General features: G+C 43.4%; 1 protein-coding gene across 1 annotated transcript; it reads left to right on the top strand.

The window, feature by feature from the left end:
• Nucleotides 1–11,129: 11,129 nt before the first annotated feature.
• SQOR (sulfide quinone oxidoreductase) lies at nt 11,130–33,247 on the top strand (the record flags this gene model as incomplete). The annotated part of the gene is made up of 9 exons (XM_080707737.1): nt 11,130–11,363; nt 13,092–13,262; nt 17,795–17,848; nt 19,214–19,408; nt 21,407–21,616; nt 28,117–28,300; nt 30,843–30,910; nt 31,424–31,602; nt 33,190–33,247. 9 exons carry the CDS (start codon nt 11,130–11,132, stop codon nt 33,245–33,247), a joined length of 1,353 nt encoding a protein of 450 aa, XP_080563863.1.
• Nucleotides 33,248–67,529: the final 34,282 nt, after the last annotated feature.

Below are 67,529 nucleotides of genomic sequence, written 5' to 3'. Positions count from 1 at the left end.
TCCTTTGTTGGCCCCAAGGCTTTGAGGCTATAACCAGGTTCCTCCAGCCTCTCTTTTTCCAGGTTTAAAATGGGAGTGATGTCCACCATGAGAGCCCAGCATGGCGCCCAGCACACAGGAGTCAGGTCTAGAGCAGTGATGAGCTGGTTTTATGTTAGGGACCACGTTGAGTTTTGGATTGGTTAGAGAAGCCATGTTTTATAGATGGGGTGGGAAGGGGTGTAAGGAGAAACTAGCTAATCCAGCAAGTCCCTGGACAGTGGGCAGGCAGAGTGCCTTAGAGGAATACTATAGAAGCCAGAGCTGGATTTAACCAGAAGCAAATAAAACTTATGCTTCAGAGCCTCTGTCCCTCCTCTGAGAGTTCTGACACGTTCCAGGAGCCGAGAGATAGCTAGGTTATAGCCAGGAAGCATTTCTATGTATGTATTTCTGGAAAATTGCTTCAAAGAGGTCTCAGAATGAAGGGTCTGGAAGCACCAAGACAACAGACATTCATTGTGATTTTTTTTTCTCATTCAATTATATATTGTATCCATAATATAATTTAATCATATAATTACTTTAATAATACAATTAAACATCATATCCACTTTTGCATTTTTACATTTTGGTTTTTTCTTTGTGGTACTAGAGATGGAAATCAGAGGCTTTCTACCTCCGGGCTATACTCCCAGACCTATTTTATATTTTATTTGGAAACAGGGTCTCACTAAGTTGCTGAGAGCCTCACTAAGTAGCTGAGGCTGGCTTCGAACCTGCGCGATCCTCCTGTCTCAGCCTCCCCAGCGCGGGGATCACAAGCGTGCGCCACCACGCCCGGCCTCTACATTTTGGTTTTCAAAGTATACAGATTTAAATGACTGCTAGATTCATCCCTACCTAGAGGCCTGTCCCTGGGAGAAGGTGTGTGAGCGACAGCTTGGAGCTGTGGGGCTCTTCTGTCCTGCCCAGCCCAGCAGAGAGGCCATCCTGAGATCTGGAACCGAGAGAAAGTCCACATTTGGGACTTCTCTCCTTCTGCGAAAAGGTCCAGACGGGAAGTTCCTCCCTTGCTAGCTGCGTCTAATGCCTGCACCGCTGCTGCAAAGGGCATTCAGAAAAAGTTGCTCTGCAGAAACAGAGCTTATAGCAGCTCTGGCTCTGCTCCTGATGTCCTGTGGCTTTTAGATCATCTATCTCACTTTCTGAGCCTGTTTCTCCATTGTAAAGCATTATCAAGACCGCCAGTGTGGGCTCAGGTGTGGTCCCTGGGAATTGTAAAGCTCTATGCACATGGAAGGGATGCATTATTTTTAAGATGCGTTGCTAGCCCTTGTATTGCCAGAATTTAACATTCCAGTGAATAAAGGCAAAGCTATTGTATACTCTGATACTAATATTTTTTATTTTTAATTCATTCACTTATTTTAACTTTTTATTGTGCAGGCTTCAAATATATACAAAATTAGATTACCATAAGGAACACCCATATAAACCCATCAGTTGGTTTCAAGTTATTAACTCATTGTTTCATCTATACCCCACCAATATTCACATACTGTGATGTTTTAAAATAATTTTAGCTATCAGAACATCAGTATATATTTATAAAAGATAGGGCTTGCTATCCAAAAGATAGACTCTTAAATCAATCCTATTACTGCATTTTATTTCATTCTTTTTTTTTTTTTTTTTGTCCTGGGGATTGAAACCAGGGGCATTCCACCTCTGAGCTTTTTAATTTTTTATTTTGAAACAAAGTCTAAGTTGCTGAGGTTGGCCTTGAACTTGTGATCCTCCTGTCTCAGCCTTTCAAGTACTGGGATTACGGGTGAGCATACTATGCTCACCCATCCTTTACAACATTAGATTTTCTTCTTTTCAATCTACTTAGCTAAAATTTCATACCATTTACTTCCTCTCACTTCACTCCTTGGGGTACATTAAGCTACTTTAAATTTGAATGAAAATAAAATGTTGGCTGGGCGTGGTGGCGCATGCTTGTAATCCCCGCGCTTGGGAGGCTGAGACAGGAGGATCGCACAGGTTCGAAGCCAGCCTCAGCTACTTAGTGAGGTCCTCAGCAACTTAGTGAGACCCTGTTTCCAAATAAAATGTATATATAAAAAAAGGTCTGGAAGTATAGCCCGGAGGTAGAAAGCCTCTGGGTTCCACCCCGAGTACTACCCCAAAAAAAAAAAAAAAAAAAATGTTGCCAGTGGGTATTTTTTTTCCAAATTATTGAAGAATCAGTTTGAATTAAACTCCGATGCTTAATTAGTGATGCATTTTCCTTTGTTTTGCGATGCTATAACAGAATAACGGAGACTGGGTAATTTATAAAGAACAGAGATTTATTTCTTAAAGTCCTGATGGCTGGGAAGTCCAAGGTCCGAGGGCCCACGTCTAGTGAGAGCCTTCTTCCTGTACCAAAATAGGACAGAAGGCATGAGAGGACCAAATCCACTTTTATAACAAACTTACTCTAATAACTAGATCATGAATCCACCCCTAACCTAATCCCCTCTTAAAGGTCCTACCTCTCATTGCTGTTGCATTGGGAGTCAAGTTTCCAGCACTTGTATGGAGGACAGCTGCTCTCAGCCTGCTCTAAGCTCAGTTTCCTCGTCAGTAAGATGGGAATACTTAGTCGTGAGCAGTCTATGAGATAGCAGAATACCCAGTACGCACTCAGTGTTGACTGTTACTATTGATAGTTTCTCCCCTATGTTTCTCTATCAAACTCTGTTTTTTTTTTAAACATGTGGTGGTTTAGAGGTATAAATAACTCATGAAAGACGTAGGGCAGCCTTAATTAAATGGGCTGGAAGGCCCACTTGGGAGGCTCTAGTCGAGGAAGAGTCGTTTTCCGGCATCTCATCCCCTGGGCATGAGAGAGAGCCTCACCCTTGCTATGGGAGCCCACAGGGATCCAGAGCCGGGAACACAGCCAACAGCTCAGAGAAAGCTTGAACACAGGTCTGATGGGATGAGAGGGGGGCAGCAGCCGGGAGCTCTTTGTTGACTCATTTTCTCTTTGGTTTTGGAAATGACTGGCAGAGGTCATCTGTTAAAGGTGGTCCTGACCTGGGGGTGGTGGCGCTGGCGTGTGCGTGTAGCTATCCGAGACGCCGAGCCCAGAGGGAGACCAGCCTGGGCAATAGCAAAACCCCCATCCAAAAAGAAAAAGAAAAGAAAATTAAAACCCAAAGCAAAATGGGGGCCAGCCTGACAGGCATTGTTTTTATTTATTATTTATTTATTTATTATTTATTTATTTATTTATTTATTTATATTTTTTGGTAAGCTTGAGAAAAAAAAAAAAAAAACAATTGTTAGCTGTCCAGCAATGAATCACACACAGTCTTTCCTCAAAAGCAAAAATAGCCAGAGGGTTTGCTCTTAGCTTGCCGGTTGGTAGATCTTTCTTTAGGAATGTTCTGAATAATCCTTGCGTTTTTTGCCAGCTCTGTTGGAACTCAGCCAAGTGTCTGAACTGCTCACGCCCAGTGAGTGTCGTGTCACAGGACATGAGATTAGGGACTTCTGACTGTGTGTCCAGGAAGGGCCCCCCGTGGGCTTGTTCAGACCAGACCAAGGCCTGGAGCCAGCCAGTGAGGGGTGTCAGAAGGAGCCGCCAGTTAGACTGTAGATATCTCAAAGCATTTATTTTAATCTTTGAAGGAGGGGTGAAATTGATTCAGGATTAATTGAGGATTTCTATCTACCTTAAAAGTATGACCTTATTTAATTACAAAATATATTGCCCGTTCTGCTTGTTAAATGAAAGTAGTGAAATTAATAAATTGGCCTTATTTATTAATTTTTTTCCAGTGTGTGCTTCACATTGTAAGAATGTAGTGATAAAGTGGCCGTGCCCTTCTGTAGCATTGGTGGTTGTTATTTTAGGGGGGTAGGATGGGGTTTCACTGTGTCGCTCAATCTGGTCTTCACGTCCTTGGTTCAAGTGATCTTCCTGTTTCAACCTCCTAAACAGCCGGGGCTACACCACACCAGACCTTATTCTTTTCTTCTTTTTTTTTTTTTTTTTTTTTTTTTTTGCAGTACTAGGGATGGGACCCAGGGGCATTCTACCTCCAAGCTACACCCCCAGCCCTATTTTTTTTTTTTTTTTTAGTCCTTTTTATTTTTGAAACGGTCTCACTGAGTTGTGAAGGGCCTTGCTAAGTAGCCGAGGCTGTCGGTGAACAGCGATTCTCCGATCTCCACCTCCCAAATGCTGGGATTACAAGCGTGCGCCCCCAGAACCAGCCAGACCTTATTTCTTAAACTAACAAGTATATGTGGTTCAGGCTACCTTCCAGGGAGACTGAGAAATCATATTAGATTCATACTTCTTTCTTGTTCTTGTTGACTGAGGGTGTGTATTTCTTCTCTGCTGTCAGAGTTTCCTTTTTTGCCTCTGGTTAAAACCGTGTAGCTGTTACTTCCACAATTGTTTGCTTTCTGGTTTTTCCTATACACTTGCTCTAGGTCCATGTCGATAATTCTTGTTGGTTCCAGAATGATGTTTTCTGACACCACTTTTAACACCAAATATCTGTTTTTGTCCTCTCTCCCCATACCAAAAAGTTCTCCAACATCAACTGGCTGCCCAATTCAATTCAGTGTTGACATTTACCCCAGAAGTTGGCGCAGATGCCCTAGGTTCAAAGCTCAGTCCTGCAAGACTGATCACACTTCAGATACCTGTGGCCAACGAAGCCCCAGGCAGCCCACATTGCGTCCGGTTGACAGAGTTGAGGGTGCCCACGATCCCCCTTGGGTTTGATCATACACTTTATTACTCTTAGAACTCAGGAAAGCATGTATGTGAGCTGGTTTATTATAAAGGAGACAACTCAGAAACGACCAGGTAGAAGGTGTAGGGGGAGCACAGAGCTTCTATGCCATCCCTGGGGGTACCTGAAGCCCACTCACTGTTCAAGAGTTTTAATAGAACTCAATCTACAGTCCCATTTCCTTCTTGCAGGCCATGGTTGGGGCTCAAAGTTCCAGCCGTTGAATCACAATCATAGGTTTGGTTTTTCTGACAACTCTTTGTTTTTTCTCCCACCCTGAGTGACCGCCATAGCATAAAGGTGGGACATTTTAAGGGGTTTAGGAGATCCATGTTACAAGTGGGGAGCAAAGGCCACGCATATTTTTATTATGTTGCAGTTCTAAAGTGGGATATTAAAACTTATGCTCATGCCTTATTTCCCAGGGTTATTCCTTGCGTCTGACGTTGTATCATGCCCTACATTTTCCCCAGCATCCGATTACGATCCTGGGTTTTCTGATCTGGATTTCGAGATGATGATATACTGGTAGCGTGAGAGAGTTATTGAGCTTTTTGGGAGTTTTGAAGCTTGAGACATTTTCTCTAAAGCATTTGCAGTTTTGAAAATGTTTATAGTTCAAAAGTGAAATATAGCTTTAAAGGCTGGGGCGTTCTGCTTGATGTCTTTTACTAATGAAGCTGATGAAACTGGTTCAGAGGACTTTGTGTTTAGAAATACTGAGACCAGGAAGAGTCTGGGTAACCGCTGGAACAAAACAGGGACAGCATTGTTGACTGAGTGAGGGGGATACCTGCTCAAATGTCAAGAAAAGAACGGAGGTCAATTAATCTCAGCTGGAGAGGTTGGAAACCAGAAACTTAGCTAGGCCTTCCCCTAATGAAAGAAAACTCCATGTGGCTAAGATGTAGTGTAGGAACTATGGAAAAATGATTTCCTCTCTTAGGAAATGAAGAGTTTTGCTTTGATTAGGTCATTTTGTAGACAGGGAGGAAGAAAGAGTGTGTTGATTGTGTATTTACCATGTATTATCACCTTTATTCCCTACCAAACAGCAATGTACTACTTAATGGTTCTCTCTACTTTCCAATCTAAAAGGGGGGAAAAACCCATTTAAATAACTTAAAATTTAAAGAAGAATAGATCACTTATAGTTAGATCAAAACCCTTGCTGGCTAGCTGGGCATAATAGCACACGCTCGTAATCCCAGTACTTGGGGGGCTAAGACAGTTGGATCCAGGTTGGAGGCCAGCCTCAGCTACTTAGTGAGGCCTGCTGCAATTTAGTGAGACCCTGTTTCAAAATAAAGAGAATAAAAAGTAGGACTGGGGGTAGAATGCCCCTGAGTTAAATCCCCAGTACTGCAAAAGCAAACAAACAAAACAAAAAACAAAAAACAAACAAACAAACAAAAATCAAGCCCTTGCTAATATTTAGTTGTCAATATTTTGCAAAAAGGTTCCTCTTTTCTAGGAAGCTGTAAAAATCTCTCCCCACCCCCCACTTAACTGTAACACCGCATTGCTTTGTTGTTGTTTGTATTAGTTAGCTTTCTGCCTCTGTGACAAAATACCCTAGAGAATCGGTTTAAAGGGGGAAATGTCAATGTTGGCTCACGGCTTCCGAGGTCTCAGGCCCTGGGTGCTTCGGGCCTGTGACGAGGTGGCACATTATGATGGGAGTGTGCAGTAGACAGGTCTCCTCACCTCGCGGCAGACAGGAAGCCGTGAGAGAGAAGAAGCTGGAGTCTCAATGTCCCCCTCAAGGGCAATGACCTAGGCCCCCCGCAAAGGCTCTACCACCTTTTATTAGTGACACAGGCTGGGAACCAGGGCTTCAATACATGGGCCTTTGGGGGGTATTTAAAACTCAAACCATAACACTGTTGATAAATAACTGTCTTAAAGATCACAGAGGTAGTGTGGTATAGTATGGGCATGGTGTAGTATAGTATAGACCTGGGCGAGGTGGTACACGGCTGTAAGCCCAGTCCTTGGGATGCTGAGACAGGAAGATTGTAAGTTAGAGGACAGTCTCAGCAACCTAGCAAGACCCTGTTTCAAAATAAAAAGAACTAGAGGTATAGTTTGAAGGTAGAATGCTCCTGGGTTCAGTTTCTAGTACTAGGGGAAAAAAATAGTAGAGGCTCTGATACTGAAGGGCCTGGGTTCAGATCATGGGTCACCACCTAGGGTCTGTATGGCCTCAAAAGAGTCACTTAAATGATACTGCGTCAGTTTATCCTCTGTGAAATGGGACCAGTGATGGCAGCCCACTCAGAAGCTAAATGGTTGTGTAGAGGACTGAATGTTAGTTATTATCATTGACTTTTTTTGTGGTACTGGGATTGAACCAGGGGTATTCTTCCTCTGAGCTACACCCCTAGCCCTGTTTAATATATATTTTTTGAAACAGAGTCTTGCTAAGTTGCTGAGGGCCTTGCTAAATTGCTGAGGCTGGCCTCAAATCTAAGATCCTTCTGTCTTAGTCTCCCAAGAACTTGGATTATAGGCATGCACTACCATGCCAGGTGAAGTGAAAAATTTTTTAAAATCATAAATAAACATATGTAGTTGAAACTTTTGTAAAGTACAGAAAAGGACAAGACATAAAAATGCTCCTTTAGCCGAGCGTGGTGGCCCACGCTTGTAATCCCCGAGCTTGGGAGGCGGAGACAGGAGGATTGCGCTGGTTCGAAGCCAGCCGCGCTGGTTTGAGACCCTGTTTCCAAATAAAAAAGTATAAAATAGGTCTGGGAGTGTAGCCTGGAGGTAGAAGGGCTTCCAGAAACCCCAGTACCACACATACATATACACAAAAGCTCCTTTATTCTGAAACTCAGAGAAAAACACCCAGGGTTAATATTTTGGCTATCTTTTTATTAATTTTTTTACAGTGTTCTTTTTCTTACATAGCTGAGGTAATATTGTATTTCCATTTGCATCCTGACCAAAAGTATTTTCTATATTCTTTGTAAACATAATTTTAAAATGAATCATCTTGGGTAAACATGTTTTACTTAACCTTTTCCCAATATTTTGACATTTACAATACTCTTTGCTCTCATATTAAATTGAAATAATCATAGATTAACTTCAATTAAAACAGGGATCTGAGCTGTCTCTGGCCAGAGTGGAGCCTGCAGTATTTTTTCCTGTTCCATGACATCATCAGGACTAATCCTCAAACCAGTGAACAGAAGGTTGACATTATTATTATTATTATTATTATTATTATTATTATTATTTTATGGTATGGGGGATAGAACCCAGGAGCATTTTATCTCCAAGGTACACCCCAGCCCTATTTTTCATTCTTTCATTTTTTTTCTTATTTGTGGTACTGGGGATGGAACTCAGGAGTAGTCTACATTATAATATGGCTCGACCATATTATTTGCAATAGCTTTTCTTCTTTAGTTATCAGAGATTATATCCTGGACTAGATTCCCCGGAACAGAAATGCGGGGTGCAGAGGTGATGAGTGTTATTTTCTAGAGGGCAGTATTGATTTTAGGTGTACAATGACAATGGATGAGCCCGTCCCACTTCCGGTGGCTTCCAAATATGCTCCCTTTCCACACCTTCCTACCCGAGCTCTGAGTCATTTTGCAGATCTGAAATACTGAGGTGTATTTGGTGTCAGGGATCCAAAACCCTAAGATAGTGCTATTTTTTTTGTGTGTGTGTGTGGTACTGGGGATGGAACCCAGGGGCATTCTACCTCCGCACTACACCCCCAGCCCTATTTTTTATTCTTTATTTTGAAACAGGGTCTCACTGAGTTGCAAAGGGCCTCACTAAGTAGCTGAGGCTGTCCGTGAACCATGATCCTTCTGTCTCAGCCTCTCAAATGCTGGGGTTATAAGCATGCACCATCACACCTGGCTACCCCATTAATTCTAATTAAAGCTAGCACTGCTCCTTTACTGCTCCTTCTCACTCTCCATTGATTTTCTTCCTCCAGAGACTTCCTACTTTCTCCATTGCCCTTTGCCCTCTCAGCTTTCTCTAACTCCCTGATGCAGCCTCCCTCTTCTCTACTGTGTGTGGGGAAATTATATAATCAAGTCATCCCTATTAAGAAGTGACCTTAGAATCAGGTGTGGTGGCGAAGGCTTGTAGTCCCAGTACTTGGGAGGCTGAGACTGGAGGATCGTGGTTCACAGCCAGCTCCAGCTACTTAGTGAGGCCCTTTGCAACTCAGTGAGACCCTGTTTCCAAATAAAGAATAAAAAATAGAGCTGGGGGTGTAGCTCAGAGGTAGAATACCCCTGGGTTCCATCCCCAGTAACACACACACACACACACACACACACACACACACACACACACACTAAATAAATGAAAAAAAAAAAAAAAGAAGTGACCTTAGAGCTTCCTAAGTGCAACCCCTGCCAGTGGAATATTTGCATCTTACTTTATTTTTTAAATTTACTTATTTTTTTGACACTGGGGGTTGAACCCAGGAATATTTTACCTCTGAGCTATATCCAACCTGTTTTTATTTTTATTTATTTATTTATTTTTTGATGGTACTGGGGGTTCCTGGAAACCCTTCTACCTCCGGGCTATACTCCCAGACCTATTTTATATTTTTATTTGGAAACAGGGTCTCTGAAGCCAGCAAGGCTGGCTTTGAACCTGCGCAATCCTGCTGTCTCCGCGTCCCAAGTGCGGGGATTACAAGCATGGGCCACCACGCCCGGCCAACCTGTTTTTATTTTGAAATGGGGTCTTGCTAAGTTGCTGAGAGCCTTTGTTAAATTGCTGAGGCTGGCCTTGAACCTGGGATCTTTGTGTGTCAGCCTTCAAAGTACTGGGAATATATGGGTTTGCCACCGAGCCCAGTGAGCATTTGCATTTTAGTAAAGCATTCTTGGAGTAGTGCTGAACCCAGTGAACTTGATGGTGACATTTTGGGACCGTAGTTCCCGGAGAGGACTATGTCTTGAGTCTGGCCCTTCCAGTTTACGACCTGCAGTGTCCCAGGCCTAAAGCCTATCTGTGGATGGGGTGAAGCGAAGGGCAGTCTCTGAAAAGCTTCAGTATCTTCTCTGCCAAAGCACTGCCTGCTCAGAGCAGCAGAAACCTTTTCTGAAAGGGAGGCTCTCAGAGGGAATGTTAAGGAGAAATTGTTTACTGAATTGGATATAACAAAAGACTGGTCAGCAGCAGTGTAGATTCTTTACATAAAATATAACTTTATGATACCAGGGAGGGCTCTTTTTATGGCTTTTTTATCATCTGGTTGAAATTGCTAAAGGTGAGCAGGGCCTTGGCTTATGAGTCTGTAGCCAGTGATTTGATTAAATTGCACGTCCCTGGGCAAGCACAGCCATGAGGCCTCTTCGAGGGGGCCGGATCGCCACAGTCAGAGCTCTGAGGGCCAGAAGGTAGATTTCTGGCCAGATACTTCCTTTCCCAGCAAGGCTGCAGGTACCCTTTAAGGCAAGGAGTGTTAACAAGTCTCGGTTTGTGGACTTGAATGTCTTTTATTTGAGGGGAAGGTAGTGGGGTATTGAGCCTTGGGGATATTCTTCCTCTGAGCTACACCGGCAGCCTTTTTTATTTTTTATTTTTCATTTCATTTTCTATTTTGAAATGCTTGTTGAGGGTCTGACTAAATTGTTGGGACTGGCCTCAAATTTGTGGCGATACTGCCTCAGCCTCCCAAGTACCAGGATTACATGCATCTACCGTGGTGCCGGGCTCATACATCAAATTTTTTTTTTCTTTTTTGAGGAACTACTTCTGAGCTACACCCCCAGCCCTGTTTTTTTATTCTTTATTTTTTGAAACAGGGTCTCACTGAGTTGCAAAGGGCCTCACTAAGTAGTAGCCGAGGCTGTCCGCAAACCACGATCCTCCTCTCTCAGCCTCCCATATGCTGGGATGATAAGCGTGCGCCAACACGCCCAGCCATACACCTATTTTAATAGACCAAAAGCTAAAGAGAGAGTTGAGGAACATGTCTGAGAGGAGAACGGGTAGCATCTGGACCCAGCCAGATGTGGGCTAGATGTTACAGATGGAGAAGGATGGGAGAGACAAGTTGTTAGGAAGCTCTTAAAGGGCAGGGGGCACCTTGTTCAAACACAGTCCTAGCTGGCCAGAAAGGAGGAGGGAGAGAAGACCTGGGGATCATAGTCAGTTGTCAGCTGTCAGTTGAGTGCTCTCTGGAGACCTCAGGACCCCAGTAGAGGGTTCAGTGGTCTTGAGACCAGATGGTGGGTGCCAGCTGGAGCTTGCCAGATACCAGCTTCTCTTTGCTCTGTCCCAGAGTGTCTTTTCTTTGGCACCCATAACCCCATCTGTTCCATTCCAGACTGACCCAGCCTGACGATGTCCCCTCTGGTTACCGTGGTGTCCAGCTCCCGGGCCCGGCTCTTTGCCTGCCTCCTCAAGCTGGGCCCACAGCAGGTCAGCCCCCGTCAGCTGCACACAGGGGTCAGCTGTGCAGCCAAGGACCACTACGAGGTGCTGGTGCTGGGCGGGGGCAGCGGTGGGATCACCATGGCCACCCGCATGAAGAGGAAAGTGGGCGCAGAGAACGTGGCCATTGTGGAGCCCAGCGAGGTGAGTCTGGTCTCTGGGAGGCACTGGTGTGTGTTAGGTGGTGGGGTGCGACCGCCAGGCACGGGCCTTTGTGTGGCCAGAAAGGATGGGAGAAGTGGAGGGAGGAGAGGGCAGACAGAGTCCTTGTTTTTTTTTTTTTTGCAGTACTGGGGATGGAACCCAGTCTACCTTTGAGCTATACCCCCTGCCCTATTTTTATTCTTTATTTTGAAACAGGGTCTCACTGAGTTGCGAAGGGCCTCACTAAGTAGCTGAGTCTGTCCACAAACCGCAATCCTCCTGTCTCAGCCTCCCAAACGCTGCAATTACAAGTGTGTACCACCATGCCCAGCTCTAGCCCTTTTATTTTTTATTTCAAAATAGGACATCACTAAAAATTTTTTTTTTCCAGGTCTGGGGATGGAACCCAGGGGTATTTGACCTTCGAGCTATACTCCCTGCCCTATTTTTTTTTTATTCTTTATTTTGAAACCTGGTCTCACTGAGTTGCAGAGGGCCTAACTAAGTAGCTGAGGCTGGCCACGAACCACAATCCTCCTGTCTCAGACTCCTGAATGCTGGGATTACAAGCGTGTGCCACCACACCCGGCAGGACATCACTAAATTCTGAGGCTGGCCCCAAACCTGTCATCCTCCTGTCTTGACCTCCCTAATAGTGGGTTTCTAGGCATTAATTAACATACCTTTTTGGGAGACACATTATAATCCATGACACCTTTCCTACCCCAACCTCCTGTCCAGAGGAAAACCAATGGCCTTTCCTGTCTCTGCTCTAGCCTGGAGAAGGGATGATGAGTTGAGGGACAGGGAAGCCTGTGGAAAGCTGTCAGTGGGCTTGAGAAATCCAAGAATAAGGGGTTTATATCAAGACTCTAAGGGAGAAAGAAGAAGCTGATCCTAGGAAGGAAGAGTGAGCAAGGCACTGCTCCATAAAAAGCATTTTAAGATTGTACAAAAGCTTCAGAGAAGCAGTTAAGAGTTCTGGCAGTTTGCCTAATGTTTCACAAGGAATGAGGTGTGCACCTGTTGGGATCTGTGTCCTTGGGAGGAAAAAGTGCCTGCTTTGAGGGAAGACAGGGGGCACAGGACAGCCGTACTCCTTTTTTTTTCTTTTTTTTTTTTTTTTCGGTACTGCGGATGAAACTTAGGGACATTCTACTTTTGAGCTATATTCCTAGCCCTCCTTTTTATTCTTTGTTTTGAAACAGGGTCTCATTGAGTTGCAAAGGGCCTCACTAAGTAGCTGAGGCTGTCCGCAAACCACGATCCTCCTGTCTCGGCCTCCAAAATGCTGGGATTACATACTCCATTTTAAGATGTCTCCCCAACAAGAAACAAGGGTACCCTGGCCTGTGACGGGAAAGGAGACTGGGGGACGGAGTATCCTGCCTTAGTTATTGCTAGAGCTGATGGTTGTAGTCTAAAAAATTTAATAATTTTAAGTAATTTAATAATATTTAATACCAGGTTATTTTTTAGCAATAAATGATACAGTAATCCTTAATGATAGTTTTTGACTTTGTTATGACGATCTTGAAAAAATTCTTGTGTCGGGTGACTGTTCTTGGGGTTTACCATGGTAGATCATAACAAGACGGTGGACCCAATCTTCTGGAGACTTTTCTACGTGAAGCTCTAAGGTGTCACAGAATGTATTTGAGAGTCCAACTCAGAAACCTTTAAATCAGGCTCAAACTAAAATAAATCTCCAACTACTTTGTATCTCAGAGACATTTCTACCAGCCAATTTGGACGCTGGTGGGTGCCGGTGCCAAACAGTTGTCCTCGTCTGGCCGCGCCACGGCGAGTGTGATTCCACCTGGCGTGGAGTGGATCAGAGCCAGAGTGGTGGAGCTGAACCCAGACAAGAACCGCGTCCGCACTGACAACGGCAAAGAGGTGACCACGGGGACTTGGAGGGGCTTTGTGTGTTTGGTTTTGTTAATCTGAGGGTTGTATTAATGCACAACCATTCTCTAACCAGACGGCTCCATGGTGAAAGCGTGGCATATATGTGTGTGTATGTGCGTGTGTGTGTGTGAATGTGTGTTGAATTCTGTACAAAATGGAAGGACTGGGTGATGTAGAATTGATATTTGAACAACGAAGGCAGGTATTTATCAGACATCCGCTCTGTACCCTATTGACTGGCACCGTATCTTGCATCGGAATGCTTCTTGAGCTACACCTCAAAATAACAGGTACCTCTTCCTTCTCTGTCTTTTAAAGCAGCCAGCTTTTGTACCTGGCCCAGAGGAAAGAGATGTTGGAAAAATGTCCATCCCAGCCACACTCGGGGGTACTCTGCAGGGGAATCCTGTTGCTACCAGAGCTTGGCAGGGCTCACTTGGCACAGCACCATCTTTTCCTTACCACCCAGGAGTCAAAGCTTTGCAGCAATGCTGCCCCTGTATTTGGCTAGAGGAGGGTGGTGGGACCAGGGGCTGGGGTTTCTCCTGCAGTTTCCTGTGCTCTGGGCTGAGCCCGGGACCATGGCAGGTGGTCAGCACTATTGCTCCTCCTCCTCCCAGGCTCCCGGGGTTCTTGGGCACCCAGAGTGTTATGGAGCTTCATAATCTGCCCTCCCTCCACTCAAATTAGGGCTTCTGCCATTTTCAGAGATGAATAAAATCTGAGAGCTGGTGGGGATCTGGAAGCTTTTCAAGTCCAACCCCTCCCTCTAAGCAAGGATTCGTGGGCCACAGACATTCTTAAGCTTTGCTTGGGTCACACATAGCTGTCTCTGAGTACCTGATGAAAGCCCTGTCTAGAACAACACACATAATTTGCATTTAATTCCAGCAAGTTCAGAGATTCTCTGGAGCCTTTCCCTGAACCCCGATTAAGAATATCTACCTTACAGCAATCACGATCCATGGCTCTCTGGCTCCTGTTCATTTACTCCCACGTATTTACTATAAGCGAGGCAAAGTTATAGGCATTAGGGTCTCACTAAGTTGCAAGGAGCCTCACTAAGTAGCTGAGGCTGCCCATGAACTGCGATCCTCCGGTGTCCACCTCCCAAATGCTGGGATTACAGCGTGCGCCACCACGTCCGCCCTCATGTTCATCTTAAGAACCATAAACTGGTCTCATCTCTTGAGCCTGAGGGGCGCTTATAGGTTTTTTCATTGCTGTACTCTGCTTGTTACTCCTAAGATTCTAACACTTAGGAAAGTTGTAGGGTCTTATCTCAACGGTTAGGGAAGAAATTGGTGCCGTCTGTTGGGACTTTCTTCCATGATTTTATTAAACAGAGGTACTTCATTATAGATAGTGTTAGAAGTTGGCACATGGCGTCTCATGTGAGATATAATCTGGTTGATTTTAGTTCATCAACCTATCTGAATCTTTTGGATTTATGATTCTGTCACCCAGTTAGCAATTTTTCCTAGTTGTTATCCACAGATGGCTTCATTTCGGTTTAAAGTTTTAATTTTGTAACATGTCCCTAGAGAGCTCTTTGTGGATTTGCATAAATTAACCATCATTCTTCAGCAAATATTACTCAATTTACCATATCATTCCATTCTTACTCTCTACCTTCTTAGCTTATTAACTAGGTGAAAGACCGAATTAAAGTCACTGCTGACACCTAGATTCAGGGTATCTTTGGCTCTTCCCCATCCCAGCGATCTGTTTGTCTGGAGCAGATGCCACAAGCCCCATGTAGACTTGCTCCTTCTCACTTAACCTGGTTCTGTTCTTTCTCTTGTTCCTGCTCTTGTGGCCTCAGATCATTTGCTCCTGTCAGTCCTGCCTCTACCCCTGGCCAATACCTACTCAGCTTTAGAGTATAAATAATGCCTGCAGGAGAGTTTTGCTTACCTTATCAGACTGGATCAAATTACCCCTTGTGGGGCTATCATAGCACTCAGAGGTTTAGTAATCATCTGATGATAATTATCTCTTCCACTAGACTGGGTTCCTGGAGGGCAGAAACAGTGTCTCTCTTATTCATCATTATAAGCTTAGTACCCAGCACAGTATTTGGCACATAGAAGGTGCTCAGTAAATATTGGTGAGCAATCTGTGTCTCCGTTTCTTCATTTGTAAAATGGGAATAATAGTAATAATAATAATAATAATAATAATAATAATAATAATAATGCCTACCTTACTGGATTATTTTGAGCACCAAATGAATGGAAACATAGAAAGCTCTTAGCATAAAAAAACTTAAAAAAGTAAATAATAAAAGAGAAAGCACTTAGTACCTTGTGTGGGCGAATGCTCAAAAAATGTTATTTTCAAAAGAATACATGATAAAAAGGAAGGGGGGACACTTACTGCGTGTGCTCTAGGAGCTAGCACAGTGTTTGGTTACTGACTGAGAGCAGGTCCTTGTGCTCCTTTTCTTTTTCTAAATTGCTATGAAACACCTAGTAGATGAACCTAGAGCTTTGCAAAGGATCGGCAGTGTCAGGATTCACCTCCCCACCTTGTATAAAATGGAGACATATTCAGCCCATATTAGGCCTCCTGGCAAGGTCTTCTCTGTTGTCTGTGATTGCACAAAAGTCTTGTTCACCAGCTTTTGCAATTCCTTAGGGTTTAGGTCATCTGGCTCAGAAATCTGAACTCACTCAAAAGCTTTGAGGCTTTCTTTTCGACATCTTGCTATCTAGGGGTTTAATATTCCTTAATGATTGTCTGCCACAATCTTAAGGTCATCTGATTCTAGACCTTGGAAATAATATTTCACTGTAATTAATCCATCCAGATATGCACATAGCCAAAGTCCTTTTCATGGACAGAGCTCCTGTGTTTCATCTGTGGGTCATCATCCCCAGACCCCAGACTTCTCACAGCCATCCAGGGGGACTTCTCTAGAGAACTAAGGATTTTCAGGCACCCACCTATCCTCTGTGGATGGTCAGAACACACAGATGAAGATGCTTGCGTTACCTGTTCACTTTGATAAATTGTCTTTTTTTTTTTTTTTTTTTTTTTTTACAAGCAACTGAAATCATCCATTTACCTATCCATCCATCCCCCAACTTTTACTAGCTTCTCACATATTTAGTGACTGTGCTGGATCCTAGGAATATAAGGAGGAGCGTGTAACCTCTGTCCTCTGGGAGTGTTCCATGCAGCGGGGAGGACAGGACTCCTATATAACATGACAGGCGCTGTAAAGCCTCATGTACACTGTGCTAAGGGGGCCCAGGAGGGGCCTATGGCAAGATGAGAGAGTCATAAGAAAGCCTCGGTGGCCTTGGAGCTGAGTCTCCTGGATCCCAGGGCAGGACCCCTCAGCAAGTTTCTGCCCAAGATGGAGCCATCCGTCTCGGATAGAGCCATGCACTCTCAGGCCTTGGGGTCCTCTCTTTCAGGTGGGATATGCCAGCTTGCTGGTTCTGTTGCTCCGTTTAGTGCAAGATCATGGTAAAAAAACATGTGGTTCTCCTTGTTAGGCTCCTGAGTCTCACTGACTCATTCTCCATCTCCGAGTTTTTAGACATGTTCTTGTACTTTACATCATTCTTACTTATACTTTCTGGACTCAACCTGTCTTCTCTCTGACCCCAAACCAGCATTTCCTTCTTAATATTTATGTATGTTATTGTCTGCAGCATGAATAACCACAATGCCCATATTTGAAGTGAGGACTTTTCCATCTTCTATAGATGAGGATGGACAAGAATAAGTACACTATATTATATTTTTTTCAATGACCCTCCATATAGAAATTTGTCAGTTCTAATATTGGTCCACTTCCTATGACGGGTCAGATTCCCATATTATCCCTAAATTTAAATAAAGTCAATTGTCTTTAAAGGTTAGTGTAAGGTGTGAGTCACCCCCCTGCCCCACAGGGGGCAGGGCCGTAAGCTAGGAGGTGGAGCTCTGCAATTCCGGAGGGGACCAGGCCTCCCGGCCTGGAAGAAGAGAGTTCAGTGCAGAGTTCAGAGAGGAGTCCGAGAGGGAGGGACGCACGCTCTCCCCTGCCACCGGCCCCCGCGGCCACGCGGGGGCTGGAGGCCGCTCTCCCACGAATAAAGATATCCGTAAGACCGATTATAGATCTCGGCGTGTCTCTATGCGACTGGGGGACACGTACGCTCATTCAATCATTCAGTTAGGAAGTCACTCTCTACCCCTCGATGTGAAAACATGCTCATACAAATATTACGCAAAATATTGTCCTCTCGCTGTTGTCATTCTCCATTGTATAAAATCCCAGGTGTCTCAAGCCCATGCTCACACTGTGTTTGTGAAGCGGTGAGGTGTGAGGCTGAAGGAATGGGGGCGAGATGGCCACCTGGAGTTAGCATCCTTCCCCGCCGCCCTGCCCACCACCATTTGCCTTGAGACATTCACACTGACAAAGGAAAACATGGTTCTGACCACATACGCTGAGTCTTGAGTCATCCCGGGGGCTGCTGCTTTTTAAGTCCTGGTCTAAAACAACCTCTTTTGTATTTCAGATCTCCTACAAATATCTTATTATTGCTCTGGGAATCCAGCTGGACTACGAGAAGGTACCGTTCCTATGTCACACTGGCCTATTGATGCCAAGATCAAACACTGTATTTGGTTGCTTTATGTTCATTTTGACAAGAAGCAGGTTCTAAGAAAGCCTTTCCTCATTTTCTTTCTCAGCGGTCCTTTTGTGGTATAAAAATGTCTTCTCTAAGATTCTGGCAATGATAACAGTGTGCTTTAGCTTTAAGTCTGAATCCAAGTTCAGCATGTGCATGTTCTAATAGCAACACTTGCCAAACAGCGGTCATGTCCATGCTTACAAGAAACCCATCTCTCTATGGGGGACCGGGTTGGCTGTATTAAAGGTTAAACTTGACTTTGGAAGTAATATTTAGATGATTAATTCTTATGCAGGTTTTTTTTTTTTGTGGTACTGGGTTCCTGGAAGTCCTTCTACCTCTGGGCTACACCCCCAGACCTATATTTTTTTAAATATATTTTTATTTGGAAACATGGTCTCTTAAGCCAGCACAGCTGGCTTCGAACCTGCAAGATCCTCCTGTCTCCGCCACCCAAGTGCGGGGATTACAAGCGTGCGCCACCATGCCTGGCCTTAAGCAGATATTAAGTTAGACACCAGCAGTTATTTCATTAGATACTGAAAGGACATCTGCATTTTGTTATGTAGAGACTGGATATGTGTGTGTGTGTGTGTGTGTGTGTGTGTGTGTGTGTGCATGCACGCGGGTGTGTGCGCGCGCGTGTGTGTGTGTGTGTGTGTGGTCCTGGTGATTGAACCCAGGGGCATTCTACTACTGAGTCACACCTCCAGCCCTATTTTATTTTTTATTTTGGAACAGGGTCTTGCTAGGTTGCTGCAGATGGCCTTGAACCTGTGATCCTCCCATCTCAGCCTCCCAAGTACTGGAATTATAGGCATGGCTGGATCTTTTGATATGAAAGACCAACACAATATCAATGCTACCCTAGAAGTTCCTTAGTTTTTTTTTTTTTTTTCTTTAGGGAGCTAGGGAGCCAGATGCCAGCCAACAGTTGTGAGACTGAAGTTTACTTTTCTAAAGCATAATGTTGTGTTTTAGGGAGCATGACATTTGTTATGACTTCTGGAGCTTGTTGAAGACTGTAAGTAAATAGTTAAAGAATTGAAGGATAGTGCTAACCAGGTCATAACCTTTAAGAATGTAATCCTGGCAAGGGGCTCATGTAAAGGGACCCAGGAAGGGTCTCTGAAATGTGTTACTGTGTAAAAATCCTGAATCATGTGGATACCAGGCAAGGGTGGGTGGTGGGTAATAATAGTACTGGAGTATTTGAAAGGTTATAGAAATGGCAAAGAGTAAAGACCCAAGAGGCATGTGTGCTTTTATCTAAAAGCAATCTTTCTGTGTGCTCCATTGCAGATTAAAGGCCTACCTGAAGGTTTTGCTTATCCCAAAATAGGGTCCAATTACTCAGTTAGAACTGTGGAGAAGACATGGAAAGCTCTGCAGGACTTCAAGGAGGGTAACGCCATCTTCACCTTCCCCAACACCCCCGTGAAGTGCGCCGGAGCCCCGCAGAAGATTATGTATTTATCGGAAGCCTACTTCAGGAAGGTATGTACTCTCTCCAGGACAGAAGGGAGTGGGTACATTCCTCACCGGTAGTCCATTTCATCCTTAGTATAGAACTACTTTTCTTTCTAAGATTTATTACCTGTGCGCAAAATTATATAATTGTAAAATTGGAAGTTTATACGAGAAAGAGGTCACTCATAACTCAAGTGCTCTAATAAAGCTCCTGTCATCAATTTCACAGGTTCTTTTCAGGGTTTTATTTAAAATAGGCATTTAAAAAATGTGGTTACAGTCTTTTTGTACACATAAATTTAGATGCATTACATGCCATTAAAGGGTCTCTTATGTGATATACTTTTTACAAGTATATAAAAGTCCACTGGGGAAAATATGATAGAGATTGTTTAAGTAATTCCTTATCTGTAGTCAGAAATTAATTGCAAATTATCCACTTTTATATATAATATGATTCTCAACTACTTCTAATCAATTTCAAGGTTACAAATATTTTCTGCCTGTGACAATACATTTTTGCCAATATATTAGGCAAAATGCCAATTTTAAAGGCAAAAAAAGTTCATATGGAATTTTTTTTTTTCAAGTCTGGGGATGGAATCCAGAGGCATTCGACCTCCAAGCTACACCCCTGCCCAATTTTTTATTCTTTATTTTTATTTATTTATTTTTTTGGTGGTACTGGAGTTCCTGGAAACCCTTCTACCTCTGGGCTACACTCCCAGATCTATTTTATATTTTTATTTGGAAACAGGGTCTCTTAAGCTAACGTGGCTGGCTTTGAATCTGTGCGATCTTCCTGTCTCTGCCTCCCAAGCATGGGGATTACGAATGTGTGCCACCACACACGGCCTTATATTCTTTATTTTGAAACAGGGTCTTACTGAGTTGCAGAGGGCCTCACTAAGTAGCTGAGGCTGTCCACAAACCACGATCCTCCGGTCTCAGCCTCCGAAGTGCTGGGATTACAAGCATATACCACCACGCCCGGCTTCATATGGAATTTTAAACCTTTGTGGAAAGAGTTTTTGCGTGGAGGAGGCTTGCTTAGCCTTCTCCATGTGCCTTCTGTGTAAGGGCAGGTGTCTGGGGTTCAAGTATACCTGGCATGAGATTCTGAGGGAAGCTATTCTCACCCTCCCTGCCCTTATCTGGGGTGTGACAGTTCACCAAAGTGTGATTTGACTGGAGACACTGGCAGGACTCAAAGCAGCCTGTGAGCTATAAAGGAGCTGAGGGGAAAACAGGAGGGGTAAATAGGACTGAGATTTGAGTGTGCGCTTAGAACTGAGCACTGGGCAAGGCTTCCGCTGAGATCTGTACACTGTAACACCCCTGTGGGGTGAGGTATTAAGAAGCAATTCCAGTTATCATTTATGACTCTGAGAAAGTCCATTCTGGGTCATAAGATGTTGGTACAACTGTGTGAGGTTCTTACCCACCTAATTTCTTCAAATGGTGAGATCCAGATAAGTAAGTTGTAAAAAAAGAGGAATGAAGAAAAGTGTTTCTTCCATCCTGAAAATTCCCTTTGCCCAAGTCTTTTCTCCCAATGTTTGGGTAGCCTGACTCTTAAGAGTCAGGACTCTTAAGAGGAAGGACTTTTTCGGGTGCCATAAGATTTTGCAGTTGGGAGAAGACTAACCTCTTTAAAACATTTGAACAATTCTAAGGGGATAGGAACTTTGTTCACTGTTGTCTCCTAAGCACCTAGGACAGTACCTGGCCAACTCTAGGATTTTATAAATATTTTTGGAGTGTGAATATGTAAATAGATAGCTTGGCTCCAGTCTCTTTATGAAGGGGGGGGGACTTGACCTCTAGATTTCAGCTGAACAGTGCCCACTTCATCTGCCAACTTGAGGATGTACTTGGTTGTTCTATCATGGGCAGAAAACAAAAAAAGGAAGTATTGAATTGACCCATATATCATCCCACCAGGGTAACGTAACACAAAATAGTTATAAGTTCTCGCCTGAGGGTTTTATCTCTTTGGTTGTTTTCTTTCTTCTCTTTTCTCAGACCGGAAAGCGATCCAACGCCAATATAATTTTTAACACGGCTCTTGGAACAATTTTTGGGGTTAAGAAATATGCCAATGCCCTGCAGGAGATCATTCGGGAGCGAAACCTCACTGTTAACTACAAGCTAAACCTCATTGAAGTCCGAGCTGATAAACAAGAGGCTGTTTTTGAGAACCTGGATAAACCTGGAGAGACCCAAGTGTTTTCTGTAAGTGTCAAGGCTGGCTGTCTGCTGAAGTCATCTGATGGACTGAGCCCGAGATGTAAGGGACATGTTGCCTCCCAAGTCCTGGTTGGAAGGAACATCTGAGGACACTGATAGGGCGAAAAGGTGGACTGACAGGAGCGAGGAAGAGCAAGATGGTAGCGCAAGATGGTAGAGGCTGCGTCGATGGGAAGAGAGGAGGAGAGAGGAGGCTTATCCACTGTCCCAGTCCTTCGACTCTGCTTTTCCTGGCACTAAGTCACTTGAGGCAGCCAAGAATATTTCACAACTCCGGGTGGTGCCTAGAGAGTTAAGGGAGGGCTTTCAGAAGGAGTCAGCAATTGCCTGCACTTACGGCATGTGAGAAGCAGCCCGTTTTGTGAGAGGAGCAGTGCTGCCAGTAGTTGAAGAATAACTGGGGAATCTCTTTCACCTGAGGCTGAGTCTATCTTTATGCATATTTCACCAGTGCATAAAAGGCGGCACTTAGAAGTTCTTGAAGTTTCTGGCAGCGCTACCTCCTATCTTGGAAAGATCTAGCTAGCCTTTGTTGTTTGGGCCTGGCCTTTATGTGTCTCCATTTCTTCTGTAAAGTGGGGACAGCACTTTTATAGACGTATTACAAAGATTAAGAATGAGGTGGAAGGAAATATGGGGAAGAATATTTGTATCATTCTGGCTAGAGCTGTTAGCAACGAGAAAGCATTACGCAGCCACGCTGTGTTCATTTAGCACTTCAAAAATGAAGGGGTCCATAAAAAGGAATTTTGAAGTTAAGCAAAGATTAGTCTTCTAAACATCAAAATTTCAGATTCTGAGGTTTTTAGCTCTTTTTAGTCTTGTTTTCTAAAATTTATTACACATATTCTTCTTAAATGAAATGCATTGAGACTTATTTAAAAGGTTACCGATGACTCCGGATCATAATTTAAAAATTTTCCTTGGAAATAATATAAAATTTAGAAATCTTGCAACAGTAAAAATAAAATTATATAGAGCCTTTACCTGGATTCATTTATAGATTTTTTTTTTTTGGTGTTGGTTATTGAGCCCAGGGGCATTCTAACTCTGAGCTACACCTCCAGCCCTATTTTATTTTTTTATTTTGGAATAAGGTCTCACTGAGTTGACGAGGATCTTGCTAAGTTGCTGAGGCTGGCCTTAAGCCTGATCCTCCTGTCTCAGCCTCCCAAGTACTGGGATTACAGATGTGTACTTGGATTTCATGGACAGAATTTTATGCCATTTGCTTTACATTTATCGTTTGCTCTCTCTCATATCTATATCTACCTAGCTATAAATTAAAATTTCCAAAAATAAGTTGCATACTTAAGACATTATGTTCTTTTGCCCCTAAATACTTTAAATTTCTCAAGTTAGGGGTATTTTCTTATGTAATCACATTAGTAATCAGCTTTAATCAACTTGGTAAATTTACCTCAGATAAGATATTTTAATCTACGATTTGCATCCAATTTTGTTGATTGACCCAGTAACATTCGCAGTATTTTCTCTGCAGTATCGGACCTAGTCTATAGTCAAGTATTATATTTCATTGTTTTGTCTCTCTAGCCTCATATAATCTGGACACCTCTGCAGCCTTTCTTTCCTTTTTTTTGACATGAACATTTTAGTAGTGATACTTTTCCCACCTTTTAATTTTATTTATTTATTTATTTTTGGTGGTACTGGGGGTGGAACCCAGAGGCTTTCTACCTCCCAGCTATACTCCCAGACCTATTTTATATTTTATTTGGAAACAGGGTCTCCCTAAGTAGCTGAGGCTGGCTTTGAACCTGCATGATCCTCCTGTCTCTGCCTCCCGAGCACGGGGATTACAAGCATGTGCCACCACGTCCGGCTGGAAGATCCTATTTTTAAAATAGGTAGGGCGTGGTGGCGCACACTTGTAATCCCCGCACTTGGGAGGCAGAGACAGGAGGATCGCGCAGGTTCGGAGCCAGCCTCACTGGCTTAAGAGACCCTGTTTCCAATAAAAAAGTATAAAAATAGGTCTGGGCATGTAGCCTGGAGGTAGAAGGGTTTCCAGGAATCCCAGTACCACCAAAAAAAAAAAAAAAAAAAAAAAAAGATCTTCCACATTTTGCTTTTGACTGTGTGTGTGTGTGTGTGTGTGTGTGTGTGTGTGTGTTTAGTTTTAGGTTTTTTTTAGACTGGACCATTGCATAAGTAATGTCGTGTTCTAGGAAATCACAGTAGTGAGCACCCAGTGTTCACTGTTTTTTTTGTTGATGGGGATTATTTTGAACATAGTCAAAAGATAGTCCCATTTTCCCACTGAATGATCACAGTTTTTTTTCTCTCTTCCTTATAAGAAAGTCTGTTGTGAAGTGTTTTAAGACCCTGCTCTTTACTGTCTCCCCTTAGCAGACACTGATAATACTTGCCTAATCTAGTCTTATCTATGGTGTTTGCAAAGTGATAATTTTCTAACTTCAGAGTTCCATCTACATCTCTGAGTAGACAGTTGGCATTGTGTCAGTAAGAGCCTTTCCTCCACTCTTAAGTAATTACTGAATTAACTCTAGAGTTTTTATTCTCTCCCCAAAGTTTATCATTCACTCATGTCCTGAATTATTTTTATTTTTTTATTTTTTGTGGTACTGGGGATGGAACCCAGGGGCATTCCACCTCTGAGCTCCACCCCCAGCCCTATTTTTTAGCCTTTTATTTTTTGAAACAGGGTCTCACTGAGTTGCAGAGGGCCTCACTAAGTAGCTGAGGCTGTCCGTGAACTGTGATCCTCTGGTCTCAGCCTCCTGAATGCTGGGATTACAAGCGTGCGCCACCACGCCCGGCTTTCATTATTTTGGTGTTGAAATTGTCCCAGACTTGGTCGGGAGGAATCCTTTCCAGCTGGCTCCTGTGTCCCCATGTTTTCCAGCACATTCTTACTTTCTGATATTACAGAATGTCCATTGCTCATCTAGTTCTCCCAGGCCAGGGGCATCATTTTGACTAGCTGTCTTATAGTACTCACAGGGCCTCCTGGGTCCTATATGTTTAGTTACTGTTTTACATAATGATTCTAATTTTTTTTTTATTGCTGTTGTTTTCAGGTGTGTCATTTTCTAGTTCTCTTGGCTGTCAGGAAGTTGTGACTTTGGGAGGTCCCTCTGTCTTTGGTGCTCTTAAATTGATCCTTCTAGTCTTTTATTGGCTGAAAAAATGAGAGGGCCAAACTTTTACTGCAAAGTAAAAGTGAATGGGCTGTGGGAGCGGCCCAAAGCACAGTTCAAGAGCAGAGTGAGTGAGCTCTGAGAACTTAACTTTGTAGTTTGGCGTGCTTTACTTCAGTTGCACTTATAGGTAGGGACTTCATAAATAAAGGTTATATTCTTTTACACAGTTTGTAAAGAATGAAGATATTTGTATCTTCTTTGAATTATAAGTATTCTCCTTTGAATTATAGATATTCTTAGCCGGGCATGGTGGCGCACGCTTATAATCCCCACGCTTGGGAGGCTGAGACAGGAGGATCGCGCAGGTTCAAAGCCAGCCTCAGCTACTTAGTGAGGCTCTCAGCAACTTAGTGAGACCCTGTTTCCAAAATAAAATATAAATGGGTCTGGGAGTATAGCCTGGAGGTAGAAAGCCTCTGGGTTCCACCCCCAGTACCACCAAAAAAAAAAATAAATTATTGAATTATAGATATTCGTGTGTGTGTGTGTGTGTGTGTGTGTGTGTGTGTGTTTGTGTGTGTTTTGATACCGGGGATTGAACCCAGGTGCATTCTACCTCTGAGCTATACCTTTAGCCCTATTATATTTTATATTTTGAAACAGGGTGTTGCTAAGTTGCAGAGTACTGGGATTTCTAGCATGGGCCACCACACCCAGCTTCAAATCCATTCTTAAACTCTGAATTAAAAAAAAAAAATCCACCAAAATCTTTTGAGCTGGTCCTCACCCTGGACGCACTGGGATCAACTGGAAGCTTTTGAAATGTGCTGATGTTGACTCTTCCCAGCAGAGATTTTGATTAATTGGTTTGGAGTGAAGGCAGGGAGTTCAAAAATTCCCCTCATGAGTCTCATGTTCGACTAGGATTGAGAACAACCGTGTGCAGAATTATATGAATCCAATAGCTTGATAATCTTGGATCCTTAATAAAAAGCTTCTGAATTTTTATATAAATTTGCTTTATATCATAAAGTCCTACAACTAGAGGGAGATTTTCTAGCCTAATGCGTTTCTTTATGGATAAGCAAATCAAAGACCTGACAGATGAATTGACTTCTCCAAGTAATAGCATTCTAATTTTCATTGTAAGTGAACCTGTTCCTTCAAGCCAGAGCTTCTAAGCATATGATACACCAGCTTTACATGTCTGGATCACTAGCAGGTTCAAAGTAAGAGTTTTGTGCTTCACCCAGACCTACTAGACCGAGATCTTGGGCCTAGGAACCCGAATTTTCCGCAAGTCTCCCAAGTGCTGCTTATAGGTACTAACATTTGAAAGCTATGACTCTGATTTATTTATTTATTTAATTTTTTGTGGTACTGGGAATGGAACCCAGGGGTATTCTAACCTCCGAGCTATACCCCAGCCCTATTTTTTATTCTTTATTTTGAAACAGGGTCTCACTGAGTTGCAAAGGGCCTCACTAAGTAGCTGAGGCTGGCCACGAACCACTATCCTCCTGTCTCAGCCTCCCAAATGCTGGGATTACAAGTATGTGTCACCATACCCGGCTCAAATGAATTATTTATGTTAAAGTTATTTATCATAGTTTATGAAAATGAATAATGGATAAAGAACAAGCTACAACTATCTGTCAAGGTTAATTTTTAATAAATCCATAAAGTAGACTACAGTATTTCTTTTGTCTAGGGTGTTATCACAAGCAAAACTCCATGCCTATATGATAATTACCTGAAAACACTTTAGAAAAAGTACATAGAATTTTTGTGTACTTGAAAATTCAGGAATATTAACTCCTTCAGATAGGGATAACTCTAGCAAGGGCAAGGCCTCAGTTGAAAAAAAGTAGTTCTAGCTGACTGCGGGAATGTAGACATGGCCTTAATAATCGAGTGGATGATGTGTGTTGACCATTTTATCCATTATCCTGCAGAGATGTTCAGTCTCCATGTTAATCAATGGACCTGGTCACAGGCACTTACGACTCCCAAAGAGCCACCCAAGAACATTCTGCAGAGAAAAACTATAGAATACATGTGCAGTACTCTTTCTTTAAGGTTATTAGGCTTATAATTATCTGAGAGTTGGAATAAATACAGGCCAGCTTTCTAGTTTTCATTTCACTAGTGATGGCTGAGCCCTGATGAGGGCATGGGCCTCCTTATGGAAGCCAGGGGCTATTGGCTATGGCAAAGTTGGGACTGCCTTAAGAGGTGAAGGCTTTTACTCATGTTTTTTCATATAACATTTTTCACATAAATATTCACATAACATTTTTACTAAATGTTATGTGAATATTTGAGTCAGTGTTTCCTGAAATGGCCCATCTAGCACATTGAATGTGCAAGAAGGAATTCATAAAAACTAAATAAAAAACCCAAAAAGCATGAACTACAAAAGGTGGAAGAATATTACATAAACAAAAAAGTAAAATGAGCCATCAGGAGCCTTCAGGTTGGGTTAGTGTACTATTACCAATGGTAATTTTTTTTTTTTTTTTTGTGGTACTGGAAACCCTTCTACCTCTGGGCTGCACTCCCAGACCTATTATATATATATTTTTTGGAAACAGGGTCTCTTAAGCCAGTGCGGCTGGCTTCGAACCAGCGCCATCCTCCTGTCTCTGCCTCCCAAGCCCGGGGATTACAAGCGTGCGCCACCACACCCGGCCTCCAAGGGTAATCTTGATACTGGTGTTTGGAGGAAAATCCATCTCTGTTCTCTGCACTACTCAGTCAATAGAGTACTAAGTCAGACCCCATCTTCTCCACAATGCTAGGTAAATTTTTTTTATCACTCTCTTTCCCATCTTAAATGAGTCATTTGACACTTCTTTTATGTGTTTTAAAGTTAACTCATATTTGGAAATTATGGTCACTCGCCAGCTCCTGTCATGGCCTTTACAAATTTCAGGCACTTCCTTCCAGAATAAAATTGAAGTGCCAGATGTTACAAGCTAACAGATAGCGGTCAGGGAGAGAGGAATCGGAACACATCACCCCCTTTATTTTAGCAATAATAGAAACATCAATGGATGCTCTCAGAATGTTAGTGAACTTTACTCTAATATCTTGGATTCCCCCATGTCCATTGCTGAAGGGACCACACAGGTTAAGTACGGGAGGACCATGTCGTCAGAGATACGGTTCCTTAGTTTATCTCTGTCCTCCACTGGAGCATGTGTAATCCTGGAGAGGCTGTGGGTTGGTACAAACACTGATTGCAGAGTGCTCCATGCAATCGTAGTACAGTGTAAGGAGTAGGAGAGGAGTTAGGAGAGCCGGTGGGGCTGTAAATGATAGAAAAGACGAAAATTTGGCCATTCTTCTTTTGTGCAGTATGAAATGCTTCACGTGACGCCGCCGATGAGTTCACCAGATGTCCTCAAGGGGAGCCCCGTGGCCGATGCCGCCGGCTGGGTGGATGTGGATAAAGAGACTCTGCAGCATAAGAAATACCCAAATGTGTTTGGGATTGGGGACTGTACCAACCTTCCTACATCAAGGACTGCTGCCGCAGTAGGTAGGATGAACAGCTCTGCTTCTCTCAAACTGATGTCTCCCCAAGTCACCATCATAACAAACACGAACGTTTGGCACAAACGAGGTTGCATGAATAATGGAAGAAACACGTGTGGCCTAAAAATCAGGCGGAAGCAAGTAGTGAACTCAGTGTGTTACAAAAAGAAATTGTCTTTTGAGTGCTTTCCCCAAAATAGCATGATACTCTCTGCCTGTAGGTAGGAGGGGTTGTTTTCAGAGAAAGGAGCCTTACTTTCCCACTCTTTGGAGTTCTGTTATTTCTAATACTGCCATGCTCAACTCCCTTTTATTCTTGGCTCCTGACACCACAGCAGGTTGGCTATCATTCTCTTGCCTGAAACACCATAGAGCTAGAGAAACATTTGTTTCCCCGGAAAACACATGCAAGTCAATGATAGCTTGTAGACCAGAAAATTGTTCTGTTAAGGCAAACACAGTGGAGCGTGCCCTGATGGGTACACGATTAAGGCCTCAGCCTGGAAAAATAAATTCTTTACCTCGATGTTCTGCACTAGCAGTGATGGAGAGAATTGCCTTTTAGATTCTGTCCTCGACAGGCAGGAACTGTCTTCTGGATGCTATAAAACATGGACCTCCCTGCTGATGGGGGTGGTAGTGTTTTGTGTGAATTATACACCTGTGGAATATGTTGTGTTACTTTCACCGACCATTTCAACATTATGTAAGACTTCTAGGACATCTACTGAATGCCGTCTTTTTTTTTTTTTTTTAAATCATCAGTGTTAGTTTTCTCCCAACTTTTTAATTTCAAAACTCTCAAACCAAGAAAAAACTGAAAGTGTAGGAAATACTTATATGCCATTTAGGTATTAGGCCATTATTACTATCATGCAACTTTCACTTCATAACTTTATGTATTTTTTGCTGACTCTTTTGAAGGTAAATTTATACATCATGATATTTTACCTTAAGTATTTCAGCCTGCAACTTCTAGGGGAAGGGACGTCTTCCTCCATATCAATGCAAGACCATGTTCAAGAAATCTAACATTATATAACAAAATAATATCACATATAATCCACTATAAAGTTTTCCAGTTTTCCTCTAAAATTGTTCTTTTTAATACTTCCATAATACCCTTGATTTTTTATATTTTTGGCATTAAAGATTAAACCTAGGGACATTTGACCTCTCAGCTATACCCCCAGCTCTCTATATTTTTTATTTTGAAACAGGGTCTTGGTAAGTTGCTTAGTTTCACTAAGTCTCTGAGGCTGGCCTCGAACCTGTGATCCTCCTATTTCAGCTTTCCAAGTACTGGGATCATAGGTATGTGCCACCATGCCTGGCCTTCTTCTCATCCTCCTTAAATCCCTACCGTGCAGTAATTGTCCCGTCTCTCTAGTCTCCTTTAATACAGACAGGCCTTTTAACATGTGTATTTTTACTTTTATGACATTGGCATTTTTGAAGAGTCTGGGCTGGGATTTTGTAGAGTATTCCATCATTTAGAATTGTTTAATTTTTTTCTTCTTTTTTGGGGGGGTGGTACTGGGGATTGAAACCAGGGGCACTCTACCTCTGAGCTACACACCTAGCCTTTTTTCTTTTCTTTTAAAAATTTGAAACAAGGTCTCACTAGGTTACCCTGTACTGGCTTTGAACCTGCAGTCTTACTGTCTCAGACTCCTAACTCCTGGGATTACAGTCATGTGCCACTATGTCCAGCTTGAATTTTTTTGTTTTTCTTATGCTAGATTCAGGTTAAATGTTTCAGTAAGGATCTCTGTACATGAGGCTCTATGCCTTCCACTGGGGAACCTCAGAAGCCCATCATGTTATTTTTTTTTTGTGTGTGTGTGGTCCTGGGGATTGAACTCAGGGACACTTTACCTCCAAGCGACAGCCCCAGATCTATTTTTTATTCTTTATTTTGAAACAGGGCCTTACTAAGTAGCTGAGGCTGTCTGCGAATCATGATCCTCCTGTCTCAGCCTCCCAAGTACTGGGATTACAAACATGTGCCACAAAAACCAAATAATGTGTTTATATATGCATATACATATAAAGAAAGAGGTATATATGCATATGGACCTATATCTACATCTATCTGCTCCAGCCTCATTAAGGGAAATCCATAGAATAGAAATCACAGTGTTTTACTGAAATGCGTATGCCTGGGACTAGCAGTCTAGGCTGTCTGTGAACAGAGGGATGTCCTGGGTGGCCATGGGCTGCTGGACACACAGACCAAGCTGACAGCCATCAGTCAGGCCATCTTTCTAGTACTGTTGGAGACAGCTGGTGTCTTTAATGTCAAACCAACAGAGGCTTCCTTGTGAGCCTTTGATGAATCAAAGGACCTTCTGTGATAGCCAGAACTTTAAGTAGTAATGAGTCACTTTCTAATCACAATCTGGGGGGATGGGTAATGGAGTTGCCTTAATCTGTTTACATTATTTATAAATGATGTAATTTGTAAATAAGTTATTTGTAAATTTGCTTTCATGGAAAACCTAGATACTTTTATATATTTAACGTCTTTTCCATTTATGTTATAGCTGCCCAGTCAGGAGTACTTGATAAAACCATTTCCCGGATTATGAAGAATCAAACACCAATGAAGAAGGTTTGTATGTCTTGTTAAGAGTCACTGTCTTACTTATCACCTTTCGTCCTGTGCAAAGACGGTGTTTTCTCACAATTTTGCCACTTTCTTTCTTTCTTTCTTTTTCTTTTTTGGTGGTACTGGGGTTCCTGGAAGCCCTTCTACCTCCGGGCTACACTCCCAGACCTATTTTTAGATTTTTTATTTGGAAACAGGGTCTCCTAAGCCAGCGCGCGAGGCTGGCTTCGAACCTGCGCGATCCTCCTGTCTCTGCCTCCCAAGCGCGGGGATGACAAGCGTGCGCCACCACGCCAGGCTCAATTTTGCCACTTTCTAAATTAGGTTCTCCAATATAGATACGTCGATTTCTGCTTTTAGGACTGTTTTTCTGTTACAACATTTACATTTTTGGCTGTACCAAATTTAGAATATATAAAAAATACTGCACAGAGCAAATAATAAATTCTAAAAAGTTTGTATGAGTCCCATTAAAAAAAAAAGCACCACCCCACCCAGTCTCATTTACGATTCTAGTATGATGGCTACACGTCGTGTCCACTGGTGACCAGCTACAACCGTGTGATTCTCGCAGAGTTTGACTACGAAGCTCAGCCGCTGGAAACCTTCCCCTTCGATCAGAGCAAAGAGAGACTTTCGATGTATCTCATGAAGGCCAACCTGATGCCGTTCCTGTACTGGAATTTCATGCTGAGGTGGGTGCACCTGTCCTGGGTGGTGGGCGCACCTCTGAGCAATAGCACCAACTCAGGCAGCATGTCTCTCTCATGAATGCCTTTCCACTTTCACCCAAAGCAGGACTTTTAAGGGGTCCACCCGGCCGGGCTATTTCTCATTAGTGATGGCAGCCCTTGGAGGGTTCCGGAGTCTCAGCCATGCTTGGACAGAGGGCTGCCCTGCGTGAGGAGAGGGGTGGGGGGCCGCCCATCATCCCCAGGGGGTGCGCACTTTCTCTTCATTATTGGCAGTGACCAAGTCTTCTGTCTTCCATGCTCTGGCCCTCTTTTGCTGCTGGATAAATAATAAAACTAGTAACAACAGTAGATCATTTTCACACGTCCAGTACTTTCTCATCCACTATCTTACTTTTGTTTTTTATTTTGATTGGGGAAAAATGAAAGTGATTCAGAACGTAGAGTTTGGAGTCTGACCTAGGCTTTCTTTTAAAAATTGCATTTATTTATTTATTTATTTATTTATTTATTTATTTATTTATTTATGGTACTAGGGGTGGAACCCAGAGGCTTTCTACCTCAAGGCTATACTCCCAGACCTTTTTTTTTTTTTATATTTTATTTGGAAACACGGTCTCGCTAAGTTGCCAAAAGCCTCACTAAGTAGCTGAGGCTGGCTTCAAACCCATGCGCTCCTCCTGTCTCAGCTTCCCAAGTGCGGGGATTACAAGCGTGCGCCACCATACCCGGCTTAAGTCTATTTATTAGATTCTTCCAACCAGTGTTTGAATCATGCCTCTGCCATTTAGTAGCTGTATGTGTTCGTGTAAGTTGCTTAAGCTCTCTGTTTTTAAGTTTTTTTTAAATCTACAAAAGTAACTGTTTATCTCATAAGGTGGAGATTTATGACATAACACATATATAGAGAGGTAAAAGCGGGTGGAGATTTATGACATAACACATATAGAGAGAGGTAAAAGCGGGCATCCAATAAGTAGAATCATACAGATTTATGATTAATAATTCCTCCCTCTGTTCTAAAAGAAAAAAATCATGACCTCTTTTGACATTTCCAAACTCATATGAGATCAGTGAGCCAATATTTACACCAGTGGTCCTCAACCAAGGATGGTTTTGCTTCCTAATAGACATTTGGCAATATCTAGAGACATTTTGGTTGTTGCAATGGGAGGGATGCCACGGCATCTGAAGCGAAGATCAGGGATACTGCTAAGCATCCTACCATGCACTGGAAAGGCCCCATAATACAGAACTATTTGGTCAAAAATTTCATTGTGGCTCAGGTTGAGAAGCCCTGAGCTCCATTCTTGTTCCCGAGCAAGGGAAAGCGGGGAAGATGGCAGTCTGCACCCAACAGAGCTTTATACGGTGTTGCTGAATCAAGCCAGGATGGCCAGTCTGTGCAGCTAGGACCAGAAGCAGGTTGCTTTCTCCTAGTCTTGCACTCTTTCTGCGTCACTATGCAAATCTTATTTTGCGGGCTCATAAACTTGCTCTGCAAGCATCTTGGCTTCCCTTTTGACATCCTGCCGGCTGGCGTCACCTCATATCTTTTGCCTTAAATAACTTCTGTGTTATTTCCTACAGGGGACACTGGGGAGGACCGGCCTTCATTCGGAAGGTGCTTCATCTGGGGATGAGTTAAGGATCGCTCAACTTTTGCTCTCCTTGGTTGGATTCTGGACCAAAATCGCAGTTACTGACTGATTAAGTATGACGTAAAGGACTCGCAACCTAGCCCTGTGAAGAGTTTGTGCTGGATAGCAGCGATGTTTTCAGTAACTCTGAAGAGCTAACATGTGAGATTCGGGGTGGACTTCTTTGGAAATAGTCAAATAAAAGTATATAGATTTCTATTTTATAAAAAAAAGCTTGGCATTATTTGATTTCTATGAGAAAATTTTATCTTGACCAGTAGGAATCGAATGTTTTAACATTTGGAAGAAAAAGCTGGTGTTGTGCCGGGCGTGGTGGCGCACGCTTGTAATCCCTGCGCTTGGGAGGCTGAGACAGGAGGATCGCACGGGTTCGAAGCCAGCCTCAGCTACTTAGTGAGGCTCTCAGCAACTTAGTGAGACCCTGTTTCCAAATAAAATATAAAAATAGGGCTGGGAGTGTAGCCCGGAGGTAGAAAGCCCCTGGGTTCCACCCCCAATACCCCCCCCCCCAAAAAAAAAAAAAGAAAAAGCTGGTGTTGGTGGGATGGCTTACATGCTATCTGGCTACCATGAGTGTTCAGTTTATGGCCAGCATAACTTCTTTTCTCTTTTTTGATATTGGGGATTGAACTAAGGGGTATTTTCCCTCCAAACGACACCTCAAGCCCTTTTATTTATTTATTTATTTTATTTTGAGATGAGGTCTTGCTAAGTTGCTGAGGCTGGCCTCAAACCTGTGATCATCCTGACTCAATCTCCCAAGTACTAGGTGATTGCATCACCCTGCTTGACTTGGCTGGAATAACTTTTCTGAGCCTAGCTGGAGTCACAGAAGAGTCATTCCAGGGGCAACACTGGTTCCAACACAGCGTGTGGCAGCCCTGAACATGTGTGGGGTAGAATTCCAGTTGTAGAACTCAGCATGGTGGGCTGAGGACCCAGTTGATGCCTTCTGACTTCCACCCTACTTGTGTTGAGGCCAGCAACTGAATACCGCGGGTACTAGTGCTACCTCATTCTTTGGGATATGGAATTTCTTTCTCTACTAAGTCTATTTTGGCTCGAGGAGGCAAAATCAGCCTGGTTGAAGCTTCCTTAGAATTATTCTGAATCTGGCTATGTGTGGTGGCACACACCTGTAATCCTAGTATTTGAGAGGCTGAGACAGGAGGGTTGCAGGTTTAAGGCCAGCCTTAGCAATTTAGGGAGACCAGCAGCAACTTAGAAAGACCCTGTTTCAAAATAACAAAAAATAGGGCTAGGGGTTTAGTGCGGCAGTAGTATGCCTCTGAGTTCAATCCCTAGTACCAAACCAAACAAAACAAAACAAAAAGAAAAACAAAATTCCCCAGAAAACACTAACAGAAAAGGAACTGTGCTGAATCAGAGTGTTTCCTACTTAGTTCTTCTTCCTCTTTGCTCTTTTATTTTTCCAGGAGGTCAACCTGCATGGTGGTCTAAAGACCACCCTCCTTCTCCCATTCTTTTTCCTTTCTCCCATGAAATCACATGCAAATCTGGGTCTCTCATGGCACCTTTTTCTCACAGAACTTACACACAGTGAGCCTGGGCTAAGCATTTGCTCAATTTAGTCCTAATTTTGGCCAAAAAATTTTTGAGTCAGTTTGTGCTGGACATATTGCAGGCAATAGTCCCAGTTTATTTGAGGTTCAGCAGTGGCTTTGAAATAATTTGCTCCCAGTCAGTTTACTGTGTCGAGTTTTAGTTCCATATGACATTTTAAACCCGTGAACATTTCATATTTATTAGTGCTCCCGAGGGGAAAAGCATACAGTCCTTATAATGCCTTAGATTTTTATAGCGCTTTAGAGTTCAGACCCTTTTTATGTGTTACTAGGATTGCCAAGTCTCTGGTTTTCAGGAGCTCTCATGATGGCTTTAGAAACCGTTCAGATATTCTTTTATTCATTTGACAAATACTTAGCACTTACAACCTTCCAAGTTCTATTCCTGGCTCAGAGCGCAGTGATAAACCAAACAGATAAAGGTTCTGCCCACATCGTTGTGGCTCCTGTTGTATTTACCCCTTCTTTTCCTGGGATGTCAAGAGAGATTGCTGGGTGAGGCTTTGCCTTGATTTGTGGAATAGACTTTCTACAGTGGTGGACAGTCTGGGAGAGAACAGGGTACCACCTAGCAGCAGGACCCTAACCTGGCAACAGGGCTACATGATGTTTGCCAGAGTGACCAAACATCCTTATTTGCCGGTGATATTTCTGTTTAATACCTGCTTCCCCGGACATGACCGTGTCCCTTGTCATGCACTGACATGATCCCATTTGATGATGAATTGTGATCATTCTAGTGGTGACGCCACCCCTCCTTCTGCTCCCAGAATGAGAGGATAGTGCCACATGGTGCTAATATACCTCCTTCGCTTTCTCATGGTACTCAGGAAATAAGCAGGAATTGAATTATTCAGCCCTGTTCTCTAAGTCTTGGCAAAAAACCCCTCATGCCTGTATGGAGTTCCTACCTGAGACAGCTGTGGCCTGGTTCCTGGCGGGCTGTTCACTCTTTCAGGATTGCGAGTTTGAGAGAGTGGCAGCTGTCCTCTCCAAATGATCCTCCTCTGTGGGATCCAAGAAGTCCTGGGAATAATCCAGCCAGGACTTTCTCCCCGGGGGTGGACAGAAGTATTGGCATGGCTGGTTTCTGCATTTTCCGAGAATGGGTCTGCGATCCCTGGAAATGGCTGGGGCTACAGGTTGAGTAACTTTGCAACTCTTTGCAGAGTTAGCTGGAGCCTCCTGGGTCTGTTTATGACAGTGCGTACAATCTCCACACATCAGGGAACTGCTCCAGACATCACATTGTGTCAGGCAGCATCGATTGTCAAGGCTGGAAGGAGCAGTGGCCACTCTTGGCCAGTACGCTGGTCTCCAGCTTTCACTCCACTGAGATAGGAAATATAAAAATCATGCTGAATTCAAGAAAGAGGCAGTCTTTGAAATCTTACCACCCTATCTGCAGATGTGGGGGTGGCTAAGGGAGAGGGCTCTCCTTGAGACTTCTTTGAATTAAAAGCTGGTTTGGGGTCAATCTGGAGGTTTCTCCAAGGCTGGGGCCTCAACCTGGGGGTGAGGTTGAGGTCTCATCTGCAGAGATGTCCTCCATAAGGAGATGCCTGGGAATCTAGAAATGACACAGTGCTGGGCCTGGTGACCCAGAGAACCCTCTTTAAGTCTCTAGCCCTTGTTTTCCTTGCTGTTTTGACCTCAGCCCCAGGTGCCATGGGTATAATAACGGGGCTTTAGGCCAAAATTTAGAGACTGGTCGGGTACAGGAAAGGAGGCTAGGTTTAAGTCACCTGGGAGAACACAGGGTATAATATTTAGTAGAACCTCTTGATAACATTTGAAATATTTTTATTTCCCCTCACATCTAAATTTTGTAGAAAATTTAAAGAACAGAGATAAACAAAAGGAATAAAAAAGCCTCTCAAATCTACCTTCTAGTTATAATGACTAATAACACGCTGACATTATTTCTTTCGTTTCGTTTCGTTTCCTTTCTTTTCCATTTATTTATTTATTTATTTATTTATTTATTTATTTATTTATTTATTTGGTGGTACTAAGGATTGAACCCAGGGGCATTCTGAGCTACATTTCCAGCCCTAATTTATTTTTTTATTTGGAAACAGGGTCTCACTAAGTTGCCGAGGGTCTTCCTGAGTTGCTGCGGCTGACTTCAAACCTGGAACCTGTGATCCTCCTGTCGCAGCCTCCCCAATACTAGGATTGCAAACATGTGCCACCTCACCTGGTTTGTGTTCTCTTTTGACCTAATATCATTACAAATAAGGTTTCTGAAAAACGTAGGATCATATCATAAGTATTTTGTGGTGTGTGTTTTATACTAATATGCTTCGAGGGCCAGTGGTTGGTTGTAGAGAGGGGGTGATGTGCCAGCTGAGAGCTGCTTGTTAATGGGAACAATAAATATACACCATGTGTCTAGCAGGGCACCAGTACAGAGCTGGCACCAGGTAATTTCTCATATAACCTTTTAAAATTGCGATACTGGATATGGAACCCAAGGGGCATTCTACCTCTGAGCTATACCCCCAGCTCAATTTATTTATTTATTTATTTATTTATTTATTTATTTATTTATTTATTTACGGGTCTGGGGATGGAACCCAGGGCATTTGACCTCCGAGCTATATGCCCTGCCCTATTTTTTTATTCTTTATTTTGAAACAGAGTCTTAATGAATTGCAAAGGGCCTCACCAAGTAGCTGAGGCTGTCTGTGAACCCAGGTCCTTTTGTCTCAGCCTCCCAAATGCTGGGATTACAAGCGTGTGCCACCACACTCGGCTTCTTATATAACTCTCACAACAATGTTATGATTGAAATTCTTATTATTACTCTTTGTGGCACTTGAGATTGAACCCAGAAGCATTCTACCTCTTGAGCTATATCCCTAACCTTTTTGTTTTGTTTTTTGTTTTGAAACAGAGTCTTGCTAGGTTGCTGAGTCTTGCTGTATTGCTGAGGCCATCCTTAAAGCTGCAGTCCTCCTGTCTCAGCCTCCCAAGTACTGGGATTAAAGGCGTGTCCACCACTTCTGGTAAGTGAAATTGTTCAAGACATAGAATCTTACTTACTTTTTCTTAAGAAAGTGTCTTTTGTACTACAATGTTTAAAATAGTTTCTCTGATTAAGAAAATGTATTGGGGAAATTCTGGATATTTATTTATTTATTTATTTTGTTGGTGGTACTGGGGTTTCTGGAAGCCCTTCTATCTCCGGGCTACACTCTCAGGCCTATATTTTTTATTTGGAAACAGGGTCTCTTAAGCCAGCGAGGCTGGCTTTGAACCTGCACGATCCTCCTGTCTCCGCCTCTCAAGCGTGGGGATTACAAGCGTGCGCCACCACGCCCAGCGACTTTTTTTTTTTTTTTTTTTTAAAGAATGCCTCTTCTTCTTGTCCTAAGATCATAGGGCTCTCATTTAGGGTGTTTCTATTTTGATCATCTCAGGGAGAGAAGAAACAAGAAAGAGGACTCTTCAAGTAAGATGAGGACTTTTGACCAGATTAATAAAAACTAGGTCTGTTGAGTTTGGTTACCTGCCAAGTAGCTAAGGATATTGAAGTCAAGGTTAATACTTTACAGTAGACAGGTAGAAAGGTCCCAAGAGGTAACAGAGAAAAAGATGATGGTGAGACAATTTTCTACTCCAGTATTGATTTTTTGGAAAGTAACTTCCCTGGTGTATAGCAGGATATAGACAACTCTAAATTAGGTCATAACTTTCTGTATTTACATGTATAAAGCTCCTATGGTTGCATCCCTCAGGTACAATTTAGGAAACACCTGCAGTGAGACAGAGATGGCTGCAGAAAGGCAGGGGCTCCGGCTCTGTGCTAGGCACGAGATGGATTCAGGTCTTCTTTTTTTTCTTTTTTCTTTTTTTTCTTTTTCTTTTTATTGGTGCATTGTAACCATACATCTTCAAGTTCAGGATGAGAGAGGCGCAGTACTCTCTGAGCCCTTCTCCACGTCCCAGCTCACTCCCTTTTCCTCTTTGCCTTCCTGTGCTCAGTACATGATTGGCTTTGATAAGTTTGTATATGTGCATCATGACCATTGAGGTGTTTATAAGTCTTCCTTCCCCTTCCATATCCCTTAGAGAGGTCAATCCACTAAGGTTTTTTCTCCATTTTCTGGAGTCCCTCCTGTGTCCCATTTCTCTCTAGTTTCTGCATATTAGGGAGAACGTCTGATTTCTCATTTTTTTTGTGACTGACTACTCTCACTTAGCATAATGTTCTCCAGTTCCATCCATTTCCCTGTAAATGATGTAATTTTGTTCTTCTTTATGGATGAGTAGAATTCCATTGTATAGAAATCCAATCATTTTGCAATCCATTCATCTGTTGATGGACACCTCAGCTGGTTCCATACTTTGGCAATTGTGAATTGTGCAGTTATAAACATGAATATGCATGTATTACTATGGTAGTCTAGTTTCATACTTGGGTAGATACCCAGGAGTAGTAGAACTCTGTCATAGAGTAGATTCATTCCTGTTCTTCTGAGGATCCTCCATACAGTTTTTCAAAGTAATCACACTAAATTTTCAATCCCACCAACAATGTATCAGAGTTCCTACTTCACCACATTCTCACCAGCATTTGTTATTGTGTTTTTAGCGATTGCCATTCGAGTTGTGGGATTGTGGGGGCTCATTATTTCCTTGCTGTAAAACATTCTTTCTCGTGTTTTCAGGTTTCTTACGTCTGTATTTTTGTTGCTTTTGCTGGCTATTTCTCACTCTATGAATTTCCTGTGTCTAATCTCTCTCCCTTTATAATACCTGATTTCGGAGGTAAGTACTTACCTCAAGATATGTTTTAAAAGTGAATGGTTTCAGCTGTATTGGTATTCTTAGCTTTCTCTTGAGTATGTATCACCCTACAATGCCATCTTTGTGATCTGTGTCCCATATTACCCATTTGTTGTTCTACCTGTATGCAACCAAGGTTGCATTTGCTGCAGGATTCTGTTTGCCTGCTGAGATAGTGGCATTGATGGGTCCCAGGTGTTAAAGACTGGGAACTGGCCTGTCGCCTCTTTATTATGAAGTAGTCTCTGAGGTGTGGGCCAGTGCCATTTGTGTCCTCTGCATTTTAAAACTTCAATGTGTGAGGTGCTGGGGAGCTCCATTTGTTGGTTAGGATTGTCCTGTCCTTGGTGTCTGGAAGTCTGTCCTGTTGTCTCCTCTATGTGGTCTGGCCTCAACAGCAGGGGTTTAGAGGAGTCAGCTGGTATATACAAGAGCAAAGTGCGATGTAATCAATGGTGAAGGGTGAGTGAGGAGGAAGGGGATAGAGTGAGTTATGCGAGAAAAGGCTAACGTAGAAATAGAATCGAGTAATGGTTTAAGTAAGGTTAGGCCAGAGATAATAAGAAATGAAGATACTGCAAATAAAGATTCTAGTAACCAGTACAGAATATTTAGATACAGTCATAAGAAATGGATAAAATACAAGGCACAGGCAAACAGGTGCACTGGGAGTTAAACAAACAAACAAAAACAACAGAACAGTCTCTTGCACATATACATACAAGAGGAATAGAGAAGTAAAAGAAAGAAAAAGAAAAAAACAGTGAACCTTAAGAATGTGTAAAATTCCCTTGTTGGAGAAGAGCTGAATGACATTGTGGCTTTGGACAGTCTCTTGCTGTTTTTTTCTTCTTGGATTGAGGCTTGCTTAGAAGAGATGTGAATGCTGCTCCTAAGCTCTGGTTCAAGTCTGCTCCCCTGCCTGCAGTATTTCCTACTTTGTTAATGAGGCAGAGTTGGGTGGAGGAGCAGGGAGGGCTGGCTCTGGCTGGTGGCTGCTGGGAGGAGCTCCTGTAGGCTGGAGGTTGAGGTGTGGCTCTTGGCTAGGTACGCACCCAGTGTTCACCAAGGTCTTAGGCTCAATTCCCAGCACTGCAAAAAAGGGAGTGAAGAAAAGGAAGGAGGGAAGAAAGAGAAAAATGCAAAAAGAAAAAGGAAAAAAAACTATAAACACATGCACAGCAGTGGCACAAACAAAAAACAAACAACAAAATAGAACAGTAACAACAAAAAACCAAACAAATAATAGCAACAAAAAACAACTCTCATACTTGGCTTTCGCAGCCCTCTTGGGTTTTGTGTGGATATTTTCAGCTATTTAAGGTCACCTTATTACTGTAGGTTCCTGAGCATTCCTGCCTGTTCAAAAACTTGTAAAAAAGAAATCAGTCATCAGCCTGCTGCCCCAGTAACTAGGACCTCTAGTGAGCCCCACGGCTGGTGTGTCTGGTGTCTCGCTCTGCCTGTGTGGGTGCTCTGCACTGGGCACCAGGTGCAGGGCTTGTACCTAAGCAGGCACAGGAAGTCTGTGCTCTCTACAGAAAAGATTGGGTTGGTCTACAGCTTCCAGTCCCGGTGTTTCCCTCAGAATTTGTGTGTGGATATGGATGGTGTGGGGCCTGCTTGCACCTCCCTGTGGCCTGCACACTCACAGGGTGCATGGGGGGTCCAGGGAGAGGGAGGGACAGGATGGTGGGTTTGCTCACTTTTTTTTCTGTCCAGTGCCACCACGGGACTGTGCGATTCTGTGTCTGGTGCTCTTGCTGTCTGTAGAGTAAGTCTTAGGTTTCTTTATGTTAAATTTTGGGGCATATCCAGAGTTCCCACTGTTGAGGGATGCAGGCTACTGTTTGTGAGTCTCTGCGTGCTCAGGGATTTGTTGCTTCTCTTTCCTTTTTCCGCCTTGGTGTTTTAGAAGTGTCCTCGTAGATATACTTGAGTTTCCCCGTCTTTAGTTCCCACCTCTCATGAAGGTAGTCTGGATTGTAGGATGCTGGTCAACTTGGGCTCCTGAGATGAGTTAGAGACATGCTCGTCCTAGAGTCCCCCTCTGTCACCATCTTCCTTTTCAATTCTCTTGAGTCTTCTTGAGGGATAAACAGGATGGAGAGCCCAGACCTGGATTTGGACCTTGGCTTTTCCACTGACTAGGGCTGGAAGGTGTCCAACTCAAGCATATTATTTACCATTTCCTCACCTGTAGGCACGGTCATGATACATTTTTTTTTTTGCAGAGTTGATAAGAGGATTGGGTGAATGGAATTAAAGCTCTTAGAAGATTGGCATATAGTCAATAGCTTTTGCTGTCAACTCCAGGAGTCTAATAAAGCACTTGAAAGTATAGTTTCTCCCAGACTAGAAATTCTTGCCTGTCTGGCAGAAACGGGCAAGGTGACAGGAGCTTCTGGCATTCTTGAGCTAACCGGAGGGTCTGCGGAACCGCGTTCTTACCTCTATAGCACCGCTCACCCTCATTTCAACTGACTTTTGGACTTGAAGACTTGCCAGTGGCACAGATGAATTAGTCAGCGTGGGGAGTGGCTAAGAGATGGGATCTGGATCCAGCCTTTCTGGGCTTGAATCTCAGCTCTGCCTCTCACTCACTGTATGACCCAGAAGAAGACATTTAACTTGCTAGGCTCCTGTTTTCTTACTTATAAATCAGAAATTATAATAGCATCTACACTACCAGATTATTATGAAGATGAAATATGGCAGACACTTCTTACATAAAAGAAATGCCAAGTACTCACCAAGTACTAAGGACTGACCTAGGTATAAGCTATGATCAATGGTCTCAAGTCAATCAAAACTTGGCTGGCTGCTTTCTTGTGACCTGCAATGAGATATCCCATGGAAATGGGTGGACTTATTTCCCGGAGGAGTCTTAAGCAGCTGGTCTGACCCATGGTGTGGGGACTCCTATAGATTAGCTTGCAGGAAGCCCTTTGTATTCATTCTCTCTTGATTCCAAATCAATGCCTCTCTCTAGAGTATATAACTATATACCACAAGATATAGCATTGGATATACTATTGGGTATAGCAGATCAATGAACAGAAAACTTCTTATTAATTGTTCCTACAAACATTTTATTTCCTGGGCATCTACTCTATGTGAGGCCCTGGGAATTCAGAGAAGAAAGCCCTGGCTGGCAGCGAGTTCTGCTTGATGATTTATGTGTCGATCATGTGAATTGCCAAGAGAGATGTCTCATCAATATGCTCTCATTGTATTAGAAATACGCTGCTGACATATACCAGACATGCAGGGGAAATTTCCAGAAGAAGGTGCAGTTTGAGCAGAACTAGACTAACTCAAGGCTGGGCTCATTTGGTTGCAAGAGACAGAAATCCAGCACAAATAATCTTAAGTTAATAAAAGGAACTTATTGGCCCATCATCCACGGTTAATTTTAGGTGCTTTTTCTTTCCATCTCGTTGTTCTTTTCCCTTGAGCTCCTCTTCAGCTTCTAGGTGAACATTATCCCAGTGGTCGGGGAAGAGGCTACGTGCACGTCCTCCCCGTAGGAAGAAAGCGACTTTTCTTTCTAAATATCTGTAGTTCAATTCCAGGGAAGGATCATTCTTATCACCTGATAAACACATAAATGTGTTTCTGGACAAGAGTGGGATGTTTCCTTTCGTTTAGTTCTGTTCTAGTAAAGCACACGGAGCACATTGTACTTGGTAAATACTTGTTAACTAACCGAACTAATCAGCTCTGGTCATTGTTCACTCCAGGTCTAGGGAAATGGAGTTGCAAAGTAAAGGAGGAAACTGGCAGAAAAATATTCTGAGTAGTTACAAACCATTATTACCTCTGTGTTCCTGGGCAAAGACTTAGCCAGGCAGCAATTTGGAACGTTCTTCTTAGGAACAGAGAACAGAATATGCAAAGGGATGGGGCTGGGAACTGTAGATACTTTGATACAGATAGAATTTTGCACCACATGAAGACAGGGTGGGAAATGGGCTTGTGGTGGCCTTTGGGTTGGAGCTTTCTTTCTTTTTTGTTTTTTTTTACTTGCACTTTTTTTCTTTTTCTTTTTTCTTGGTATTGAAGACTGAACCCAAAGGCATTTTACCTATGAGATATTCCTCAAGCCCTTTTTATTTTTGAAATAGGGTCTCACTAAGTTGCTGAGGGTCTTGTTAAGTTTCTGAGGTGCGTCTCGAACCTTCAGTCCTCCTATCCACCTCCCAAGTACTGCCACCACGCCCAGCCATACTTTTTAATGTTTTTTTGTGGTGCTGGGGATTGAACCCATGGCCTTGAGAATGCTAAGTAAACAAGGACTTATATCTTCTTTTGCATGTCTTCTCATTTTATTTTTCTAGTTACTTATATTCCATGAAAGTACTAGTATGAGAAGAATTAGATTTAAAAAAATATAAAAAAAAATGAAAGTAAACCCCACAAACCTGGTCCTTGAGCACAGATCACTAGAAAATCACTGTTCTATGTGACTATTCTGGGTGCTGGTAACCTCTCCCTCCCCTCTGGTGGGTCCAGGGATGGGAGCAGCTCCATAGCTCAAGCCCTGAGTGACTGCATGCACCTGTGTTCCTCTGACTTTAGCCTCACATCGCTAAACAGGCTTGTCTTGAAGCATCCTGATCTGACTGGTTCATCCACTTCCCATTGGGACCTGAACGAATGCAGTAACCTTTGTGCCCGTGTCTGTGTGATTGAGAAAGTGTATATAGAGGGGCCACAGGAGACTGAGCAGGAGTGCGGTGTGGATGGGGGAGAGGACTCCACGTAGAGTGTCAATGGCAGGGCCAAGTAACCTCAAAATGATGAGGGCTTGAACTGGGCCAGTGGTACGAGAGGAAGAGAAAAATTCATAGACATTTAAGGTATTGTGCCAGTCAGGAAATCGGAGGCCACTATATAAACAGTTTATGCAGAAATCAAATGTTGCAGATGTTGGCAAATTATGACCGATGAGGGAAATATAGCCCACGACCCATTTTTATAAATGTGTAGCTTTACTGGATCATGGCCGGCTTGCTTGTTCATGCGGTGTTAAGGCAGAGTTGAGCGTCCGTGAGCGCGACCATGTGTGGTCCGCAAAGCCGACGATATCAACCATCTGGCCTTTCGCAGAAAAAGTTTGCTGACTTGTGGAATGCTGGGAAATGGGCACTTACAGAACCCTAGGAACAAGAATCAGGGCAAACCCGATTGGTTTTCGGGAGCTCAGGGAGCTGCAGAAATTTCAGGAATGCTGGACCCAGTAATCTTGGCTGTTGGCCACATCAAAGTAGGTGACTGCAAGGGCATACCCAGGGGCTTACTGAAACCTCACGCCTTTTAGTCTGCTGAGAATGCCGCTCATTAGCTGATTCTAAATAAAACTGCATGCATTTTTTTCCTGATAGTGAAGCCTAGTGCGCTGGGATGACTACTGGGTGTAGAAATTTAGAGGCTGGGATGACGTCCTGGCACAGTGACTATGGTAGATGGTGGTGCCGCCCATGGAGAGGAAGAAGAGCAGAAACGAAGACTCCCAAAAGGGGCAGAGGCTCTGTTGGGAGGTTAGAGTTCCAGACCTCTGCCAATTGTGAAGGGGGGTCATGGCCATCTGCCCCAGTGGGTTTTACTTAGACTTATTCACAGAGCAAACCATAAAGTATTTTTGACATAAGAAGAAATTGGCATTCCAAGCCTGGGACTAATAGACTTCGCCGCGGCTGATGAAGATCCAGCTCGCAGGCTAGAGCGGTTGTGAACCTTCCTCTCGGCAGGTTTAAAGGACACCTTCCAGGAGTCAGAAGACATTGGTAATCTCTTTGGTGCGGGGGCTCTGGTGGAAGATACTGTCTTGTGGATGCCGGGAAGGCCAGAAGCAAAGCCACAGAGCAAGAAGAGTATACTAGAAGGGAGGTGACAAGAGAGGAGAGAAAGGGGTACCACTGGCATGGGCTTATGGTGATGCTGAAAGACCACCTAGTTCCTATGTGGGGCAGTGGGAGAGTGTAGGGAAAGAACGCTGGGACCCTACTAGCTGACCACCCCAGGCCTCAGTCCCCACTGGGTCCCTCTCTCACAGAGCAGGCTTCCTACTGTTGACTGGGGACCACCTGAAATTTGACAAGATGGCAGCAGAAAACTCTCTCCCACCCCATAGCCATATCTGAGCAGAGACGCAGGGCTCTCCATTCTAAGTTTTTTTGCACTCAAGCAAAGATGATTTTTATTAGCTTTACGTTCCCCATTTTGTAATATCTAGCTCACAGGTACACGCTTACCTCCTACTGGAACACTTGATATTTATTTATTTATTTATTTATTTATTTATTTATTTATTTATTTTTGTGGTACTGGGGGTGGAACCCAGAGGCTTTCTACCTCCGGGCTATACTCCCAGACCTATTTTATATTTTATTTGGAAACAGGGTCTCACTAAGTTGCTGAGAGCCTCACTAAGTAGCTGAGGCTGGCTTCGAACCCGTGCGATCCTCCTGCCTCTGCCTCCCAGGCGCGGGGATGACAAGCGGCTACCGGAACACTTTATATCTGACTAATTAGTGCTTGTCTTCTAAACAACGAACGTCTTTTAATAGTTCTCAAGTACTGGGATTATAGGTGTGCACCACCACACCTGGCTAACTTCTAATAGCTTTTATGTGTGAATACAATATTGCAGGTGCTTAAATACAAATAATTATAAAGACATCATAGTGATAGTTAAGGACTAAACATTTGTACCCCCCCCCCCAACTTCATACATTAAGGCCCTCTACCACAATGTAGGTGTATTTAGAGATAAGGCCATTATACAAGTAACTAAAGTTAAGTGAGGTCATAAGGGTGAGGTTCTGATCCAATGATTAGTGTCCTTATTACAGAGACACTAGAATACTCTCTCTCCACTATGCACGGACACAGTGAGGAGGTAGCTATCTGCAAACTAGAAAAAGGGACCTTGCTAAAACACAGCAAGCTAGCATCCTGGTCCTGATTTTGTTTTGTTTTTGCGGTACTGGGAATCGAACCCAGGGGCACTCTATCTCTGAGCTACATCCCTAGCCATATTTTATTTTTTATTTTGAAATGATCTCACTAAGGTGCAGAGGGCCTCTGTAGGTTGCTGAGGCTGGTTGCAAACCTGTGATCCTCCCGTCTCAGCCTTCAAGTACCAGGATTAGAAGTGCGCTCCATTACACCTGGCTCTGGTCCTGAATTTTTAGCCTGCAGAACTGTGAGAAGATAAATTTCTATTTTTTTTAATTGTATGCGCTTTCTGTCACTGTGACAAAATACTGGAGATAATCAACTTATAAGGAAGAAAGGTTTATTTTGGCTCATGGTTTCAGAGCCAAAATAAAATGATTAGCCCATTTCATGCCTTTGCTTTGAGCCTGTGGTGGGAAGAAGCCTGCTGATATCATGACCAGGAATCAAAAGAGGGAGAAAGGTAGAGACCGGAGTTCCCAATTCTCCTTAGAGAGCATGCCCCCATGACCCAAGGCCTTCCATTAGGCCTTACCTCTTAAAGTTTTCTTTGCTTCCACTAGTGCCAGGGGCTAGGAAGCAAACTTTCAATGCATGGGCCTTTGGGGGCCATTCACAATCCAGCCCATAGTATCCTCCCACTTGCCAAGTAGTAAAAACAGTAACTCACTGACCTAAGTACCTAAGAAGTTTGGGAGAGAGATCAGGTATGGTGAAGTCAAGAAGTTAATTTCTTACTTAATACTGACTTTCAGCTCATGTTTTGTGTCGATTCCTTTCTTAGGCAGGTTCATTTCACACATTGACAAAAATGGGCCCTTGGCAGAGTAACACCTGCTTCGTCCTTAGAGCCCACAGCTCCAGAGGCTGTCTCTCTTCTGTTAGAAAATCTCATGAAAGCTTTGACAAAGTTATTTGTGACCTTTCCTGAACCAATCATGAACCCATCCTTGGAAAAGAGGATTGGGTCAGCTCTGTGTGAGCTACACGGACCTCAGTCTGGAGTAGCGGCTCCTCTTCAGTGAGCTTCTGGAGCTAAAATCCTATTTTACAGCTGAGCATGGTGGTGCACACCTGTGAGCCCAGTACTTGGGAGGCTGAGACAGGAGCATTGCAATTTTGAGGCCAGCCTCAGCAGCTTAGGGAGGCTCTCGGGAACTCAGCAAGACACTGTCTCAAAATAAAAATAAAAAAACCTTGGGGGTATAGTTTGGGGGCAGAATGCCACTGGGTTCAATCCCTAGCACAGTAGGCGTGCACACACACACACACACACACACACACACACACACACCCCCCAAATCTAAACAAATCTCGTGTTTACCAAGGATGAGTAGGTGAACACTACCTGTCTCTCCATTATCAGTGTTAATTATGCGTCTACTCTGAAGTTAGGGTTTGCATGGGGGCCTGGCGGGCTGCTGGGGGGTCCCCAGGTGGATAAGATGGGATCTGCTGTGGAGGAGCTTGTGTTCTAAGGGAAACTCATTTTGCAGAGAGGAGCCTCTCGGACGTCACATAGCAGCTATCGGGCGGGCAGGGGAACTACAGCTCCGCCAGGGAGGTGGGGTTCTGGCTGCTGACCGCATGGCTTTCTTCCAGCACCTGCTTGCTATTCCCCTTTCAGGTCACCAGGCCTCTCAGTGGACACGGACTGAGTGGAGGAGCCCAGTCCCAAGTGCGGGGAGCCTCCACCAGGTACCGTGTCTCCAGCCACCTCCTCGACGCCCTCCCACACACAGCGGGCTCCAGAGGCGTGCGCGCTCCTCCCTTTACCTTTGCACACACTTTTCCGGTTGCGGGGCTGCTCCGCTGTCTCTGTTCAGAGAGCTCATTCATTCCCCAAGATTCCTCCCAAGTGCTGACTAGATGCCAGGCAGCGCTCCTCTTCTCCGTCCTCAGGGTCCAGCTCACGCACGTGCTCGGCTGCCTGGCCCTGGTCCCGGCCCCCAAGGACAGCGGCTTTGCCCCCCACCTCGGAGGTGCTCCGGAAATATTTTGTATACAAAGGACGGAGTGAGGCAATGCAAGGGGTACTGCTTTTCACTTTCCTAATGTATAAAAATGCAGGACTTATTTTATTCCAGCTTGATATTGAATTATAAGGAATTTATGGGCAAAGTGGTCACAAGCTGACCCAGTCAGTCCCACATTTTCAGTTCTACAAATATTTCAGTGAACAATTTCGTTAACAGCTACATTAAGTAGATTGGAAATCATAAATCCAGAGTTTATAGATTATAATATTAATATTAAAATTTTTTATGGTACCAGGGATTGAACCCAGGGGCATTCTACCTCTGAGCTACACCCTCGACGCTATTTTTATATTTTATTTTGAAACAGGGTCTCACTAAGTTGCTGAGAGCCTCACTAAGTAGCCGAGGCTGGCCTAGAACCTGCGATCTCACTGTCTCAGCCTTCCAAGTACTGAGATTACAAGCATGAGCCATCACGCCTGGATTTTTAATTATATAAATATTATAATTATTATGCTATAATGTAGTTATATTATTTTTATTATATAATAATATAATATAATATATAGCATATATCCTAGAACATGCGATCAGATTACGTGTTATATAATTACATTATTATTCCCATTATATATTTAAGTTTCTATATTTGTTCCACATCTAGAAAAATAGGACAGAATGGGTTAGGGCTGATTTCTAATTTCTCTTTTAGTGTTTGGGAGATGAGCCAGTATATATATATTTTAAATGTGGGGCTTATGTTCTTAGCACATGAGAATTTAATGTAGATAAGGGCAATCGTAGGAAATGAAACCAAGCTAAGGTTGAATGTGGTTATTTTGGTTCAATCCTGTGGCTGTCAGGAGGAGGGCGACATGATTTCCTGCTGGGATGAGGCTGCTCAGCCGCACTCCTAATCCAGTCATAATCAAAATAATATTAGTAGCTGCCTTTGATCGAGCACTTTGAAGTGTATACCAAGTTAGGAGCTTTGCATCAAATTTCTTATTTAGTTCTCAAGACCTCCTTTATTTTATTTATTTATATTACTGGGGGATTGAACCCAGGCTCATTCTACCTCCAAGCTACACTCCAGCCATTTTTATTTTGAAACGGGGCTTGGCTAAATTACTGAGGCCGGCCTCAAACCTGGGATCCTCCCGTCTCAAGCACCTCCACAAGGGCCTTTGGCCTGCACTTTTCAGAGGATGCAAATTTAAAGAGAAGTAGCTTGCTCCAGTCATGTGGCCAGGGAGCTACGGGTTTGGACGCAGCCACAGGATGCTGCCTGTCTCCCTCCTGAACCTTCCAAGGGCCCCCGCTCCCTGGGAGCCTTTGACGAGCAAGGTGCAAACGCACCCCACATACACAGCTGGACGGGCAGTACTGGGGGTATGGACTGTGGGTAGGACAAGAACACTACTTCTGGAACTAGAGGTTACACTGTAGTCAGTCTCACATGAGGCCAAAGTTTTGAAGTTTGGAGTCTTGTAAAATCTGCGATGTTGGTCCTCAATGTCTGTTGGTTCTCAACGTCGTACCGGAGGAAACTATAAGCTCTGAGAAGCCTTTGTGATCTGTGGCTGGGAGCCACGCCCGCTGTGGGTCTACACATGCAAGACCTGGCCTGCTTACCTGCATCTTCTTCCAGGTTGGTTCCTCGCCCTGATTACACGGAGGCCTGAGGCCTCATTCACCGCCGTGCATGTGTGCACGCTGCGCCTGTCCCTGGCATTGCTGTCCCCAGCCTGCGTGACTCAGTGTTGTTGGAGGAGTCGTTTCTGCTCAGGCGGGAATGCAGATGGCAGATGAGCCAGGGATGCTCTTGTTTGCCTCCTGGCCAGGCACCAGCAGGCGGAGTCAGGAAAACCACAGGTGCATCAGGACATCGTGGGTGCTGCTCCATGTGAACTGGACACAGGGCAGGAGGAGCTGCAATGAGAACTTCAGGCCCATAAAACCACACGGGGCAATGCCACTCCAAGTTTAAAGCCAGCTGCACGTTTCAGTGATGAAATGTCTGGTTTGTGAGTAATAGCATCCACCCCATTATAAAATAGATGGGGTTAGCTTTTGTATATTATAGCCGGAAGTTGCTATCATTGCACTCATTTTATAAGCGAGGGAACAGAGACTCAGAGAAAACTGACTTGGATTAGTCTCGCGGTAATTATCAGAGCTGGAGTCAGAGAAGTCTATCCCAAGGCCCTGTGGGTCTCAAGAGTGGTGCTCTGCATAAAAAGTCCTCAAGTTTTAGGCTGAAGAAGGTGGGCTGTAAAGAAATCAGCAAAGCCATGGGTGCGTACAGGTTGTTCAGAAAGTCTCCAATTTCTTTGGCTTCTTTATTTAATCTTCATTCCTTCCAAACCCCAGCAAAATGTCTTGGATTCAGAGATTTGTTATTTCAAGAAGAGTTACTGGAACCAATTTAATTTTACTTTTTTCTCCATTTGTGACCCTTTGGTTGCTATAGACACAATCTCAGTTAAAAAACGAATGTCCTCAAGAAGTGTGGGTGTATTGGAGGAGGTTCTCAAAAGAGGGATGGTATATACAAAGTTGGATACGTAGAAACCAGAGAGAGGTGAAGTCTACACAGAAGCCCAGAGCCCATTCCTAGGACCATGAAGGCCAGATGGACTGGTCCACATTGGCTGTTCATACAGCCCCAGCCCTAGCATTTTCTTCTGCACCTGAGACACACCTCTGGGGTTCAGGGAACATAAAGGTGTGTGGTTCTATATTTGCGTGGAGACAAGTTATGAGCACAATCTTGCTTCTCTCCCTAAAGGTAAACTATCATTTTTTTGGTGGTACTGGGGTCCCTGGAAGCCCTTCTGCCTCCGGGCTATACTCCCAGACCTATTTTATATATTTTTTTGGAAACAGGGTCTCTTAAGCCAGAGCGGCTGGCTTCGAACCTGCGTGATCCTCCTGTCTCCGCTTCCAAAGCGCGGGGATTACAAGCATGCGCCACCACGCCCGGCAAGGTAAACTATCATTTTAATTATTATTTAGCCTTACTCTGAGGTCTCTGGCATTTCATCATCATGCTAACTGTAATAATAATATAAAATACAAGCAACAATAATGATAATTTCCTATCTCACTGGGGTACAACAGGGATAAAATGAGGTAATGAGCTCAAAAGTGCTTTGCAATAAAAGAGAAGCCATCATTATACTGGCATGTTGCTAAGCATCTTATCATGACTGCTATCCGGATGCTGGGGGAGGTGGTGGTCAGCTGACTTGGTTGCTGTGTGGGCGTAGCCCTTTTGTAATGAGGACAGCTTTTGTGAGGTCAGTATCCATTTTCTACAAAGTGGTAGAAACAGCTTCAGTGTTTCTCCCCTTGTTTTGGGGAGGAGACAGATAACTTGTAATGATGATCAACCATGTACCAGGTGCTTTACATATATCATTTTATGTAAATAAAAATAAACACCTGCCGGGGATGGTGGCGCATGCTTATAATCCCCATATTTGGGAGGCAGAGACAGGAGGATCGCGCAGGTTCGAAGCCAGCCTTGCTGGCTTAAGAAGCCCTGTTTCCAAATAAAATGTAAAATAGGTCTGGGAGTGTAGCCCGGAGGTAGAAGGGTCCCATCCCCAGGACCACACATAAAAAAAGACCTTGTTTTTTTTATATGAAGTCATTGTTATTCTATATTAGTGATGTATTTAAGGTTAAGCTGCAGACCTGATGCCTCCATACTTCTAAATACACCAGTGGGTCTTTCCTGAAAAAGATGTCTTTCTAAATAACTAGTTTGTAATCCTCCAAATTAAATAAACTTAACATTAACACATTCCCATTCAGTCTAAAGGTCCAAACACCCAACTGTTCCAACAATGTCATGCTTGCCTATCTGGTCTAGGGTCCAGCCCAGCGTCACATCTTGCACTTAGTGGTCAGGTCCCTTTAGTCTCCTTTAGTCAGGGATAAATCCTCAGAATTTCCTGTCTTTCTGACTTAGAAAGGCTTAGAGTAGTGAAATTTCATTCTGAAGGTTGACTTGAGTCTGCCAGAGATACCCTTATGGCCAAACTCAGCCGTTCTTGGCGGGACTTCACAGAAATGATGGTATGCTTTTTTTTTTTTTTTTTGATACTGGGAATTCTACCTCTGAGCTACCCCCTTAATCCTTTCTTACTTTTTCATTTTAAAACAGGTCTCACTAAGCTGTTTGAGACTGGCCTCAAACCTTTGATCCTTCTGCCTCAGCCTCCCAAGAGCTGGAATTACAGGCATGTGCCACCACATCTAGTGATGGTTTGCTCTTCCTGGTGCACCGCATCGGGAGGCACCGGACGCTAACGAACTCCCCGCTTAATGTAGACTCAACACTTTATCATGTTGGTTTCTGTCCTATTTCCTTATGATAAGGTAGGTTACTGTGTTTTCCCGCTGTGGTTAATAAGTATTTTGTGGGTAGATTTTATGGCATTATACCTATTTCCTATTTCTCATAAAATCTCTCCTCAGTAGCCTTAGTGATTATTGATGACTTCCTTGACAATGGTTGCCAAAAGGTGATGCCCTTATTCTTGTCATTCCGCCTGCATTTATTGGCTGGTGTTCACTAGAAGAAAGAGCTTTCCTTTCTTATTTATTTATAGTTTTAAAATCTCATGTTGTAAACCAACATCACTATCATTATTTACTTTGCAATTCAAAATTTCCAAGTTTGGTTAGCGATGCCCCCTTCAAACTGGCTCCTGGGTCCTTTTGGCACAACTTCATTAATCTTTGGGCACTTCTTTAGTTCCTGACACAAGATATTCCAGATTCATCTTGTACTCGTACTCACTTATTTATATATTTAAGTTTCATGGATCTACATTTCTTCAGTGGCTGAAACCCACCGCTATTATTTATCTTAAAGCTAAGTACGTCTTTAACCTTCAGTCTCTCCTCCCTCAGACTCATCCTATACTTTCCCCCAGGTTAATCTTCTAAAACCCTCACATGGCCGTTATCTTTTGACTAATAACCACGGCAGCTTCGAAGCAGCGGGAAAATTCCCAAGCTTCTCATCTGGCATTCAAGACTCCCACACTCTGTCGCCATGCTCCTCCACCATCTAATTTCCTAATACTCTCTTGTGTTTCTTGGTGGATGTTCTGAGCGCCTCCTCTTCTTCCGTTCTTTGTTCTTTCTCTACTCCCCTTTCCTTCCATACTTACCTAGAAACTGCGGTGTTCCAGGCACCGAGAACAGAGTAGTGGATGAGATCGTTACAAAAGATAGCTGTGAGAAGGAATTAGGGTGAGAGGCAGAGCAGAGTGGGGCGTGACTGAGGCTGTGTCTGTCTTTCTTAATGGTGTGTTTGATGTGTGAGGGCATTTCTCCATCCATGGCTCTGTGTACTTCATTCCTTCTAATACCCAGGCTGGTTCTTGTCGACGTGTGGACTTGAACCTGAAGTGAGATCTCCCCGGCTCATAAAGTCATCTTTGATGGCCTCAGACGCAGCCATCCTTTCCTTCTCTGGACCAAAAAAACACATAGAAAACATGGGTTTTTGTCTCAGAGTGCAGTTTAATGAAGTGATGGATTATGATGCTTGTAATGGAAAGGCACAAGTTGGGGGAGGCGAGCTAAGCCCACTGCTGTTGTCTTTCTGCCTCTTCTCTCCTTGTATCATGTAGTTGTTATATTTTTTAGTGAGGACCTGGGAAGATGGGCTTGAGAGAGGGGGCACGAGGGTGGCTTTCAGGAGCCAGTGAGGAGATGATGGTGGAGTCCTTTCCAGAACCCTTGGTGATGGCCACACCAACTCCGGCTTCTGTGAGTTTGGGGGCTCTAGAGTTTAGGGTTTTATTTTTCCAAATTTCAGAGGTGGCAAATGATTGACTAATTATTTCACATTCTATTTCAACATCAACTGCGCTTGACAGTTGTTTCTGATTGATTTTACTTCTGGAGAAATTACTGAGCTGTGTTAGAAAAGCAATGCTGTTAGCTTAAGCCACAAAGCCAAACGGAACAAGCAGACATATAACCAATCGGCGAAGCCTCCTCCCTGGTATCTCCCTTTCCCCCCTTCTATGTCCAAATAAACATAAAACCTGCCAAGTTTAAATACCGGGTGGGGTACTTTCCGCCCTGCCCGGTACAGTTTGTTCTCTCAGACAGTTTCTGCAATTCCCCTCAGTCCTTGAAAGCGATGGTGAATTGCACCTAGCGTGCTGTAGGTGGCGCTGTGGCCTCGGGGCACGGTGGTCCGCGCGTCTATCAAGATTGCTGTTTTGGAGAAGGGATGGAGTCTGGCATCTTTTTAGTTAAACTTGATCCATCAGCTCAGCTTCTGTGGAGCAAGTCTGAGAAACAGATTAGCCGATTTCTGACCCTAAACGGAAGGTCTGCCGTTCTGTGCTCAAATGTAGCATTCACCGAAGGCTGGCTCATGTCCCCGGCTGGGCTTTGGAATTATGCCCACAGGCTGTGAAAATGACCCCGAGGTGTTTCTTCGAAGCCTTTACCTGAAAGTCGTTTCTGGGTGTTGTACCTGAAAGCAAAAAACGACTTTAGCATCACATTCCAGGCTGGTGGAGGGTGCGAGAGCTGAACCTAACTCATCAGCTTCCATGTAAGCGGCTAGGCTGCTGGGCGTTTTAGCTGGCAAAGCTGAATCCCCAAATCCAGTATTGTTCCTTAAGGTGGGCACCTGCTCGAACGAGCCTATTATTACCCCGACCCTGTCCCCAAGTGGTTGCGATGTTGGGTTTGACCACATCATGAAGGCTCTCTGGTTTTGTCCACACACACACACACACACACACACACACACACACACACACACACACACACACACACACACCACCGGAGAGTGGAAAATTGGCAGCTGAGGGTAGCCTTTGTAAGCCCCGGCTGCGAGATCTCAAATTCCTTAATTAAGTTCGCAGGCTTCAGGTTTCATAAAATGAAATCGTGTTTTTCTCCTTACAGAAGTTGTACATGTAACATCGAGAGAATTGCAAAGCCTCTTAGACCTGTGAACTGGATGACCTCCCTGTGTATATTCCAATTGCAATCCCCTAAATGCATTTACCAAAGGCACCCGTGACTTCAAGTGTCTCTTGCATTTTCCTGCAGGGGAGGGAATGAGCTGGGAATCTCCATCACATTTCTCTAATGAAGTTATTAAAGGTGAATTAGATTATTTTTATTTTTTCCTGTTGACTGTTTTCAGCTTGATGTCTCTTTTTTACTTATGACCAGTAGATGGCTCTGTGGCTTTCCTCTCCTAGACGCCAGTTAGTTTGATGTCTCTTAATGTTATGAGGTTAATTCAATTTTGCCCTGGCCTGTGGGAAAGTCTTGAGTTGCTCCATGTGGGGTCCCACAGGTGAGAAGGGTTCTGATGAAGGTTCTTTCCGCCCCCAGCAGCAGCTTCCCTAGCGCCGCCTCTGGTCTCTGAGAACCTTAGTTTGTATGTGAGTGTGTGGCCAGAACAGTCAGATAATGACTAAGTTGGGGGTCCTCGTGGCCATTTGGGATGGTCTTTGGGCCCTGTGCTGGCTGCTACTGGTAATAGACCCTCTCCAGATGCCAGAGGAAAGGGTGATGGTGTGCTTCCTCAGCGCTGGGGTGCGTAGAGTGCCTTCCCTTTGGAATGGAACCTTGACTCAGCTTCCAATGGTCTGCCAGGTGCTGGGGGCTTTTTCTGGAACGCAGGTGGGGTGCGGGGCTCGATCTCTGGATGCCACCTGCCTGTGCTTCTGTCCACATGGTCCCTCCAGATGGGGAGCCTTTGTCCTTTTCCCATATCACTTCTATTTTCTCTCTTTCCTAGCACTCGCTCTCAGGGGCGGGGCAAAACTGTGTGTTTCCAACCACATATTTTCCTAGATCTGTTTGTTTCTAGACCCTTTGAGGTTTGATTTTGCTTGTGCTCACCCCCCCCCTAGTTCTTCTTGCTTTCCTGGCATAAACTAAGATGAAGCTGTCTAGACCATGTTATAATTAGGTGACTGGTTCTAGCCAGTGAAACTTGAATGGGAATGCGCTTTCAGGCTGTTATGGACTGAATTGTGTCTCCCCCGCACCAATTCATGCTGAATCCTTAACCTCCAAATGTGATTATATTGGGAGACAGGTGCTTTAAAGAGGCAATTAAGGTTAAATGAGGTTGTAATGGTGGGGCCCTAATCTAATATGTCTGATAGTCTTATCAGAAGAGAAAGTAACCCTAGGGATGTCCACACACGGAGAGAAAGCCAATCAGGACACAGCAAGAAGGGAGCCCTCTGCGAGCCAACGAGGGAGGCCTAGAACAAACCACAGCTCTGTTTTATTGACCCTCCATGTGTCTGTTCCAGATGATGTTGCTAAAAAAAAAAGGGGTAGGGAAGCCTCAAATAACTGTTTTTTTTTGTGCCAAGTTGCTGACATTTCTGATTCAATTTTTGTCGCAAGATAGCCTAACATTAATCAAGTCGACTAATGTAACCTAGACCTTGCCTTTTGTTTTGGTACTGGAGGTTGAACCCAGAGGCATTCTACCACACAACTATACCCCTGGACCTCTTTTATTATTTAATTTTGAACCAAGTTCTCCCTAGGTTGATGAGGCAGGCTTCAAACCTGCGATCCTCCCAAGTACTGGGATTACAGGTGCACACCGCCACACCTGGCCTGGATTTTGCTTTTAGTGAGTGAGCACAAAAGCCAGGCATCTGACCACTTGGTGCTGTAATTCCATGGGATGAATCCTCTTGCAGGTAATGGATACCTCCTATCTGGACACAGGAATTGGGTTGGCTCACGGCATAACTGTGATCCCTGAGGTGAAAAGATCTGGCTAATGGATCACAATATTATACTGGTGCGATTACACAGGGCCCCAAGAATCCTCCGTAGTTTAATCTTATTGTTCAAACTGAGCTTTCCAGATCTCAGGGATCTGCTGAGATATTTGAGATGGGGCGTTGAAGGCAAGGTTTTTCACTGGCTTTTCTCTTTAATGAGAGTAGCTCTATGATTAAAAAAAAATCTCTGTAGGGTTTTGTGTGAGATTTAATTTAAATGAAGAGTTCTGTTGCTGGAGAAAATTTAAAAATCGCACTGGTGGTTGCACAGTCAAAGAAATATAGATCATATGAGTATCTGAGGCTCTTGGGGCTTGAAGTTCAGTCTGATTCAGCAAGTATTTATATTGCTGGTTTCAAGGTCATGGGCCTCAAGTTCATCAGAGTTACTTCATCTTCTACGTGTCTTGGAAGCATCCCTGACTCATGAGAATAGATTTGCACAAAGTACAAGAGTCTTTGTAGGTCTTTGTGCATTAATTTATATCTTTAAAGAGTATTTGTGGAAGATACCAATGGCATATAGCGATACATCAGTGATACTGAAGCCATAGCCTGAAATAGCACGTGTGTTTTCACTGCTGCAATTCCCCATCCCAGGCAGACATTGTTAATTGATTACAGAACTCGTTCCTGCAGAGCCCAGTTATAGCCCTATGATTCTTCTCAGTATAGTACTTTAGGCAGCTTTTTCCTACCGATTATTGTTGACATATGAAATGAGACCATGCTTATCCTTCCCATGCATAATAAATAATGGTTTGATGTTCATTTATTAATGTCTTTGAGTGCCATGTTTTAGAGCTGTGGCATGTTGGTAGCTGAGTGGTCAGTAATTATTTAAGCTCATAATGGACGTGCTAACCATACTTTTCAAACTTAAAATTAGAAATGTGTTCCATATAAAGGCCTTAATAAGGTTGAATGCTTGGACTAAGGTTGAATTAGTTAAGACCCTGGCTGGTGACGGGGTGGAGAAATTGCAGAGAACTGATGAAACTGCAGAGATTCATTGAAGTCTACCAACAGAGGTAAGGGCAGGGTCAGAGGAACCAAGGGGCAGTGGCAAAGCATCTATGCACCAGCAAAGTTGGAGCCTTTCTCAACCCTCAGCTAAGTGGAGAAATCCCTCATCGAGTGGGGAAACCCAGGGAATCCCTGGAAGAACTGGAGACCAGGGAGAGGAGCTCCTCCGTAGGAACGATGGCCGTAGGCTAAGTGGCACAGCATTGCCAGAGCGGAGGCAGGAAGGCACTGGGGACCAAGCACCCTCGCTCCTCTGTCTGCTATTGTCTTCCAGGGTCGAATGCCGTTTACTTAATAGCCGCTTAGGAATTCTCTGCAGCTTCATGAGGAAGACAGAGGGTGAGGCGCTCAGGTGATAGACCATAGGGCCCAGACTCCAGGGTACAGAGAAGGGAGGAACATGGTTCTGGAGTTGAGGAATAACTGAGATGGCTCGATACATCTCTGTGAGAGCAGGAACTTAGCCTACATGTTCCCTTCTCCATCTCCATCGTCTGAGCAGCACTGGACACATGTAGGTTCTCAGCACACATCTGGGGAATGAACGAATAAATGCCTTAACTGGACATTTATAGCAAAATGACCTACCCAGAATTTGAGGGATTATTTGTGTGTGGTGGGGGCAGGGGGGTTAAAGAAGTATCAGACTTGGTCTTTGTCCACTAAGAAGTTAATTTTAAGCCTTTGCACAAAATAATATATTTAATTAGATGCTACTCATCCGCAAGGCTTGGTTTAGGGGTCCAATGAGATTACTCAGTTTCAAAGAACTTCAATTTCAGCTTCTTTTCTATTTTGGGTACTGGGGATTAAACCCAGGGGCATTCTACCTCTGAGCTACATTCCCTGCTTTCTCTCTCTCTCTTTCTCTATCTGTATCTATATTATTTATCTATCATCTATATCTATCTACCTATCATCTATCTATCTACATACTATATGTATATATACATATATAATAACATATATACATCATATATATAATTTTGAAGCAGTAACTTAGAGACCCTTATATATTACATATAATATATATATAAAATTATTACATATAATTTTGAATCAGGATCTCTCTAAGTTACTGCATGCTGTCCTCAAACCTGTGATTCAATTCTCCTGTCGTAGCCTCCCAAATGCTGGAATTACTGGCATACACCACCATACCTGCCCAATTTCAGTTTCAGTTATGTATTTAGTGTGTAATAAGTCATCTCAGAACTTGATGCCTTAAAAGAATCATTCTATTTTGCTCATAATTTTGTGGGTCAGGAATTTGGGGAGAGCTTGGCTGGGTGGGCCCCATTCCAAGATGGCTTCTTCTTGCCTATGTCTGACACCTGGGGGTACTTGGTCTCTCTCTACATGGCTTCTCATTTTTCAAGGCCTTTCCACATGTCTTGAAATACTTCTTGTGTTTTAATTTCAGGGTATTTTTCTTTTTTTTTGTGGTACTAGGGTTGGAACCAGAGGCTTTCTACCTCCGGGCTATACTCCCAGCCCTATGTTATATTTTATTTGGAAACAGGGTCTCACTAAGTTGCCATGAGCCTCACTCAGTAGCTGAGGCTGGCTTCGAACCTGAGCGATCCTCCTGTCTCAGCCTCCCAAGCGCAGGGATTACAAGCGTGCACCACCACACCCAGCTTCAGGGTATTTTTCAAAGTACCCCTTTGTAAATAAATAGTGACTAACCCCGTAAAGGCAGAAAGTAGAAGCTTTCTGGAAAGAGAAGGGCTGTGTTTGGAATATCCTTTCCCTGTATCTTACTGGTCAGGCAATCCCAGGACCAGCCCAGATGCAATAAGGTGGAAATACAGAGTAACCTCATGATGATCGAGGAGCTAGCTCACTTTATAGAAGAGGGGTGGGGTGGAAAATATTGTTGCCAGTAAATTTTGGAAAATATAGCCTATCTCAGTGCATTCATATTGTCAGTTCTTCCCCTTGTTGGGTGGTTCCAGTTTTTTTCTAAGTTCTTTCTCTCTCTCTCTCTCTCTCTCTCTCTCTCTCTCTCTCTCCACAGATGATCTCATTTAATCCTCAAGACCACCCACGAAGCAGTTTCTATCATCTCCATTTCAGAGATAAGGAGGATGATGTAGGGGAAAGAGAACAGCTATCTTGCCTAAGGTCACACAGGTAGAAAGTCAAATTGCTTGTTTTAGAAGGGATTCATGATGCTTAAGGTACCTGTGATGCCATAAGGTAGAATAAGATAAGTGGGTTAGAAAATAGCAGCTGAGAGGAAGGCGGGATGAGGCGAGGCGGGGGCCAGCACACACGGCGCCTGCCATCTTGTCTGGCCTGGGGGATCTTGCCTGGGCTTTGGTCACACATTTGGCTTTGAGATGTCTACATTGGCCAACACAATGAGGGCTCATGAGCAGTGCGTGCAAGGGAGAACCTGATCATTATTCCTGTTCCCGATGCTCAGTCAGGAAAATGTTCCTCTCACAAGTCCTGGAAAACGTAATAAGCTTCACCTTTGACAGCTCTTATTGTCTGGTCTCATTGGGATTTTTAAAGACATATGCTGGGGCTTGAGGCTGTCTCAAGGCAATATTAAAAATAAACAAGCCAGGCATGGTGGCTCACGCTTGTAATCCCAGCATTTGGCAGGCTGAGACAGGAGGATCGCGGTTCATGAACAGCCTCAGCTACTTAGTGAGGCCCTTTGCAACTCAGTGAGACCCTGTTTCAAAATAAAGAATAAAAAATAGGGCTGGGGGTGTAGCTTAGAGGTAGAATGCTCCTGGATTTCCTCCCCAGTGCTGCAAAAACAAAAAACAAAACAAAACAGAAAAATACATATAGACTTAGTAAGAGAATGTTAAAGGAACAAGAACAAAAACATTTCACTAACAGTAAACCAAAATATATCATAAAGATTAGATGTAAAATAATAGTGATAGTTAAATAAATAAAATTCAAGATAAAGGAAATAGAAAAGTGGAATTATTGAAAGATAATAGAAGGGTAGAAAGCTAAAGATAAAACCAGGTTAAAGTTAAAAATAAAACTAGAAAACTGTGGATACAATTTAAAAGCAAAACAAAAATTTAAAATTAAAAGTTATGACCAGATAATAAATAAGATTTAACATAAAAGAAAGAATAATATAAACTAAAAAGGTAAGAGGTTAAATATATCAAAGTGAGAGATATAAAAGACTAAGAGGATAAAGGACTAAAATTCACAGGAAAAATTGTTAAAAACATAAAAGTAGGTAAGTTTGAGGCTGAAGTACAAGATTAAGGAATTAAGAATGCTCTTTTGAGTGTTAATACTTTGACAAAGAAGATTAAGAGAAAAATACTTTAAAAAGAAAATAAAAGAAGCTTGAATTTAGGGGAATATATAATAAAAAGTGTTAAGAGTAAAGAAAAGGGAATTTTCTTTTGGTGGTCCTGGAGATTAATCCCAGGGGCATTCTACCTCTGAGCTACACCCTTACCCCTATTTTATTTTTGGATAGGATCTCACTAAATTTTGGAGGGCCTCACTAAGTTGCTGTGGTTGACTGTGAAACGTCTATCCTCCCGTCTCAGCCTCCCAAGTTCTAGAATTTTAGGCATGTGCCACCAAGCCCAGAGGGAAATTTAAATTAGTACAAATCAAGACAACAAAATTCTCAAAATAATGACCAGGACAGCAACCACAACTAGCAGCAGCTAAATAAAAAATGATGTGGAAAACCTGAAATATTTCCCTGGCAAACATATACTCAATGACCACAAAACATCTATTACAAAATCACCAATGTGGGTCTGGGTCCCTGCCCTAGAGAACCCTTTGTTGTAGCAGTAAGTGGTATTTATGGACAGTGGAACATTGTGGGATGCCCATTACTCTTTTCCTGGAAACTTACACTCTGCCTCCAACACTTTCTTTTGCAGCAATGGAACCCCAGTTACTCTGTAACTCAACCAGCTAGGGATGGAGTTGGGCACAAGCAGTGGCCAGCTCAAACTATGTGAACAGCTTAGGCAAAACAAACAACCCCCTCAAAACCCCTACCCCCACAAAAACAAAACATGGGACGGCTGGGAGGTAGGGAAAGGTCATGGACTGGTGGAGAAAGGGGAGGAATTAGAAGTAGCTCTTCTTAGTGAAACAGGAGTGAGGTTATCTTCTGAGAGCAAGAGGCTAGGTCCCCAGTGAATTGAGTGAATGGGATTGGGTAGAGCTTGGTGTGGGGAAGAGCCCAGAACTCAACATTTGATTCCAGTTGTGCTTCGACAGCCTGGTTTTGCCTCAGGTTGCCAGGAAATATTACACTTCATTGTTGATTCTCTAACAAAATGAGGTTTCAGGGTTGATGGTTAAGAGCATTTGAATCCTGAGGCATTAGAAGAGGCTCAGTTGAGTGGTGATGGATCTTCAGTGTTGATCTTGGGGACTAGCCAGGCCAGGTGGCATGGCTGATTGGAGAATGGGGCTGGCTATCTGTGTCATGGTAGAGAGAGGAAGCTCAGTGAGAGAAGGGGCTGGAGCCTTAGCGGAGAGGAAGTAGTGGATGAGTGTGTTGGATGGAGCAACGGTCTGTGCCTTGTTGCTTTGGAGATCACTCAGGTGCATGTTCACACAGCCCATACGGATGTTTGAGAGAGTGGGGACAGCCTTAAACTCCTGTTCAAAGACTGTGGCACCCACATCTCTGAGGATGTTGGAAACAGATATTGGATAAGAAGATGGGAACAATAGTGGAAATCTTGGAAGAATCCTGTTTTTTTTTGTGTGTGGTACTGGGGATGGAACCTGGGTCATTCTACCGCCGAGCTACACCCACAGCCCAATTTTTTTTTTTATTTTTTATTCTACTAAGTTGCAAAGGGCCTCACTAAGCAGCCGAGGCTGTCTGTGAACCACAATCCTCCTGTCTCAGCCTCCCAAATGCTGGGATTACAAGCGTGTGCCACCACGTCTGGCTAGGAAAGAATTCTGAATGTCATTCTCTAGCAGTGATGGGAAAGGAGAGAAGTGGGGTAGTTGATTCAAAAGGTCATGAGTGGAGGGATGAATTGGACTAAGTAGGGATCTGTGGATCCTTCCTCCTGGTTCTGGAATTGGGGAGAGTAGAAACTGGTCTTTCTTGGAGAGTATGGTGAAGTAGGAAAGTAAGTTTCTGTTAAGGAGAGAGGTAGAGAGAGGTAGATAGGCAGATAGAGTCAAAGATTCTTTCTTTTGCCGTGAGCTTGGTGGAAGAAAACAGAAGGCTTGTTTCATTCAGGGAAGGGGAAGACTAGGAGTCTGAAAAGAAACTGTGCAGAGTTATTTGAATCTAGGCTCGTTATTGTGGGTCACTGGGGCAGAGGGGAGGACCATGATAATGTTGGGAGAGGGAAAGAAGTGTGGGGAGTATTGAGAAAAGTTTTAATTTGCCATTTGTAGGGATTCGGCTTGACATGCCTACAACCATCTCAGTCATAACTGCCATATTGCCTGTCGGGTAACCTGGCATGCATTCCAAACCCTACAGGATATGCATGGTCATTGAGATGGTCAGTTGAACACTCCATGCCAGCCATTGATGCCTGGATGGCTTTTTAACTGGTGTTTGAGATATTAATATTTTTTTTCTTTTTCTCTTTTGAGAAAGCCCAGATGCATTGCCACTGGTAGCAAGGCAGCTTTGTCTAGCTCAGCATATAAATCCCTTCGTCCTGCCTTGAGGTTTGAAGATCCTTCTCTCTAGCTGCCACTCGGAAAACTATTCTGTTACTAAGCCATTAATAAATTGTACTTTGTACAATCCTGGGATTTGGTGTCTTGGTACCTTCTGTCTTTGGCAGATGTATTTGATATACTGGGGTTTTCTGAAACACCATTGGACAATTTGGTATAACTTCTATCCCAAGGTTTTGATACCAATTTGAAGGGTTCTACACATACTGCATACACTGGTAATCCAAGGGCATAGGGCATAGCTTTTGTTGTTGTGTGCCTTTTGGGGAGGGTGCAGGGGCACTACTACGGTCTGAGAGGTGGCCCATTTAAAACCCACTCCCAAGTTTTCACAGCTTACAAATAGTTGCAATGAAAGATGAATGGTAAAAATGTAGAACTAAAGAGTGATCAGGAAGACTACTGGTTTGAATCTCAGGCCCACCAAATAGATTATTATAGGTCGTTGGGTTGCTAATATAACTGCCAAAGTCCCTTTGATTCCTGGCATTTTAGATGAGAGGTATAAAATATTTCTGTGTGCCTGAAAAAATGTTCTGGGACAATAGCTGCTGGCAACTCTTCTGTAGGAAATTACAACATAAATTCTCACACATCTGCTTAGTGGATGGCCTATCAGTGATGCTTAATGAGGATGATTTGTTTCTGGTTGGATATGTCAAATTGTCAGCTATCAAACATTTTGTGTGTGAGACTTCTGGGAGTGATGGGATTGCAAGAGCTTTTTCAAAGCATGTCCTCCACAGGCGTATCTCAGTGTCCTGTGCACCATCCAGCAGCCATTTCTGTGAGGGAGAAAGATTCTGGACCATCAATTTAAATGGCTTAAAAATGTCCTGGTAAATGCATTGATCCTGGACAGTCTGCCTCCCCTGCCCCAAATAAAGAGACTTTGGCTACTGTGGGGATTTAAATTCAGTGATAGAGATGCCTGGACGGCCAGGGTACCAGGATGCTCTGGAGTTATGCAGAGTGAAAAAATGACCTCTTTTGATCTTGAGCTTCTAATGGACCAGTTGTAAGAACCTCTTCTCCTTGGGAGGGAACTGATGGAGGCCTTTGAGGGAGAGTTGCATTAGGTTGTCTTCCTTTTCTTTTAGTAGGTAAGGAAAGGCTAAGAAATATGCCCCAAATCATACAATTAGTTATTGTTTTAGGTAACACACTTGAAATCAAGGCTCTTGGGTGTTTTCTTTCCTTCCTTCCTTCCTTCCTTCCTTCCTTCCTTCATTCTTCCTTCTCCTTGTCTCTTTCCTTTCTTCTTTCCTTCCTTCTGTTAGGTTCCTTCTTCAGGGATATTACATACCTAGTTTGCATTTTCTTATTTATTTTTTGGTGTATTATAGTCATATATCTTAATAAAGTACACAATAGTAGAGGCATACATGCACACATCACTCATTTAGCCCTTCCCCAATTCCCTCCCCATTCCCTCACCCTCCCTCCTTCTCATATTTGACTTACTGATTGACTTCAATGTTTGTGAATGTACATCATGTACATTGGGGAATTTCCCTCTTCCCCCTCCCATCATCCCCAGTTAGGCCTCCTTATTCATTTATGGTTTCTCCTCCTTCATCTAGATGACCCCTTTTCTCCCTAGCTTCCACAAATTAGGGAGAGCATCTGGAATTTTTACTTTTTGTGACTGACTAATCTCACTCAGCATAATGTTCTCCAGTTCCATCCATTTCTCTGTAAATGACATAACTGTGTTCTTCTTTATGGCAGAGTAAAATTCCACTGTGCACAGACCCCACAGTTTTGTAATCCATTCATCTGTTGATGGACATCTTGGTTGGTTCCATAGTTTGGCTATGGTGAATTGTGCAGCTATGAACATAGATACGCATGCATTAGTTTGGTAGTTGGTTCCATTCTTTTGGGTAGATACCCAGAAGTGGTGTTGCTGGATCATATGGTAGGTTCATTCCCATTCTCCATTTGAAAGCATGAAGACAAATTATCAGTTCATTTTTGTTGACTTACTCCCCAAAGTGTGCACATATATGTATGTGTGGTGTGCATGTGTTTTTCTGTAGTTTCACTCTATCAGAATGAAGCAGAGATTCATCAAAAAATAGTGCAATCAACCTCATAGAAGCAGAAGCCCACCTCCTCTGGGAAAAGTCCTCTTAGTGTACCAACACACCTTCCAGGCCTGAGCAGGGAGCCACTGTTTCCAGATGGTGGGGAGAGGCCATTACTGAGCCAAAGCTGAGGCCCTAAATGCTTCTGCTGTATAAAGTTCAGTGACACTGAGTAGGCATCTTTTAAGATGTTCTGATCAGCCCCAACTCCTGGCATTCATGCTCTCATGTCATCTTTTCCCCTACAGCATGGGTTTGAGTGAGTGACTTGCTTTTAGTTACTGGTATATAGAAGTGTGATGACGTGTTGCTTCTGAGATTAGGCTACAGATTGTGGCTTCCTGTCTTGCTTGCCCTTTCTTGCCTTCTTGTGCTTTTACTCCAAGGGAATCCAGATGCCATGGTGTGAGCTGTCCTGTGGAGATGCCTTGCAAATAGCCAAGGGCAGCCTTGGGCCAACAGTCAGTGGCTCGCTGAGGCCTTCAGTGCAGGCCCCCACCCAAAGAACTGCATCCTGCTAAAACCATGTGAGCGAGCTTGGAAGAAGACCTATCTTCTGTTGAATTTTAAGATGATGAGAGACCCTGACCCAGAGGGCTCAGCTAACCTGCTCCTGAATTCCTGACTCACAGAAACCGAGAGAATAAATTTGAGCTAAATTTTAGATCAATTTGTTATGTAGCCACAGATAAACAGATGATGCAGACACACTTGCTTACCTTCATTAAAGAACAGGGACTGGAATGCTCTACCTTCTCCATGTTAGTGTGATCAGAACTATAAGCTACTGCCTAGTGTAAGGATATTCTTTGCCACAGGTGTGAATTCATCTTTGGGCAGCTTTATTGTTTCACATTTAGCACTCATGAGATCCTGATAGCCAATAACTTTTACAGCCTCAGCCATGGCCTTGTGTCATGCAGCTGAAGCAAGCACACTGAGAATTTTATCCAAAGCTACCAACATTAATAGATTACCTTCACTGTCAAGCACAGCCTATTTATTTTGCAGCTTGCAGTTAAGAGTTGGAGCACATATAAGTTCTGTGTTATAGCTCATGAATTTCTACATGGTCCTGGGCATTTTAGGACACCTGTTATCTTCTTTGATTTGAGATCTGTCCACTTAGAAATTCAGCAGCAATCTATCAGAGACTTTCCTTGGCTCAGTTGTGTGAAAAACAGTCTTAGGTAGAATGATTCATAGGCCCACCTGGTCAGGGTTATCATAGTAGTGTCCATATCTGAGGATTATTCCTGGTGTTAGTTTGGAGAGAAACATACAAGCTGCAACCAGAACTTGTTAATTACTTACCACAGTTGGGAAATGAGTA

The sequence above is a fragment of the Muscardinus avellanarius genome (genome assembly GCF_963383645.1).
Source record: "Muscardinus avellanarius genome assembly, chromosome: 12".
In the NCBI taxonomy this organism is placed as follows: Eukaryota; Metazoa; Chordata; class Mammalia; order Rodentia; family Gliridae; genus Muscardinus; species Muscardinus avellanarius.
The sequence above is the reverse complement of the archived record's forward strand: the minus strand, read 5'-3'. Positions and strand labels throughout refer to the sequence as shown.